The 72,089-nt window shown below is 38.1% G+C and overlaps 1 protein-coding gene across 1 annotated transcript; it reads right to left on the reverse strand.

The window, feature by feature from the left end:
* Window positions 1-24,429: 24,429 nt before the first annotated feature.
* Serpina7 (serpin family A member 7) lies at window positions 24,430-30,396 on the reverse strand. Its single transcript, XM_052171838.1, has 5 exons — window positions 30,390-30,396; window positions 28,272-28,919; window positions 27,038-27,311; window positions 26,286-26,433; window positions 24,430-24,633 (listed from the first exon to the last, which is right to left on the reverse strand). Exons 1-5 carry the CDS (start codon window positions 30,394-30,396, stop codon window positions 24,430-24,432), a joined length of 1,281 nt encoding a protein of 426 aa, XP_052027798.1.
* Between the last annotated feature and the right edge of the window lie 41,693 nt (window positions 30,397-72,089).

Raw genomic sequence — 72,089 nt, forward strand, 5'->3', positions numbered from 1 at the left:
ATTTTTTATATTTTTTTATTTTCTTTTTTAATATTTTTTATTTTCTATATTGTTTGTTTACATTCCAAATGATTTCCCCTTTCCCAGATCCCCATAAACCTTCTTCTCTCCATCCATTCTCCAATCACCTCCCTCCTTTCTTTCTCTGTCTTTATATTCCCCTCCAATGCTAGATCAATCCTTTCCAGGATCAGGACCCTCTCCATACTTCTTCATGGGAGTCATTTGTTATGCTATTTGTGCCTTGGGTATTCAGGGCTTCTAGGCTAATTAATATCCACTTATCAGAGATTGCATTCCATGTGTATTCTTTTGTGATTGGGTTACCTCACTTAGGATGATATTTTCCAGATCAAACCATTTGCCTAAAAATTTTGTGAATTCATTGTTTGTAATTGCTGAGTAGTATTCCATTGTGTAAATATACCACATTTTCTGTATCCATTCCTCCTTTGAGGAACATCTGGGTTCTTTCCAGCTTCTCGCTATTATAAATAAGGCTGCTATGAACATAATGGAGCATGTGTCTTTATTGCATGCCGGGGAATAGGTTATTTTATATATATATATTCTTTGTTTACAATCGAAAAGCTTTCTCCTTTCCCAGTTCCCCCCTCCCCATATGTCCCAGAAGTCCTCTTCTCTCCATCCATTCTCCTATCTTTCCCCCTCCCTTTTCTCTGTCCTGGTACTCTCCTACAATGCTGGATCAAGCCTTTCTAGGATCAGGGCCCTCTTCTTCCTTCTTCATGGGAATCATGTGATATGCTAATTGTATCTTCAGTATTCAGAGCTTCAGGGCTAACTAATATCCACTTATCAATGATTGCATTCCATGTGTATTCTTTTGTGATTGCGTTACCTCGCTTAGAATGATATTTTCCAGTTCCATCCATTTGCCTAAAAAATTCATGAATTCATTGTTTTTAATTGCTGAATAGTAATCCATTGTGTATATATACCACATTTTCTGTATCCATTCCACCATTGAGGGATATCTGAGTTCTTTCCAGCTTCTGGATATTATAAATAAGGCTTCTTTAAGAATCTGTGATTCTAGTAACTGGGGCTAAAGCTTTGATTAAGAGATCAGAGTCACTGAAAAAAAAAACTTTCACTTTACTTGAAAAGTCAATTAGTTGGAGGTAAGAAATTAGCAGTGATTAACAGGAGGCCAGTATTGTTTAGTTGGAATCTTCAGGAAGTATTTCCCCAGGGTCAGCATAGAGAAGGTATGGTCCAAAGGAGGTCACAGCTACATTTCATGCCGGCAGCTGAACTTGGCAATGTGGAAGAGTCATGTTACTGGTTTAAGCCTCATGAGAGCTGCAGGATTTAAAGCAGCCATGGAGAACAGCTGATGCTTGGCACCATGTGGCATGGTCAGATTCACTAAAGAAAGAGCAGGAAGCTATTGGTGCAGCCTGTGAAGATCTAAGTGGGACTGTGGAATGGTCACCAAGAATAGCAGCAATTGTGGCATGGAGCCAGCCTGAACCTATGAGTCATGCTATACATGCTATGCAATGAAAGGAAAAACCAAAGCAAGGGAGTTGCCTAAGCCCATGACACTGTGAATGATTCCCAGGTATTGGACACTGAATTATTTATACTGTTGGAAGTAGTTTTGATTTGACTCAGTTGTGACTATGCTGTTAAGTTCCCCTAATTGGAGCAAGAAAATATTTTCAACTATTCTTCATTCTATAGGAGCTCACATTTGAGATTAAACTTTTAAGGAGTTATAAGTGTAATTGAAACAAAACTTTTACTTTACTTGAAAAATTAATGTAAGAATGTTTACTTTTAAAGCACTGAAATTTTTAATGACCATGGAACTTTTTTATTATTATATTTTTATTCGATATATTTTTTATTTACATTTCAAATGATTTCCCCTTTTCTGGCTCCCCACTCCCTGAAAGTACCATAAGCCCTCTTCCCTCCCCCTATTCCCCCATCCACCCCTTCCCACTTCCCTGTTCTGATATTCCTCTATACTGCTGCACTGAGTCTTTCTAGAATTAGGGGCCACTCCTCCGTTCCTCTTGGACATCATTTAATATGTGAATTATGTCTTGGGTATTCCAGTTTTCTAGGCTAATATCTACTTATCAGTGAGTGCATACCATGATTGATCTTTTGAGACTGGGTTACCTCACTTAGTATGATGTTTTCCAGCTCCATCCATTTGCCTAAGAATTTCATGAATTCATTGTTTCTAACGGCTGAATAGTACTCCATTGTGTATATACACCACATTTTTTTGTATCCATTCCTCCATTGAGGGACACCTGGGTTGCTTCCAGCTTCTGGCTACTACAAATAGGGCTGCTATGAACATAGTGGAGCATGTATCCTTATTACATGCTGAAGAATCCTCTGGATATATGCCCAGGAGTGGTATAGCAGGGTCCTCTGGAAATGTCATGCCCAGTTTTATGAGGAACCGCCATAATGATTCCCAAAGTGGTTGTACCATCTTGCAATCCCACCAGCAGTGGAGGAGTGTTCCTCTTTCTCCGACTGTGGAACTTTTAAAGTATGATATTTATTGTGATATTAGTATAAACATGACATCTTTGGAACAAACAAAAAAGGAAAGTTTATTGTTTTATGGAGATATATTTGTCAAATGACAATGGGTCAATTGTATTGGTTAGTTTTTTTTTTTAAATATTTATTTATTATATGTAAGTACACTGTAGCTGTTCTCAGACACTCCAGAAGAGGGAGTCAGATCTAGCTATGATTGGTTGTGAGCCAACATGTGGTTGTGGGAATTTGAACTCAGGACCATCGGAAGAGCAGTCAGTATTCTTAACCGCTGAGCCAGCTCTCCAGCCCTAGTTTTTTTTTTTTAACCAACTTGACACAAGCTAGAATTATCTGAGAAGAAGGAACCTCAGTTGAGAAAATGTATCCATCAGCTTACACTGTGAATGCTGCTGCCCTTGGGCAGTTGGTCCTGGATGGTATAGGGAAGCAGGTCCAGGTGTTTTAACACAGCAGCAGAAAGCAGACTAATACAGTGCTCGTGTGAAGTGTTTCAACTTATTTTAAAACTGGGAGGGGGACATGGTATGGTTCAACAGGTTCAACTTGCCACCAAGCCTGATTCTGATAACCTGAGTTTAATCTAGAAGGCTGAAATGGTAAAAGAGAGGAAGCAAGTGCTCCTACAAGTTGTCTATTTTCCACATGTGCAGTATGGCACATATACCCTCCCCTCTCAATGAAAAATAAATAAATAAATAAATAAATAAATAAATAAATAAATAAATAAATAAATAAATAAATAAATGGAGGACAGCAGAGATATCTCAGTAGGTTAAACTGATTGTTCTGCAAACATGAAGACCTAGAATCCATGCATAAAGAAAGTCAGGTATGGTGGGTCGCCTTGTAATCCTAATGCTAGGGAGAGTGGGTGGGGGTAGAGATGAATGGAGACAGGCTGATCCTCCAGGTTCATCACTCAGCTGGCCTAGCGTGCTTGGCAAACTCGAGCCAGTGAGAGATCCTGTTTCAATAAACATACAGGACAGCTCCTGAAGGATGACAGGTAGCTGGAATGGCCTCTGTCCTTCACATATACAAACATGCAACTATACACATATGAACACTGAATCTCAAACAAAACAGAAGGGATGGTAATTATGGACATAGTGAATTAATCTAAGATTATGTTCATCTTTGTGTCAGTGCACTCCAAAAACAACTTACAGAAAAAAATGCATATAAATTAAAAATATTTGGGATCTGTGCAAATAACTAGCTCTGTAATCTTGCTGATATCCCCGCTCTTTTAAAGGGTCTCTATTGGTTTCTTGTGGCTGATACAGCATGTTGTCATAAAGTCTGCTGAAAACAACAAAAAATACTTCCTAATATCTCTGGAGATCATAAATCCAAAGTAGATTTGCTGTGGCTAAATGAAAATATGGGCAGCATTGTATGCTATGTTCAAGCACTAGGAGAAAATTAATTCATTCCTTGACCTATCAGACTTTAATCCAACCTTAAAGCCACTGATAATGCATCTTCATAACTCTCTCTACTTCTCTGATTACATTACCTCTTCAGTGATTAAATATACCTCTGCATCCCTCTTAAAAGAACATTTGTTAACCACCTGGATAGTCGAGGATAATCTCTCCATCTGAAGATCCTTAATTGTACTCACTTGCAAGGTTCCTTTTTTATATAAATTAAAATTCATAGGTTACACATTTTAGGGTATTCACAACTATGGGAATCCTTCTTAAGGCTAGCACAAGAATCAATCACATTACTACATTTAACTACCCAGGAATAGATGGAAATTTTAGCCGCCCCTCATTGGCTGCACATTTTCCAGAATTCTCCTTCTCCTTGTAGCCAAGAGTACTACAGAGAGCTTTCCTTCATAAGGATTTGAAAAAAAAAATGATAATGTATGCAAAATGTTTAGCATAGTATCTGGCTCAGAGTAAACACATGACAAAGAAGATTATCCATTGTTATTATTCCAGCTCACTAGTATGCTGGTATTTATGCATGTTCTCCCGCTACCTCTTTTGTTTTTGTTTTTAGAAGCTGAAATTTTTATTAACTATACATCATTACACCGAGTGAATATTAATTCTGTGTTCTGTTGTCTTGGTGGCTTAAGTGATTTTAGCCAGCTCCTTAATAGATTAAATTCAATCAGCGTTTGTTTTCATAGTGATGTGCAGGATGATGAGGTGTGCTAGGAATAGCAAATGTGTCATCTATGTCATATTCCCATTTGCTTCATTTGCATTACTAAAATTAAACTCTTTCCAAAGATTTTTGTAAGAATCTCAAGGTAGTTGTCCATTTAGTAGTTAGGGATTTATCTTTAAAAAAAAAACCTAAATGATACATCCATATATTTGACTAATTTGGCACAGATCAACTGTAATTATTTCTAATCAGTTTAAAGTCTTCCAAAATTGCCCCTTCATCAAAAAATCTCTGGGATTTAAGGGCTAAGAGGGGGCATTTGTGTCAACATATATAGTCATTGTCTGTAAGCTTTCCAAGATTGCTAAAGAAAAATGTGCTTCTTTCTCTTTTTATACACCTCTGAGCAATATCATATTTATTTTGGAGAGCACTGACTTCATGCGTATAAAGCTTCACTCTCAACGTTTCTACACCTCTATATGGAATGCATCAATTTTCAGTTTCCCATATGCTTTTGCATATGATATAAAAATTTCTCACATCATTTTTTAAAAATAAAGTCCTTTCCTAAGATGTTTTGGCTAGTTTAGGCTCTTTCATACTGCATTAGAATTTAGGGTAAGATTATTTTTCTCTCTCTCAAAAAAAAAATGACCTTGGAAGAGAAGTTTAGAAGTTACTGTACAGACTCATTACTGCTCAAAATGATGAGAAAAAAAGACAATAGTGTTCAATAAGATTTGGGACACCTCAATGTACTTCCTACTCCTGTCAAGACTTAGGAACATCTTGGAAGAAGTGGTAGAAAGAATGGAAGAGTCAGAGAATGTGGGGGAGTGATGTGAAATGCCACCATCTGGATAAGATATGGCTATTGTACTTGTGAAATCAAATCACCTATATTTACCTGCACAAAATTTGAACAAGATCAAGCCATTTCAAAATTATGGCATGAAATAGGAAAGAGCTCCCAAGATGCACCTAGCAGAAGAGATATTGGCTACTTGGAGGTGTGGCCACTGGTGGATTTTCTATGTCCTAGTGGATGCCCTCACAGCCATGTGCATATGGGTATGATAGGACCCAGTGGGTTAAAAATGATTAATCAATTTTTTAAAAGGTAAAAAAAAAGGCCTTTAGAGTTTGGTGGAAGCTATATTATATGTGTATATATCAGTATTTGGTGTTTCAATCTATAAATATGGATTATCTTTTTAGATGCCAGTATTTTTAATAATAACAATTTAGATGAAAATAAAACACAAATACTCCAGTAAAGTGCAATGTAAGAACAAATTATTCCAAACCACAATTGTTCTCCAGTCCTTTCCTTTAATGGCTTGCTTTTTCCTCTTTGAGAAAAAAATAATAAAGTGTTTTCCAAATTAATTACTCTTCTCTGAAAATAGGTAATCTTTCTTTGGAATAGTATATTTTTTCACCACATTAATTAATCCAATCTTTCAGGGAATTTACAATAGTTTCTTTTCCTTTCATTTCTTTTCCTTTACTTTTCTCTTTCTTTCCTTCTTTATTTTTTCTTTCCTTCTCCATTTCTTTCTTTCTCTATTTCTTCCTTTCTTTCTTTAATGTATATAAGTACATTAAAGAAAAACCACCTTATGGTAGTTGAGAATAAAACTCAAGATTTCTAGAAGAGCAGTTAGTGCTCTTAACCACTAATCCATGTCTCCAGGCCTTGAAGTGGTTCTCTAAGGTCCATATTCAAAATAATTGTGAGGAACATATACAAAGTCAAGTTGATACCCAGAATGAATATCATTTGCTCTATTAATTAACTTAGAGTGGGTTTTATGCATACCTAGAAACCCAGGAACCAAGAAAGCATTTCTGTACTTTCTTTGGATATCTAGCCCCTCATGATACAAGATTTGATTATAAAATTCAAGATCACTTTCACTGTTTTTATAGAAGGCTGTTGATTTCTTTAAAAAGTGGTTTCTCCGGATGAGTGCGCTAATATTTCAGTGTCCTTACACCGTGTGTATACATTGTTATAGCCTGTGTCCTATATATAATGCATGCTTCCTCAGATAAGCCCTACTGACCTACAAAATCCTTTGTTCTAAGCTCCTTCTGTACATGGGTCTCAAATATGGCTTCCGTGTAGGTATGTGCAAAAGATCCTTAACTCAGTTCTCCAGAACAAAATGTTTCCCTTATTGCAAAATAAATGCAAGACTATGTATATAAATGAAATTTTTGATCCACCTACTTTGGAGCACAGATTTATCCTTTAGAATCTAATGAAGGAACTTGTAACCTGCTTCTACATTGTGTCCTCTGCCTAACTTGACTGAGTCCTAAATGGAAAGGCCAAAGAACCTCCAGATATATTTAGGGATTGTCATGGTGCATTAACCTCTAAGTCATGGCATCTTAAATTCAAATTAGTCATGAATACTTTCATGAACTATGAGATTACCCTATTAAGATTCCCTTACAGAAAGGGTTACTGTGATCAGACACTCACCTGATATTACAGCCACTCACCACTCAGTTTCTGCCCAGTTGCACATAACCCTACTTAGATGTATTTCGTCTCAGAGTATGCTAGAATACATAGGAGAATGTGGCTTCATTTGTAAAGCTTTTAAGTTGTTTTCACCCATGCTAGGATGTGACTTTTTGGTAATACAGCTGTTTAGGGCTTATTTACATGCCTATATGTAAACCCTCACCCAAGCTGTGGGAAGTAGGCTCAGTGAACTTAGTGCTACTGCAAACTAGACTTGAATAGGATTGCTTTTTGGGTTGTCATTGGTGCTTTATCAGGGGAACAACAGTTCGCTAAACAGATAGAGGTTACTCCAATTGTGGCAGTTGCTGCACAGGTAAGGGATTGTATACATGGAAGAAATTCTAGGCATTGAATTGTGGATGGATTGTTTCCCTTATTAGTGTGCATAATATGTGGGCTTTGGTGAATGCCAGAGCAGGTTGTGCTTTTCAGCCTTTGGGAAGCATCAAGGCTATCCATGGATAGACATGGAAATAGAGTTGTGAACGGGATTTAATTTAGCAGAAGGTTGTGCAATTGTTTCCCCAGTGTATCTTGTGTATATTTCTTTCCTACATGTAGAGATTGTTTACCCATCCAAGTATACTTTAGCAGCCAGGTGTGGTAAATGGAGACCTACTACAGTCCGTACTAACAGCATGTAGTCTGTCAGATTCAACTGAAGCAGGGAAAGACATGTTATCATTTTATCCTGTTCCTCTTTGCTGTCATGTCAGACTTAGCTTCTTTGAGGTATGAAAATACTCAGAAACCTTTGGTGATGTTTAATGATGTGTAAGTGGGGAAGGTCAAGAGGTCTTATTGTGGCTCCAGTGAGACAGCATAAAAGTTGTAGATAATTGTTGCTAAGAGCAAAGTCCTGAAATTGATATTTGGGACCTAATAGGTAGAAGAAGAGAACCAACTCCTGCAAGTTATCCTCTGACCACCTCATAGACACCATAGCACACATGCACACACACAATATATATATTGTGTATATATCGTGAATATATATATGTGTAGTATATCTATAGTGTATGCATATGTGTATACACACACGTAAATATATATGTGTATATATCTATATCTGTATCTATATGTATCTGTATCTGTATCTGTACCTATATCTATATCTATATCTATATCTATATCTATATCTATATCTATATCTATATCTATATATATTAGACATAGTATTTTAGAAAATAGCAGCAGCAAAAAAAGTCCAGACACACATATGCATGAGGACAATGTTGTACAATGTAGGTAGAGTATATGCAAAGCCTTGCCTAAATCTGTGTGAATATACATACATACAAATATGCACATACATTATTATGTATATATATATATGTTATGTGTATATAGTGGTCATAATATATACTATGTATAATTATACATATATTGTTGGGTTTTTTGTTTTTAAAAATTATTTTATGTATTTACATTCCAAATGTTCCCCCCTTTCCTGGTCCCTACTCCATAATTTCTCATTCTAACCCCCTCTCCTTTGCCTCTAAGAGGGTGATCCCTTACCCACCCACCCACCCACTCCTACCTCATCCTATTAGCATCCCCCTTCTCTGGCAGCTCAAGATTCTATTGGATTAAGCACTTCCTTTCCCAGTGAGGCCAAAGTGTTGGTTCTAACGAGCTAAAATCAGGTAGCCCATTCATGGCTGACTAGGTAATTGAGAAAAATCTAATATCCTGTGCCTGTAAATGTAAAACCTAAGGCATGTAAGCACATAAGACACCCTGTACAGATGGGAAAAGGCATTCCCAGAAACAACAAGACTGCTAAATGAAAAATGTTAATGCCATGAGTGTGCTGCATCTCCATGAATTATATGCCAAGCTTGCTTCTGAATTCTGCTACACTATATAATATCACTATGACTGGTCATATGTAAGAACTAAACAGGAAGACATCATTGATGAAGATGACACACCATATGCTATGGTTGCAGGACATGGAGAAATTAAGGTGGTGCAGCTAGAAGCTCTCTTTTTGCTGACTGCTATCTGTAAATTGTGGAAAACAGAATATACTATGCAGGCTAGTAGGTAATAGGTTGGGGGAAATATTAAAAAAGAACCACCATGTTCCCTCACTTGTGCCATCAACTCTCTACCTTGGCCACCTGGACAGCCATGCACTGGCAGGCAATGGCCAACCTGTTATTATCTTGTGGAGACTCTGACTCTAATTTCTAAAATCTCTCCACTCAGATCCCTAGGTTCCCACTGGTGGATTGATACCATGCCAGCCCAATGCTTCAAAGCCCCCATGGCCTTTGTTGTGCACATCAGGCAAACCCATGCTTTGCTGCCATATCTTTCTCTCTGGAACCCAGTTGAGTCACCACAAGAAGAAAAACACCACACAAACTTAGCTCAGAAACAATATTAACTCAATATCTGGACACAACAACTAAAACCTAATCTTGTAAGCATTATTAAATCTGACTCCTCTGGTGGAGAATCCTGGTGGATCCTCCACGATAATGGGAAACTCTAACAGCTACATCTTGCCCTAATGCTACCCTCATTCCAAAAGCTCCTAACTCTCCCCTCCTTCTTCTCTTCCTTTATCCAACCTAGAAGGCCTGCCTACTCTCCCAGTGATTGGCTTCTTTATTCATTAGGTGATTGGTTCACAAGAAGTCACCTGAGTACATGACTCACTCTTTGTCTGAAGCCCCTCCCAGGAGAGCAGAATTAGCATCAAAATACAAACAACACAAGGCCTATACACAACAGGAATAGTCACCAATATTCCTTCTCAACTACAGATAGCATTTGATGTTATCAGTATGCCAAGATCTGCTTGTTGGTATAAAAGTAACATGATTGAGGATACAAACAATTTTCAATTAGATTTAAGGCTTTCTCCGCATGAATAGCCCCAATGTTTGGTACTGCAAGACAAAGAGCTGTAGATTGGGTGGGAGTGTTGTTGTTGGCCCTAGTGGAGAAAATACTGCTCTTGTTTTGGTTGATGGAAATGATATGCCTGTCAAAATGCCTAATTGCCTTCTAAAAATTTGTGTCCAAGCCCAAAGATGATTGCTGCTCTCCACCATGGTCAGGGGAGTGCCTTTTTGTAATGGACACCAGCTACTGCAAATGCTCAAAATTAGTCAAAATGTTAATGAGAATAAATAAGTACTACACTGATATGACTATCCAATATCCATCTCTAATTGGATGAAAATATACATGCATCTGTATCAAGCTCTCTAATGTGCAAGGAACAACGTGGAGAAGGGAGCAAAATGAATGTGAAACCCAAGTAAAGGCAAAACCTTGTTGAATGCTGTCCTCTATGCAAGTCATAGACATTACCTTTTGGAAATAAAAGCCATCAGTATTACCTTCACAAGAGTGGACCTTTTAACATTACATCATAGAAAGGAGTAATGTCATGTTCCTTCTCTGTTCTATCTATCCCAGCATTCATGTGAGCTCCAGAGGTGCCTACTACATTGGAGGGAGAAGACTTAGAAAAGGAGGCCTCCCTAAATGTAGTATTTGGGAGGTCACCAGCCATGTTGGTGTAAAAAAATTCAGAGATATAGCTGCTTCAAGATCCCACACACCTGTAAGCAACCTTTCACCTATGCTTCTTAAGTAATCTCCATGAGTTCACTGCTTCACCAATGTAGACATGGATGGGATTGTTTCTTTGATCTGATTTTGCCTTATCTGGGGTGAATAGAAATTCATTTATATCTCACTAGGAAAGTTCAGGCAACAAGCATCTTCCTTTACTATACTGCCATCCTAAAAGTCTAAAACTATTGTAGATAAAGCTAAAAATTAAACATAGTATTTTAGAAAAATGGCAACAGATAAAAGAAGTGTTGACTCATATGTGCTTGAGGACACATGAGTCTCAAAGACCCTGTCTCAATCTTTGAGAGAGAAGCAGAGGACTGAAAGATAACTTGATTTGGCACTGGTACAATGGAATAAAAAGGCATCTATGAATGTAAGAGCAAGACCAAGCCAGTAGCAGTAAGAATGGATAAAAGACAGTGTTGAAATATTATTAGAAGCCACTGTGTACAGATGTTAATTACCTTTGGACATGAAGCTAATACATGAGCAACTCAATGTCTTTCTTTTTAGTTAAATCTTGAAGTAGTTAGAATAAGGCAAATGACAATTTCTATTTGGACCATACAATCATACAAAAAAAAAAGAAAAAGAAAAAAGAAAACTTCCTAAGTGACTAAACTTGCCTGGGAGTTACTAGATAAATGAATGAGCTATTAAATGGGTTGCATGTTTATGATCATTCAATGTGGTTTATTATAAGAAAATATATTTTAATTAAAATAAATAATCATTTTGTATTAAAGATCTAGAGAAATATTATATGTATATGAGGAGGGTGGGTTAAAGAATTTGCTTGCATGATGTTTAGGGACTGGCAAGTAGAAACCCAGCTGATCAGCAGGTCGGAATCTAAAGAATAATCTAATGTTTCACTGTTAAATTCAAAGTGGAGTATAGGCAGAATTTCTTAGTTTTCCATAGACCTTCACGGGAAATGTGGTCACTGACTATCGTTGTGAACTGTAAACCACATCTAAATCACAAATTTACTGCAGCATCTAGGGTAGTAACCAAAACCATGGCACCACAGCCAAGTTGAGCTGACATGTTTAATTACCCATCACATTCAACTAAGTAAATGTCACACAATAGTGTGTGAAGTTTTTGCCCATAGAAAATACCCTAAAGTTGATTTTCTAGATCTAATCCATCACTTCTCCAAGGTGATGCTATATGCAAAGCAGTCAAAGGCCTAAACCCAGGGGTTCTCTCTGCAAAGATCAAACCTTCAAGGAACTGTAAATTTGGATAATGAGAAAAACTTTAACTTACAGTTTAAGGAGCCTGCAGCTATCACATCTATATTTGACAGTGACTTCATTTTGTTCTTTAATAGTCTTATGAAACGGATGGCCTCAGTTTAATATTAACAGAAGAAGCACAGGTGTTTTTCCAGGCTAACACAGGAGAAGGTCACCAGTTACTTTTATGTTACTTTTTTTCTGAAAGCTAGAGACAAATGGTAACAAAGGCTATCTTGACTCAACCTTGAAGAATCAATCTTTGCACAGAGTTCAAACCAAAAGAAATGCTTTTTACCTGGACTGTGCTTTAGAATCATTGAGGTTTTCAAAACATTCATGCCCAGACCATGTCTCCAAATACTTCAGCTGAATCTAGCAGATTAACTACCAGGGTAGGAGGGGCTTTTAAAAATAGTTTTCATATGAAACAAGTAACATGTGCAAATACTTTTTTAATGTATATTACTTGAATAGTGGGTTTATTAACATATTTTATGCATATATGTTGGATACTTCAGTTAAATTTATGCTACCATTACCAAAATTTGTATGTCCTTCCAGTCCCACTGACTGGCTTATTTTCTGCTAATTCTTCTCTTCCTTTCATTTTCTTTATCTGATTCTGGCTCTATTTGTTTAACATGATACCCAGCTCCATTCATTTACTTGCAAATAAATTCCTGAAATAGGTTGCATTTAGTGCTAGAATAAAGTGCCAGGGAAGGAAACCATAGGCATAGGTTACATGGTGATACTGAGTCTACTTACAGGAACAACAGAGTATTTCATCCAAGAGGTTATATTTGAACTAAAGTTTCTTTGGATGAGGGGCAGGGGGGAAGGGTAAACAAAAGCAAATGATGTATGAAAATCTACAACTTTCTGTTTTTATTTTATTTTTGAGATCATAATATAATTACATTATTTTTCCCATCCCTCCAAACTCTCCCACATACCCCTTTCCTGCTCTTTAACATGTGTGGTCTCTTTTTTTATTAATTGCTTAACACACACACATATACACACACATGCACATACATACACACATATCCTATTCAGTCTGCATAGTGCTATTTATATGTATGCATTCAGCATTAAACAGTTGGTATTGTATAATCAAATGATGTGCCTTTCCCAGCAGAGGACTATTTCTCCCACTCTGAGGAGTCCTTAGTTGCCTGGAGTTCTTTGTGTAGGGTTGAGATCTCATGGGCTTTCTCCCATTTATTTCTATATGCTTATTGGTGTCTCCCTTGCTCAGCTCATGTTTCAGCAGTCATGTTAGTGAGACTTCATGGGTGTAGCTTCTGATTTTACATGAGACAATCTCACAGAAGACTCCCTGATTCTCTGGCTCCTACAATCTTCCTGTCCCATCTTCCACAGTGCTCCTTCAGCCTTAGGTGCCAGAGCATTTTGTAAATGTATCCAATGAAATGGGCCCCACAACTTCATTTGATCAGTTGTGGTCTCTGTTGTAAAGGGAATTTTCCTTGATTAGGGGTGAGCAGTAAGTACAGTTATGTGTGAGCATAAGAACATTCTTATTAGAGTTTATGCTGGATTCGTAAAGTGGTGGCTGTATGCTCTCTTCAAAGATCCATGACTTCACCCATGAGAAGTTTGCTAGGTTTCCAGTACCAGACATGATCTCTCTCCATTGTTGAGTAGGTTTTTCAATCCAATTAGAGACCTGCTAGTTACTGCCAATATATGTATGTCACTACTGAAACCTTAGGGTTATTCCATCATTCCTGTTGTTTTTGGAGGCTCATGGACTTCATTTGCTGGGAACTATGTTTGCTTCCCTCCTTTGGAAGTTTGCATGCTATTTTGGGTGCTATGAAAACTCATACTCAGTGGGGAGGCTCTCAGGTCAGTCCCAGCTCAGGAGTCTCTGAGCTCTGTCTGAAGTGCCTTGTGTCTACAGCAATAGGGACTTATCTTCTACCTCATGGTGGCAACAAAGAGCAATAGCAATAGGCTACTTGTTTTGAGACTCCTGAAGAGCCTTGACCTGTAACTCCAAAGAGAACTTTTCATGACTACTCTTGATGGTTTTATTAGGTGGTCTTTGGCTCTTTTATATTGTTATGTCTTGAGTTTGTCATTGCAGTGATACTGCTTCATAGGAGGAGTTTGGGAGTATTCATTCTGTTTCTTTTCCTTTCCTTTGTAGGTTTTGTTTTGTGTTTAATAGTTTAAGTTGGTTCACTATAGATCTTTGAATGTCTGGAAGAATTCTGTGGTGAATCCATCTAGTACTGGCCCCCTTTTACCTGGAAAGCTTTTTATTATCATTTCAATCCTCTAATTTGTTATGGTCTTGTTTGTCATGATTGTTAACTTCTCTATCATTTAATTTCAGTGGTTTGGATGACTTTAGAAATTCACCATTTTTTTTTTTTTTTTTAGGTTTTGAAGCTTAAAGTGTTTAGAAGTTTGAGGGAGCTATCATTAAATGCAGATTGGTTTTGGTAGTATGTCATATAGTAATTATTTTACAGTTTTTATTTGCAGATGTATTAGTCAGGGTTCTGTTGAGGAACAGAACTGATAAAAAATAGTATATATTTCAAGAGGATTTATTAGATTGGCTTACATGATAGGGATTTGGTAGTCCTACAATCGCCATCCACATCCTGGAGAATCTGAGAACCCAAGAGCTTCTCCAGTCCACAAGGCTACATGCCTCAGCAGCACAATCCAGCAAGGAAGGCCTGGCAGAGAACTGGAGAGCCTAAAGTGTTCAGTGTGCATTGGAAGTCTAAAGAAGATGAATTCTAATAACAGCAAGTAATGATAACAGCAGCAGCAACCAAGCAGATGTGCTTATCAGCAGTCAGACTCAAACAATGCACATTCACTCAGAACTTCCTCCATTTATATAATCACTCAAGGCTTCCTCAGTTCCCCACAATGAACAATAACAAAAAATAAACAGTTTATTCCTTTAGTCACCTTATGTCTGGGTCTCCGTAGTCTACACCCTGGGAAGCTCTTCCCTCTCAGTTAATCTTTTCAGGAAATATCCCTATGAACCCTCCCAAAGGTAGGTATCTTAGTTGAATCCAGATGCTTCTGGATTCCTTGCTAGACGCTAGACAATCAACATTAACCATTACAATAAAATTTTTAAGTTATTTATTTTATTTTTCTTAAGATTAAAAATATTTTTCTTAAGATTATTTTTTGTAAGATCATTTCCCTCTTTTCTTCCCCCCTCCCACTTCTAAGCCTTCCCATAAATTGACCTTGGAGGAGAACTTACAGCCACCACATAATAAGGTAAACAATCTTAATAAGATTTAAAATGCAATTTTCTATGAATTTACAAGAATATAGTACAGTATTTTGACTCTATAATTCTATGTAATAGCTCTCCAGAAGTGATTATATATAACATTGTAGGTTTTTAAAACTCTAGTGCCATATTTATTTTTAGGCTTTTTTCTTCATTAGGCAGCATTACTTTTGAAGACTTGGTATGTGTTTTTGTGTGTTATATTCCTGTTTAGAGTATATGTTTGTTAATAAATTTTGATGACTAAACACCAGTATGTTTTATGAATATACTACAATGTATTCAATTCCACATTGGTGGGTAATTGGGACACTTGAAAAATATCCCTTATTACTTTGCTACTGCAACATTCCTGGCACATGTCCTTAGTACACATGTTCAATGTTTCTCTAGAACAGTGATCCTCAGTCTAGTCTACTAACTCAAAATAACTCAGGAAACTTCAGAGAACACATAACTTTTCCCCGGGATATAGATGGAATGATTCATGGTAGTCCAATGTTCCTAAAAAGAATGAGTGTTTAATGTCTGGTCACTTGCTAAAATCAAATTTTAAAGACATCTGAAAACTGCACAGGTCACAATGACTAAAGGAACAACATTCCATACAGAATAGAGTCTTTCCAAACAGTGTCAAATGTCTGACTTAAGTTTATTCTATGGGGATATCATCAGTTCCATGAGTACAGCTGCTGGGAGGATCAACAAAGATGTAAATTTTTGATGAGTGGAGAAAAATTGGAGTAACTAACTTAAATACATGGGAGAACTTAGGTACACAGGCAAGTGATGGCTTCCACAATTGTATAGAATGTGAGCTTAAGAGGGGTTCCTCAGAAAACTGGGCATGTCACTTACGAAAGATCCTGCTATACCACTCCTGGGCATATACCCAGAGGATTCCCCAGCATGTAATAAGGATATATGCTCCACTATGTTCATAGCAGCCCTATTTATAATAGCCAGAAGCTGGAAAGAACCCAGGTCTGCCTCAACAGAAGAGTGGATGCAAAAAATGTGGTATATCTACACAATAGAGTACTATTCAGCCATTAGAAACAATGAATTCATGAAATTCTTAGGCAAATGGATGGAGCTGGAGAACATCATACTAAGTGAGGTAACCCAGTCTCAAAAGATCAATCATGGTATGCACTCACTAATAAGTGGATATTACCCTGGAAAATTGGAATACCCAAAATATAATCCACACATGAAATGAGGTACAAGAAGAACAGAGGAGTGGCCCCTGGTTCTGGAAAGACTCAGTGTAGCAGTATAAGACAAAATCAGAACAGGGAAGTTAGAAGGGATGGGTGGGAGAACAGAGGGAGGGAAGGGGGCTTATGTGACTTTCGGGGAGTGGGGGACCAGAAAAGGGGAAATCATTTGAAATGTAAATAAAAAATATATTGAATAAAATTTAAAAAAAGAGGGGTAGACTGTGGGAGGCAGGGTAGTGGAGGTGAGAGGGACTGGGAGGAGAGAAGAGAGAAGTGCAATCAAGATGTAAAGTAAATCAATAATTTAATCAATTAAAAGAATAAACAGGATAATATATAATAAAAAAACCACAACCAAAATAGCCATAAATAAAGTAACACTGAAAATTAGAATAGAATTCTCCACACCACTCAAGTCTTAAGAGACAACAAAAAACCAAGGAAGAGACAAAGAGTTCAGGTGGGTAGTTTGGATTCATTGGAAACAGATTTCTAATAGCTTTCACTGAAATAAATTTGTAAATCAAAATATACTAGAATCCATATTTTGCCCCAGAGAGATTAGAGTCTATGGAATACGTGTGTGTGTGTGTGTGTGTGTGTGTGTGTGTGTATCCTCTAGTCTGCCAACTCCTATTTCTTAGTGTCTGTTTTCTGTATGATTTTTCATATATCTCAATCATATTTCCCCTCCTGTAACTCTTCTCACATCCTCCCTACCTCCCTACCCAAATTCATGTTCATTCTCTGTCACCTCTATCTATCTATCTATCTATCTATCTATCTATCTATCTATCTATCTATCTCTATCTCTCTCTCTATCTATCCAACCATCTATCTATACTTTTCAAGAAAATACACAAAAATATAATAAAAACAAACAAAATAATAAAATGATGCAAAAAATATACAAAACCATGTTTGTCTATCTTTGTCTTGGCCAAGTATTCCTCGGCAAATGTGCTGGATATAGCCAGTGACGTTTCATTGTAGCAAAACAATTTGCCATTTGCCAGTGGACATCAATTTCAAATAGCTTCTTGGTTAGGGATTGAACCCCATATCCACTTGCCCTTCTAGGTGCTAAGACTCCATCTGGCTTGAACCTGTGCAGGTCTTATGTGTGCTACCATAGTCTGAGTTTATATAAGGTACACATACATTTATCCACCAAAATCTATATGGATGTTGCTAAGGCATTATTTATGGTACCCTGGTGACACCTAGTTGGATGAAGTAGGTCACTCAGGGTGTAACCTTGGAAGGTGTACCTTATTTCCAGTCCTCATTCTGGCTGTCAGCAGGTGAGCAGCTTTTTTCCACTATATACTCTCTGCCAGGATGTCAATAAAAGCTCACAGCAATCTGGCAGAGGAACCATATGCCTGAACCTCTGAAACTACAAGCCAAAACAAATATTTCATTCCTTAACTTATTTTGTCTTCGATACATTGTCAAAGTAATTGAAAGTGTGACTAATATACTTGGTTAAGGCTTGCTTGAACTTCTAGTTCCGTGATGATACTTTGAATATAGGCTTGCTCCCTTAGAGACACAGTAAGCTAACTATAGTCATTATCCATTGGAAGAATTCAGGGTTCAGAGAAACAATAGATGAACAGAAAAGTAACTTTAAAAAAAAAGATTTCTTATACGTGAGTACACTGTCACTGTCCTCAGACATACCAGAAGAGGGCATCAGATATCATTTGAGATGGTTGTGAGCCACCAAGTGATTGCTGGGATTTGAACTTGGAACCTTGGGAAGAGCAGTCAATGCTCTTAACCGCTTAGCCATCTCTCCAGGCTGAAAAGTAACTTTCACTCACCCATTGGGAGATTCTACTTCCAATTTCTATGGCGCTAAGCTGGGAGGGGATGAAAATCATAAAAAAAAAAAAAAAAAAAAAAAAAAAAAAAACTAAGGAGTGAATATTTCTCCATGAAGTTTAGCATGAAGTTTAGCTAGAAGGCATAGACATTTCAGGATGCCTGTGTTCAGGTAATAATAGATGATAGATAGAGAATATCTGATCATTTTGGCCACAAGCATAGGCAGAGATTAGACTGACATGGAAATTTGGATTCAAAAAGGAATGCAGATGGAATCACCATATAACAAAGGAGTGAAATTTTAATTACATACAAAATGAAGCTTTTTTCAGGAAACTTAGGAAGACCCAAGTTAATCTAGGAATGGCTTCTGTGCTATTTGAATAAGATGTCCCCCAAAGTCTCAAGCATTTGAATACAATGCCACCTAGTTGATGGTCCTGTCTGGGAATGCTTAAGGGTGTGTCCTTGTTGGAGGGATTGTGGCACTACCAGCTGGCTGTGGGGTTTTTAAAGTCTCACATCATTCTCAGTGCTCTTCCTTCCATAAGTTTTCTTGGTCATAGTGTTTTATCAAAGAAATAGAAAAAAAGACCAATACATCTTAAGGCAGTGGGAAAATTACCCAAATGTGTGCTTTAATGGTATTTTGGATGGAGTTTCTCTGAGTATATGTATATGGAGAAAAGGGCCCATGTGATTTGAACCTCCCATAATGCCAAAAGAGAGAAGATATTGCCTTTCTTTTCTGCTATCTCAGATGTGAAGCACAAGATATGAGGTGGAGATGAGACTTAAATGAAATCAGATATTAACAACTGAAGTCAGACTCACCATTACTCCATGTAAAAAAAGAGTCATTGATCCCAATAATCAGGAAAGGCAATAGACTGACTGTATTACACAACAGATTCCAGCAGCATTTGTTTCACACTCAATGTTATTGATAATCTCTTGCCAAATGTTGATGGGAAATGGGCATAAGTAATGTCTTAGTTAGGGTTTCTATTCCTACACAAACATCATGACTAAGAAGCAAGTTGGGGAGGAAAGGGTTTATTGAGCTTACACTTCCACGTTGCAGTTCATCACTAAAGGAAGTCAGGACTGGAACTCAAGCAGGTCAGGAAGCAGGAGCTGATGCAGAGGCCATTGAGGAATGTTTCTTACTGACTTGCTTCCCCTGGCTTGCTCAGCCTGCTCTCTTATAGAACCCAAGAGCACCAGCCCAGAGTTGGTACCACCTACAAGGGGGCCCTCACGACTTGATCACTAATTGAGAAAATGCCTTACAGGTGGATCTCAGGGAGGCACTTCCCCAACTGAAGCTCCTTTCTCTGTGATAACTCCAGCCTGTGTCAAGTTGACACACAAAACCAGCCAGTACAAGTAATATTTGCTCAAAATATAGCTAAGCATCTCTTATGGGTATGGTTCTGTCATGTATGTTATAGGTTCATGCACACATATACATGATACATACATACATACATACATACATACATACATACATACATACATACATATTTACACAAATACAATTTTAAAACAAAGAAAAGACGGCCCTTGAAAGAACTAAACTTCCAAGCTGTCCACTAACAGGACTCCTATGCTCTAGAATATGGCCTTCCATGAAGAGATAGCCCCACAGTACAATAGTAACAGATGTATCACTTTAAACATTTAAAGCCTTTTATAGCCATTATACTTACTACAGTAATCAAAATATCACATAATTACTAACATACGTGTGTTAAAATTGTATTTCCCAAGGTGATAGTGTTCAGAGATAGATTCTTTTAGAAGTTAAATAGGTCATTAAGGGAGAACATTCATGAAGTTTAGCATCCACTTAAAAACTATATGTGGAACAGTGTCTAGTTTGTGTTGCAGCATGTAAATCATATATAACTTAGTATAAGAAGCATAACTTAGTGGACATCAGCAAGCTAGAAACTCATCCTCACCTGTGGGTTAAAATGTTGACCTGCTTGAGCTGCTCATCAAGGCTGGATGCAGGCACTTTGACTACACCCCCCCACACACACACACACACACACCATCTCTGGGCAGGCATCTGGCTGTGAGAAGCTGCAGGATCTCACTCTGGGAGTGGGGGAGCACAGTCTGAGGTTCCCAGGGAACTGCCAGGGTCAGGCTCTGGTGTCTCCAGACTTGTGCGAAGGCCAGGGACCACAGGTTTTAACTCTTGGATACCCCAGACACCACTGGATGCTGCAGAAGAGCTAAGAACTGAGTGGGTTCCAGAGGGCTGGCTATAGCCTGAGGCATAAGGGAAATGAAGGAAGGAGAGTTCCAGCTGGGTCCCTCTGGAACAAGAGTATCCTAGGCTTGTTCTGCTGGGTGGCTTGGCTTGGTGGAGACCTTGTCCGGGAGCACGGAGAGGCCTCCTGTGAGAAATTTGATTCAGCTCTTTAGAGGAAGACCTTCTCCATTGTTCTCCATGGTGGGTCCTGATGAGAAGTCGCAATCCATGGTTTTAAAGCATTTATTGTCATGGTGGAGAGTTGTGATGAGTGAAACCATACCACACTCTCTTAGGGAGGCTGAGGTTAAAAGCCTTTTGTATGAAGGAGTGTCTGGGAAGGAGAACTTAACTGGCTAAGCCCTTCAGGCTTCTAGATACCTAATTAAAATGGAGATTTGTCTTGAGGCTATGTGATCTGTGGTTACAAGTACCTGTGGAGTGAAGAGCTGTGGCTTCATGTCAGGAGCTTGGTGTCTAAGAATGTGGCAAAATGCTTACTGTCCCTTGCAGAATTATCTCCTGCTGGGTCACTGAGGTTTTAAACCTAGCTCAACCAGAAACCAGGCTCCTTTTAATGGTCCCATACTTGCCAGAACTAAACACAGTGAAATCTTAATCTTGGATTCCAAACCTACAAAAATGTGAGAAAGAAACTTCTGGAGGTGATCTCTTTAGGTTCCACCTCCAGTAGATAAGCTAGGAGCACACAGGGCCTAAGATCAGTGGAGCAGCTGGGACAGAGGTCTTCCTGCCTGCCAATATTTGCACCAGGGAGCTGGGAAACTCCACAGACTTCTGTGCATAGCCCACCATGAGAGAGAGAGATCTCCCAGCAGTGCTTTCACTTTTGAGCTCAGAGGAGTAAGGACACAGACTTATAGGCCCACAGAAGGAACAAACTCCAGCCAGAGACAACAATACCAACTAGCACTAGAGATATCCAGATGGTGAAAGGCAAGCACAAGAACCCTACCAACAGAAACCAAGGCCACATGGCAACATCAGAACCCAGTTCTCCCACCACAGCAAGTCCCGAATACCCCAACACACCAGAAAAGCAAGAGATGGATTTAAAATTGTATCTCATGATGCAGATAGAGGGCTTCAAGAAAGACTCAAATAACTCCCTTAAAGAAATACTGGAGAGAACATCATACTAAGTGAGGTAACCCAGTCTCAAAAGATCAATCATGGCTTGCACTCACTAATAAGTGGATATTAGCCTGGAAAACTGGAATACCCAAAACATAATCCACACATCAAAAAAAAAAAATACTGGAGAACATCAGTCAACAGGTAAAAGTCCTTAAAGAGGAAACACAAAAATCCTTTAAAGAAATACAGGATATCACGGGTCAACAGGCAGAAGCCCTTAAAGAAGAAACACAAAAACCCCTTAAAGAATTACAGGAAAGCACAATCAATCAAGTGAAGGAACTGAACAAACCCATCCAGGATCTAAAAGTGGAAATAGAAACAATAAAGAAATCACAAAGTGAGACATCTCTGGAGATAGAAAACCTTGGAAAGAATTCATGAGTCATAGATGCAAGCATCAACAACAGAATACAAGAGATAGAACCTCAGGTGCTGAAGATACCATAGAAAACATTGACTCAACAGTCAAAGAAAATGCAAAATGCATAAAGCTGGTAACTCAAAATATCCAGGAACTCCAGGACACAATGAGAAGACCAAACCTAAGGATTATAGGTATAGATGAGAGTGAGGATTTACATCTTAAAGGCCCAGTAAATATCTTCAACAAAATTGTAGAAGAAAATTTCCCTAACCTAGAGAAAGAGATATCTATGAACATACAAGAAGCCTTCAGAACTCCAAACAGATTGGACAAGAACAGAAAATCTTCCCAGCACATAATAATCAAAACACCAAATTCACTAAACAAAGAAAGAATATTAAAAGCAGTAAGGGGAAAAAAACAAGTAACTTAAAAAGGCAAACCTATCAGAATTACACCAGACTTCTCACCAGAGACAATGAAAAATAGAAGATCCTGGGCAGATCTCATGCAGACTCTAAGAGAACACAAATGCCAGCCAACAATCAGAACCCAGTTCTCCCACCACTGGGAGACTCCTAACCCTAACCCTAACCCTAACCCTAACCCTACCCTAACCCTAACCCTAACCCTAACCCCTATTGCATCATTACCAGGCTGGTCACTGGTGTGAGTCACAGGCTTTACAACCGAGTAGTAGAACTATTGATTGTCTTTCTCCACTGGCAGCTTACATAGCATCTAAAATATTTTGTATCTTCAACCAAATTCACTGGCAATAGCCTATGTTATTTGAGGGGTATTTTGAGTTTTCACTGCCTCTCATAAGATTTGATAAGGTACGGCATGGATATTGCTACCATTGATATTAATACATGAGGAAAAGAACTTACAGAGTTTATATACTTTGCCCAAGATGACAAAATAGTGTAAGTAACAGAACCAATATTGTAATGTTACTTCGGTTAAACAAAACATCATGTCAAGAATGAACTTTTTCCTATAAGTCATTATCCATCTCTGGCTTTCCAATTCCTTATCCACGAAGCCAAAGTCATATAGAAAGATATGCAAGCTTCCTTAAAAATCTGTCCACTAAGAAAAGAATAAAAACTGATATATATTTATTTTGCAAATGTATTTTATTTATATTTATATGTAGGCATACTTACATAGTACTTACATGTTTGTTGCTAGTTTTCTATAACTGAAATATTGGGGGATAGAATTTGGCTACTACATAATTAACTCTCAATGTGTTATCTGTGTCCCAAATTCTAACACAAGGTACTTGAATATATAAATTTGAGATTAAATCTACTTCAGTAGGTGAAGATAGTATGGCGTACCTAGGCAGTAGATGACAGTAGGTAACAAAAAATATCATATTTTATTGAGGAATACAGACTAAAACAGGATAACCAGGAAATTTCCATGAGAGCAAAGAGGAAGTTATTTTAAAATGAATATAAAAATAATGAATATAGCATATGATGAAAATGTATTATTCCTCCTTTATCAATAGCTTATGAATTAGTATAATGGATCGGTTAGTGAGGATGTGGGCTTGTGTGAGGAATTTATTTCACTTTGGTTTGTGGTTGAATACATGTTATGTCCCAAAACTATATGTCTAGAGTAGTTTGTGTCTTGATAGTATAGTAAGAGAAGCTTTATTTTAAAAAAAAATTAGCAATAGCCAAAATCACAGACTTATTATTTTAAACAGGTAGAAAGAGCAGATGTCATTAAGAAGGTTTATATATATATATATATATATATATATATATATATATATATATATTTCATTTTCATGTTCATTGGTCATATTATTGGAATACTGTAATGCGAAGACTTGACCTATATTGCAACTATTGTCCAAAAGATACATCCAAAGTAAAAATTTTTGACTTTGTAATCCCAGTCAAAATTTTTAGACTTAGCTAAACTGATGAGCAGCTTTACGATGATTTACTAACATAGATCCTTTTTGTTTGTTTGTTTTGGATAACAATCACTCATTGACTATCTGCATGTTCAGTCACAGGATTAGCCTCTTTCACAGCCTATGTACTAACCAAGAGGTCTACTTTTATCACTTGCACAAAAGAAATAAAGTCCAACTCCATAGCAAGTACATTAAGCTACGCTATATATTTATTTGTATGTACATACTCAATGACCTCTTCCTTAATTACTGTTTTGCTGGGTTAACAACTTTCCCTAAAAAGAGAACACTTCTGGTCCTTTTCTCCAAAATCATCAGTAAGAATGTTCTATCCAATCGGATAACAGGGTGAAGAGGAGGTACTTCCTGCTGATCAGGAGACCCAGTTTCAGGAGAAGCTCCTTCTTTAGTTCCCTCTTCACCAATGTGTAGCACAGCCTTGTGAAAAGCCTGTGGGAGAAGTACAGACAGTGAAGATCCCCTGAAATGGTGGCAACAGCCTTTGGGTAAGTTGGAAGTACAAAAAAAAAACACATTATAATATGGTGACTGTCCTTGAATATAAACATTATTTTGATAAGTATTGTGAATGATTTTCTGTGATTTTACAATCACCTTCCATCCCTTTGGTATCCCTCTCACATCCTCTACCACTGTTTATCTTACAACAGACACTTCATTAAGACTTTCCATTATATTAGAGTCATCTTAGTACATGAAGGTTAGGAATGGATTTTTTTTTTCTTAGGTTTGGCGGTATATTTTATTTTATTTTTTTATATTTTTATTTTCTTTTTTGTTTCATTTTTTGAAAAAAATCTTAAAATGATTTATTATTTTATTTTTTTTTATTTTTTTAATTTATTGATATATTTATTTACATTTCAAATGATTTCCCCTTTTCTGGACCCCTACTTTTTTTCTATATTCTTTGTTTACATTCCAAATGATTTCCCCTTTCCCAGATCCTCCCTCCCCATATGTCACATAAACCTTCTTCTCTCCACCCATTCTCCAATCACCTCTCTCCTTTTCCTCTGTCCTGATACTCCCCTCCAATGCTAGATCAATCCTTTCCAGGATCAGGACCCTCTCCTTACTTCTTCATGGGAGTCATTTGTTATGCGATTTGTGCCTTGGGTATTCAGGGCTTCTGGGCTAATTAATATCCACTTATCAGAGATTGCATTCCATGTGTATTCTTTTGTGATTGGGTAACCTCACTTAGGATGATATTTTCCAGATCATTTTGCCTAAAAATTTTGTGAATTCATTGTTTCTAATTGCTGAGTAGTATTCCATTGTGTAAATATACCACATTTTCTGTATCTATTCCTCCTTTGAGGGACATCTGGGTTCTTTCCAGCTTCTGGCTATTATAAATAAGGCTGCTATGAACATAATGGAGCATGTGTCTTTATTGCATGCTGGGGAATCCTTTGGTTATACGCCCAGGAGAGCTATAGCAGGGTCCTCTGGAAGTGTCATGTCCAGTTTTCTGAGGAACCGCCAGACTGATTTCCAAAGTGGTTATACCATCTTACAGCCCCACCAGCAGTGGAGGAGTGTTCCTCTTTCTCCACATCCTCTCCAACACCTGCTGTCTCCTGAGTTTTTGACCTTAGCCATTCTGACTGGTGTGAGATGAAATCTCAGGGTTGTTTTGATTTGCATTACCCTAATGACTAATGATGTTGAGAGGAATGGAAATTTTTCTTCATTTATTTATTTATTTGTGTATTTGGCCTACATGTATGTCTTTACATCACATGCATGCCTGGTACCTGTGGAAACCAGAAGAGGGAATCGAAATCTCATGAGACTGAATTTACAGTCAATTATGAGGTGCCATGATGCTTTGAGAAATTGAACTTGGATCTTCTGGAAGAGCAAGCAGTGCTCTTATCTACTAAACCATCATCAATACAGCCCCAGAAATTACTTCTAAAATGACTTATTTTGAGTAATTACTCAAAATTGACTCAATAATGACTCTCTTATGATAATGACCTAACTGAATCACATCGCTTCTGTAAACACCAGATTCTGATACTCAACATCCTTTCTAGCTCCTATGATAAACAGCTAATCAACCAACTTACATAGGAAAGTTTTAGACCATTGTCTTCTGTGATTCCAGGAAAGTCAGCACTTTCAGCAAAGGCATCCCTCATACCCATCTTCTGAAGTGTGCTTCCAAGGTCATATGTGGCAGAAATGGAAAACTTTGGAACAAACAATTCAACCCATCTGTGTGGAGTAAGAAAAACATCAACAATAATTAATGTGGCACCAGAACCACAGAAAGCATTGTGGAAGAAATGGTCGCAGACTCAGAAAATATTGGGCTACAACACATGGTGTCCTGACCCCTTATTAGATATAGGGATTAGAAATTAGAAAAAATATAGCTCTGTGGTAGTGAGCAAGGACAGTGGTGTGGAGATCAAAGCGTAGTGTGAAGGAACTTCATGATTTTCCACCTTGCTGTTCTAGCTCAATGAGTGCACTCCACCCCCAACTTCAAATCTAATGCATCCCAAAGTTTTAGTTGATCACTAAAAAGTATTAGTTTCCAAGTGTACTCACATTGGGGAACTAAGAGAATTTCTAATTTGACAAATATTCATGATACTACCTGCTTTGGAGTTTTTCCAATATGCTTAGATGAAACATTATGGATGTATCCAGAAAAGCATCAGGCATACTATATATTGTGGACATATTTTAACAATCATCATACCACAGCCAATTGCTTCTGGGCAATTTTCCTATCTCTAGATTTCTCCTAAACTCTTCCTCAACTCCACCCATAAGCCCACACTTAGATCCCCATACCCTCTACATTATTTACCCTTTCTGCAATAAATGGTTCCACTTCTTCAGTGTTTTAGATGACATGGCTGCTTCTACCCATTCCATGTGTCCCTCCTTCGGAAGAACAAAAAGTGCCAGGGCGTTCTCACTATAGTCCATTTGAAGTACCGTACAATTCAGCTCCATATCCACGTAATGATAGTATTGTTCTAGCTGGTGCATCATGGGCACTTGTACTGTGGTGCTCTTGTCCACTGAGAAGTTGGAACTCTCTTCTGTTTTTGATACCTGGAAAGGATTTGCCCACTGGGCTTTAAACACAGAAAGAGGAGAGATGTTTCTTTGAAACTTAGTCATTCAGCTAATAATGAAGACTGCCTACTCTTAACCAGTTTTCCAAGTAACTACAAGTGACTCACTGTGGATCAGAGGGAAAAAAAAAAGTCAACTGCCATAAAGTCAGCTGCCATATCCATCCAGCTACAATATGGGAAAACCAGAAGTCTTTTCCCATTTTGCCAGACCTGAGTTAGATTTAGAAATGCTATACTCTCTACATCCATCTGAAACAGTGTCTCCTTCCATGCAAAGACATATGACTTTCCAGAAAAAATGGGTGAAATTAGAAAACACTGTTATGTCATTTTAAGCTTATATAGGTGTATGACTGATGCCAAAAATTCCACTCATCCAAACTTAAAAGACAGGATCTATAGAACCAAGAGGAATCATTTGGGAAGAGCATTTTCGGAAAGGAGGCCACATGACATAAGCTTCAGTTTTAGGGTTAGACAGTCTTGCTTGGAAAAGGGTAAGCACCAAAAATTATTAATGGTATATTTTTTGTAGCATAATCTTTAGCACATAGTAGGTACTTAACATATATTACAAGGTATTTTTGCAGTGTATCCAAATGTACACAGGAAAGAAAGACCACATTATGCTAAGATAGAAATTCAGCTGACTTGCCAAGCACAGGCTTTTCCCATCTCATTAAATATATTACAAACTGTAATTATGTAGCCTGATAGGATCAGGACATTCATAACATTTCAATCATATCTCTAAAAGTTTTATCTCCCTAGAAATTTCCTGAACTCATATGCAGAGCTGTATGCCATCTGGGAATGATCCAATGCAATGCACAGATAGGAGAAAATAGTGAAAAAAATCACTGTGGTACAAGGGACAACTACTAATACCAGTGATTAAAAGACCTTAAGTTCTCCACAGCTTTCCATTTGAACACTGGAAATTGATAAACACCTTACCTTTGAAATGAATATAGTTCACCAGAATCATGATAATGTTCATTTTGAGGTCTTGAATTAAGCCTACAATTGTCCCTTTGGTTTGCTTCTCCACATAACTGTTGATCTCATGCTGGGCTGCAGAAACACTGGAGAAGTCAGTAGAAAAGACTTCAGTTTCATAGAGGGTCTTGACATCATCCAAAAACGTTGCCAGTGGTTTCAGCTGCTGCCCAATGAAAACTGCATTTCCCACCTGCAATTCCAGTTCATTCTTTGGGGAATTCAATGAACAGATCAAATGCTGGAAGCCCTGTTGTAATTCTGCCACAGGAGTATCTGTGAGGTTAAACCCCAAAACCTCCAGAATCTGTGTTTGGGTGCTAGAGCCCGATCCAAAAGAAAGCATGGCTAATGCAGCAGATATGCTCACAGGGGAGAAGAAGATATTCAAATCTGGGTTCTCCACAGAGAGCCTTCGATATAGACTGAATGCAAAGTCAGCATTGATAGGTGGCATCTTATAGAGAGTGGCATTTTGTTGGGGCAAATGACAGGTCATTGCTTTGCCTTCAGAGCTGTTATGTGGTGCACAATGGATTGTAGCCTGAAGCCCAAATACCAAGACAAACAGATACAGGACCACTGACATTCTGGAATGAAGATGATCTACAAAACATGAAGTGAGATAACCATTGGGGCAGCATAGACATATGAAACAGTCTCTGATTGAGAGAAACATAAGTCACCCACCTTGATGTATAAAACTACAGCAAGTATTTAATGGCACGTTCAGTGAATAATAAGGAATACATTTAAGGTCTTTCTCCTCACTAAAGACCAGTGACATATCTACTAGGGAGAAAGGATAGGAGAAATGCCTTGCCTGGGCAACAGAAATACGATGTCATGAATTCATTATCATGTAGTAACAGCATGTGAAAAATACTGATACTAATTTAAATTCCTGGAAAACAAATTGCTTTTCATTTGAACTACAGGCAGCTTTATGAGTGTGAAGAATCATTAGGCAGAACAAGCACTCCCTCTACTTATGTTACATGCACCATCAGAAGTTTGGTTAGTGAGTATCTGTGCATTTTCAATTGATGATTACTTAAGGTAACATTTGTGATATGACAAAATGAGAACAACCTCTATAATAAATGACTAGTTGGAATGGAAGAATAGTAGTTTATCAAGCCATGTGCAACAGAACAAGCCAACATTCGTGCACCTGTGAAATGTATGGGATCCACAAGAGTATTTTTCAAGCAAGAGGAAAATCAAAGTATAACATCCTTGCTTTAGAGGCTTCATTCTTTTGGTACCAACTGAAGAGTTGTTTCTCACTTCTAACAGATCCTATTCTTCTAAGTATACCTGTCATTTTGTAATTATTAGATTTCTAAGCATGAAACAGTACAAAGAAACAGACAGACAGCTGTAGAAACACAAATCTTTATATACCAGTGGTTAGAAAGAAGAGATCTATGGGGCCAGTATAGGAACCCTTCCTAAGACTGTCATTTTCTTTATGAGTGGCCTCACCTTAAGTATAAACTGCTATATTATAGAACTCCTCCTAATCCATACTGTCTTACAGAATCCTGACTCATCTACCCAACAGCTGTTTGACCACTCATACTTCATCCTCCATTGGGATATATGTTTCCAAATTTAAACACCTTCTTTCTCAACTCCACAAACTAACTCCTTCATTATCAACGCATACTTCAGTATATTCCACCACTGATTATAGAAGGACACACATCTAAAGGACTTGCCTTGTTTTTGTTCTTCACCTCTAATGGTCATGATGACCAATGAATACTGTCTAAATACTTAGCAAAACTTTTTCTTTTCAATCCATCTCTACTGTCACTTGCCATTGACTAAACTTAAGGACTTAATGAATTTACCAGCTCCTAGCAGGACAAAGGAGCTTCCTCCATTCACTTTTAGGTCAAACCTCCACTTTTTCACAAGAGTACTCTTCCCTTCAAAGTCATTAAGGCTGGTTAGAGGATCAGATATCAGACGAGCACACTTGCCTCCTGAACAAAGTCACAGATCTTGGACCTCTAACTTGTTAGCAATGTTCAGTGTTCCAAAGGAAAAAAAAAAAAACCTACTTACAGCACATGCCTAAGAAGCCACTTGCATCTCTCAGATAGCAACACCTTTCAGTCTTTATAACATGGCCTCTATTGCAAAACTAGAGCACTCCTGGTTACAAATTAACCATATCATGAACTCTGGGATCACATTTACAAAGCTGATGCACAAAACAAAAGCCAAGAGGGAAAAAAAAGGCTTAAAAATGAGGTTTGTACTCTAGGTAAATTTTTAGATAAGTTTTGGCTTCTACATACATACTTCACACAAAAGAGTTCTTTTTGTCACTGTTAGGTGGTGATTCCTTTTGAGAAGAAGGTGTACAGACAGAGAGTTGGAGACTGTTTCTATTTGGTGCTATGGGGTGGTTTGTATATATGTGGAGAAAATGTTGTCGAATCCTAGGCTTTTTCTTGTTCATAGGGAAATTAGTAATTTCTTCTGATCACTAAAATCCACTACAATTTCCCTCACTCAAAGACTACAATATATAGTACAGATGTGGCCAAGAATGTGGAATTAAACTACTATCATCTAACTGAGATTAAGTGTGTGCTATATACAAAGAAGCAGATGAAACAACATAGATTTCAATCAGAAACTCCAGTTTAGCCTTGACTCTGTCACTTTCTAGGTATAGTGGTATTGGTAAAAGTAACTCCTCCTACTGTTAGACCAGCACAGCACAAGACATAAAGTAGCTGATTACCCACATGGCTGCCTCAAGAACTACCTTAAGGACCATTTTTTAATCATGTGAGTAGGAAATTAACTGGGGCTACATATGCAGTCCTACATATAGTTTATGAAAGCACTTGAAACCCGAAATAATTATGAAATACTTTAACTGAGGGCAATTGGAAAGATACTTGGGATGGTATAGAAAAGGAAGTAAGTTCATTAAGAGTGACTATAGAATATAATTTTCCTTTTCAATCAAATACAGTAAAGTCCTATAGTACACAGAACACCATATTGAGCACTAGGGTTACAAAGTTGAATACAGCATGTTCATCTTTCATCACAGTGGTCTTTATGATATCATGGCCCCACTGCCCAAACTCATCTGGTCACATCTCACATTCAGGATAGTCACTGTCCCTGAGGAAGACCAGATCAAGCTTGAGTCTCTTGACTATCAACTCAGTTAACCTCAATTCTGATAATACAACAAAATATTATCTGTTTTCTCAGATGCTGTAAGATCCAGTAAACCCTTAGAGAAGACACAAGGTAAGAAAAGAGAATTCTAAACCTGTGCCCTCTGGTGGCATATTTGGACAATGGCATAAGTTCAGGTTTTCAATGAAAATTAACTTAAGGAACCAGGTGGGACACACACACACACACACACACACAAACATACCTACCTGCTGACATACATACTGTACTGGCTAGTTTTGTGTCAACTTGACACGCACACACACACACACACACACATATACATACATACATAAACATACCTACCTACTGACATACATACTGTACTGGCTAGTTTTGTGTCAATTTGACACAAGCTGAAGTTATCACAGAGAGAGGAGCTACAGTTGAGACTATGCCTCCATTAGATGAATCTGTAAGGCATTTTCTCAATTAATGATCAAGGGAGGAGAGACCCTTGTGGGTGGTACCATCTCTGGGCTAGTAGTCTTGGGTTCTATGAGAAAGCAATATGAGCAAGCCAGGAGAAGCAAGCCAGTAAGTAACATCCCTTGATGGAGCCCAGAAAATCGTGAGTTGTGTCCCAGACATTGGACAGCTGAAGTTTGATTTTGCTTTTAATTGTGACTGTGCCGTGACATTTTTCCCTCTTGAAGGAAGAAAGTATTTTAGTGGAGCCCACAGTTAAGTGATTGAATTTTTAAAAGACTTTGAATTTTAAAAGATGTTGGATATTTTAAAAGGATTGAACCTTTAATATGTAAAGACTGTAGGACTTTTAAAGTTATTTAGATCTTGGGGGTGAATAAGAAAGTAAGGGTTGAGGCTTAACACTGATGTGTTTGTGTGTCAAGTTGAAAATGGGTCAATTGGACTAGCTGGTTTTGTGTCAACTTGACACAAGCTGAAGTTATCACAGAGAAAGGAGCTTCAGTTGAGAATATGCCTCCATGAAATGCAGGCATTTTCTCGATTAGTGATGAAGGGGGAAGAGACCCTTGTGGGTGGTACCACCTTTGGGCTGGTGTTCTTGGGTTCTATAAGGAAGCAGACTGAGCAAGCCAGCGGAAGCAAGCCCGTAAGAAACATTCCTCCATGGCCTCTGCATCATCTCCTGCTTCCTGACCTGCTTCCTTTAGTGATGAACAGCAGTGTGGAATTGTAAGCTCAATAAACCCTTTCCTCCACAACTTGCTTCTTGCTCATGATGTTTGTGTAGGAATAGAAACCCTGACTAAGGGCGGTGGTGGCGCATGCCTGTAATCCCAGCACTTGGGAGGCAGAGGCAGGTGGATTTCTGAGTTCGAGGCCAGCCTGGTCTACAGAGTGAGTTCCAGGACAGCCAGGGCTACACAGAGAAACCCTGTCTCGAAAAACCAAAAAAAAAAAAAAAAAAAAAAAAAAAGAAACCCTGACTAAGACAATATACATGCATACATACATACATACATATATATATACATAGAGAGCAGGTAAAAAGAGGCAGGAAGATCAAATAATGAATTTTAAGCCAGTGGGTAAAACAATGAGACTCTGTCTAATACAAGAGTAGAAAACAAAAACAACCAATTTAAAAAAGAACCTAGTTAAGTGTCCCCCAAGCACTAACCTGATTCATCCTGAGTTAAGAGGTCAATAGCCTAACACCAAGCCTCACTTCAAAACTTCCCAGAACATCTACACTGACATGATGAAGACCAAGCTTCCAACACATGAACCCTTAGCAGACACATCAACATAGTCCTTAAACTATATAAAAATATTGTTCAGAAGTTCATGTCAAGCCGGGCATGGTGCCACACGCCTGTAATCCCAGCACTTGGGAGGCAGAGGCAGGCGGATTTCTGAGTTCAAGGCCAGCCTGGTTTACAGAGTGAGTTCCAGGACAGCCAGGGCTACACAGAGAAACCCCATCTCAAATATATATAAAATAAAAAATAAAAAAAGTTCATGTCACAGTACCTACTTGCCCTATACTGAGAATTCAAAAACTCCTAATTCTTTTCATCAGCAGATATTGGTTTCTCTGCTCACTTGAATACAAAACCCAGACTTCTGCTTTCAGCAAACACATTCTTATCTTTATGTTTTGTTCTTTAATGCTTGTTTACAGTTTAGTCTTCATCCCCCTTCTAGTCTACCCCCTGATCTCTCCCAGTCCCATACATCTCCTGCCCTTCTCCAAGAGGATATCCTCAATTCATTCATACTTCATTAAAAATAGTTGTTCCCAGACAAAATACCCATAGAAGGAGATACAGAGACAAAGTTTGGAGCAGAGACTGAGGGAAAGACCATACAGTGACTACCCCACCTAGGGATACATCCCATATACAGTTACAAAACCCAGACACTATTATAGATGCCCATAAGTGCTTGCTGACCAGAACCTGATATAGCTGTCACCTGGGAGGCTCTGCTAGTGCATGACAAATAGAGAGGGGGACACACTCAGCCAGCCATTGAACTGAACACAGGGTCCCCAATGGAGGAGCTAGAGAAAGGACCGAAGGAGCTGAAGGGGTTTGCAGCTCCATAGGAGGAACAATATGAATCACCCAGTACTCCCAGAGCTCCCAGGGACAAAACCACCAACCAAAGTACACATGGGGGTTCTTATGGCTGCAGATGCATAGACAGCCGAGAATGGACTTGTTGAACATCAAAGGGAGGAGAGGCCTTGGTGCTAGAAATGTTCCATGTCACAGTGTAGAAGAATATCAGGACAGGGAAGCAGGAGAGGGTTGATTAGGGAACAGGGGGGAAGAAGCGGGCTTATAGGATTTTCAGGGGTTGGGGGAAGCAGGAAAGGGGACAACATTTGAAATGTAAATAAATATATCAATAAATTAAAAAAGAAAAACAAAAATAAATAAATTAATTAATTAAAAAAGAATATATTCAATGAAAATGAAAATGAAAACAAACAAACAAACAAACAAACAAACAAATAAATAAATAAATAAATAAATAAATAAATTAGTTCTTCCTGCCAATGTTACGCCATGATTCCTTTTGAGAAGAAAGCATACAGACTGAGACTTTGTGACATTTTCTAATTGGTGCTATAGGGTAGAATGTGTATATGTGGAGAAAATGTCAAATCCTAGGCTTTGTAGTACTCAAAGGGAAACCAGTTATTTCTTCAAATCACTAAAATCTACTATACCTTCTCCTTACCCAAGGACTCCAAAAATATAGCACAGATGGGGCCAAGAACGTGGAAATAAAACTATCTCCTAACTGAGATTAAGTGTGTGCTATATACAAAGAAGCAGATGAAACAACATAGATTTCACTCAGAAACTCCAGTTTAGCCTTGACTCTGTCACTCTCTAGATATAGTGATATTGATAAAAGTAACTCCTCTGACTGCTTGGCCATGCACAGGACAAGAAACAAAGTAGCTGATTACCCACATGGCTACTTCAAGAACTAGCTTACTGACCAATTTGTTAATCATGGGAGCACGGAACTAACTGATGCTAGTTCAAGTTAATCCTACATATAGTCCATGGAAGGATTTCAAATAAGAAATAAATAGGAAACTCTTTAAATGTAGTTAATTTGGAAGATAGTAGGGGTGGTGAAGAAAAGGTAGTAAGGTCATTAAGGGTGATTATATTGAGTAAATTTTCTTTTCAATCAAACACAGTAAAGTCCTATAATACCCAGAACACCATATTGAGCACTAGGGTTTCAAAGTTGATAACAGCATACATCCTTCATCACAGTAGTCTTTATGATATCATGGCCCCTCTTCCCAAACTGAGCTGGTCACATCTCACAGGATAGTCACTGGTACCTGAGAAAGACCAGATCAAGCTTGAGTCTCTTGTCTATCAGTTCAGTTAACCTGATCATACAACAATATATCTGTTTTTTCAGGTGCTGTAAGATCCTATAAACCCTTGGACAAGACACAAGGTAAGAAAAGAGAATTCTGAACCTGTGCCCTCTGGTGACATATTTGAACAAAGACATAGGTTCAGGATTTCAATGAAAATTAAGGAAGGAGTTGGGACACACACACACACACACACACACATACACATAAAAACACACATTAATATATACATATACATACCTACCCACTGACATACATACAAACATCACACATACATAATACATACATATATACATACGTACATACATACATACACACAGATATACAGACAGACAGACAGAAATATATAAATAAATACAAGGGAAACAGAAGAAGGAAGATCAAATTATGAATTTTAAGACAGTGGGGAACAAAATGAGACTCTGGATTATACAATAGCAGAAAACGAAAACAGCCAATTTGAAAAAGAACCTAGTCAAGAATACTGCAAGGACTATATCTCCTGAGGATAGTGGACAATAGCCTAACACCAAGCCTCACTTCACAAAGTTCCCAGTATCTCTACACTGACCTGATAAAGACCAAACTTCCAACACTTGAACCCTTAGCAGACACATGGAAAACATCTGAAAATACACAAAAGTATTGTTCAGAAGCTCATTTCACAGTGCCTAACTGACCCATTTGGAAAATTCAAAAATCCTAATTCTTTTCCTTTTCATCAGCAGAAATTGGATTCTCCTCTCACTTGAATACATGACCCATATTTCTACTTTCAGAAAATACAGTTTTTTATTTTTATTCTTTCATCCTTTTTTACATTGTAGTCTTCATCTCTCTACTTGTCCACCCTCTGACAGCTCGCCTTCCTTTATATTTTCTGCCCTTCCTGAGGAGGATATCCCCACCTCATTCATAGTTCATTCCAAGTAGTTCTTCCTGTCAATGTTAGGCCATGATTACTTTTGAGAAGAAGGTGTACAGACAGAGACTTGGTGACTCATTCTAATTGGGGCTATAGGGTGGTTTGTGCACATACAGAGAAACTGTTGTCAAATCCTAGGCTTTTTCTTGTTCATAGGGAAATTAGTAATTTCTTCTGATCACTAAAATCCACTACAATTTCCCTCACTCAAAGACTACAATATATAGTACAGATGTGGCCAAGAATGTGGAATTAAACTACTATCATCTAACTGAGATTAAGTGTGTGCTATATACAAAGAAGCAGATGAAACAACATAGATTTCAATCAGAAACTCCAGTTTAACCTTGACTCTGTCACTTTCTAGGTATAGTTGTATTGGTAAAAGTAACTCCTCCTACTGTTAGACCAGCACAGCACAAGACACAAAGTAGCTGATTACCCACATGCCTGCCTCAAGAACTACCTTAAGGATCAATTTGTTAATCTAGAGAATAGGGAGCTAACTGTGGCTAGTTCAAATTAATCTTACATGTTGTCTATGGAAGGACTTGAAATCCAAAATTAATAGAAAACTCTTTGACAGAAGTCAATTGGGAAGATACTGAGGGTGGTGTAGAAAAGGGAGGAAGTTCAGTAGGGGTGACTATATTGTGCAATTTTTCTCTTCAGTCAAAGACAGTAAAGTCCTATAGTACACAGAACTCCTTATTGATCACTAGGGTTTCAATGTTGAATACAGCATGTTCATCCTTCATCACAGTGATCTTTAATATCTCATGGCCCCACTGCCCAAACTCATCTGGTCACATCTCACATACAGGCTAGTCACTGTCCCTGAGAAAGACCAGACAAAGCTTGAGTCTCCTGACTGTCAATTCTGTTAACCTCTACTCTGATAATACAACCAAATATTTTCTCTTTTCTCAGGTGCTGTAAGATCCAGTAAATCCTTTGAGAAGATACTAAGGAAGTAAGAAAAGAGAAATCTAAACCTGTGCACTCTGGTGGCACACATTGACAATGTTATAGGTTCAGATTTTCAATGAAATTTAAGTTAAGGAACAAGGTGGGAAACATACAAACATTCATACAAACATATATACCTACCTACTGGCATACACACATACATACATACATATGTACATACATACATATATACATATGTACATACATACACATACATACATACATACATACATACATACATACATACATACATAAAAACAGACAGAAAAACTAGAGAAACAGAGGCAGGAAGATCATATTATGTATTTCAAGCCAGTGGGTTACACAATGAGGCCACGTCTTAAACAAGAGCAGAAAACTAAAACAACCAATTTAAAAAAGAACTTAGTTTTTGTTCTTGCACATTCTTGGGCACCATTTGATGTGTGAATTGTGTCTTGGGTATTCCAAGCTTCTAGGCTAATATCCACTTCTCAGGGAGTGCATACCACGAGTGCTCTTTTGTGATTGGGTTAACTTACTCAGGATGATATTTTCCAATTCCATCCAGTTGTCTATAAATTTCATGAATTCATTGTTTTTAATGGCTGAGTAGTACTCCACTGTGTAAATATACCATATTTTCTGTATCCATTCCGCTGTAGAGGGGCATATGGGTTCTTTCCAACTTCTGGCTATTATAAATAGGGCTGCTATGAACATAGTGGAGCATGTATCACTATTACATGCTGGAGAATCCTCTGGGTATATGCCCAAGAGTGGTATAGCATGGTCCTCCAGTAGTATTTTATGCTCAATTTTCTGAGGAACTTCCAAACTGATTTTCGGAGTGGTTGTACCAGCTTGCACTTCCAACAGCAATGGAGGAGTTTTCTTCTTTCTCCACATCCTCACCAGCACCTGCTTTCTCCTGAGTTTGTTTGTTTTTTGTTTTTTTGTTTTTGTTTTTTTTTTACTTTTTATTTTATTTTTTTTTTTGAGTCAGGGTTTTTCTGTATAGCCCTGATGTCCTGGAACTCACTCTGTAGACCAACTCATATATCCCCCACTGCTTCTGCCTCCCAAGTGCTAGGATTAAAGGCATGTGCCAATACTGCCCTTCTCCTAAGTTTTTGATCTTAGCCATTCTGACCTGTGTGAGGTGAAATCTCAGGGTTGTTTTGATTTGCATTTCCCTGATGACTAAGGATGATGAACATTTCTTTAGGTGCTTCAAAACCATTCAATATTCCTCAGGTAAAAATTTTTTGTTTAGATCTGTACCCCATTGTTGAATAGGGTTATTTGGTTCTCTAGAGTCTAACTTCTTGAGTTCTTTGTATATATTGGATATTAGCCCTCTGTCAGATGTAGGACTGGTAAACATCTTTTCCTAATTTGTTGGTTGCCATTTTGTCCTATTGACAGTATCCTTTGCTTTACAGAAAACTTTGTAATTTTATGAGGCCCCATTTGTCAATTCTTGATATCTGGACATAGGCTATTTGTGTTCTGTTCAGAAAATTTCCCACTGTGCCAATGTGTTCAAGGCACTTCCCCAGCTTCTTTTCTATTAGTTTTAATGTTCCTGGTTTTATGTGGAGGTCCTTGTTCCACTCCTGCTTAGTACAATGGGATAAGTGTTTAGATTTGAATTCTTCTGCATGCTGACCACCAGGTGAACCAGCACCATTTGTTGAAAAGGCTATCTTTTTTCCACTTGATGGATTTAGCTTCTTTGTCAAAGGTCAAGTGACCATAGGTATGTGGGTTCATTTCTGAGTCTTCAATTCTACTCCATTGATCTATCTGCCTATCACTGTACCAAAATGAAAACCATGTAGTTTTTTAACACTATAGCACTGTAGTACTGCTTCAGGGCTGGAATACTGATTCCCCCTGAAGTTCTTTTACTGGTGAGAATAGTTTTGGCTATCCTGGATTTTTTGTTATTCCAGAAGAATTTGAGTATCGCTCTTTCTAACTCTATGAAGAACTGAGTTGGGATTTTGATGGGGATTGCATTGAATCTGTATATTGCTTTTGGCAAGATGGCCATTTTCACTATATTAATCCTGCCAATTCACAAGCATGTGAGATCTTTCCATTTTCTGTGGTCTTCTTCATTCAGAAACTCCAGTTTAGCCTTGACTCTTGTCACTTTCTAGGTATAATGATATTGGTAAAAGTTACTCCTCCTGTTATTTGACCAGGCACAGGACAAGACTCAAAATAGCTTATTACCCACATGGCTGCCTCAAGAACTACCTTAAGGATCATTTGTTAATCATGTGAGTAGGAAATAAACTGGGGCTAGTCTACATATAGTTTATGAAAGGACTTGAAACCTGAAATAATTATGAAATACTCTAACTGACCTCAATTGGAAGGATACTTGGGATGGTGTAGAAAAGGAAATAAATTCAGTAAGAGTGACATTAGAATATAATTTTCATTTTTAATCAAATATACTAACGTGCTGTAGTACACAGAATACCACTGAGCACTAGTGTTTCAAAGTTGACTACAGCATATTCATCCTTCATCACAGTTGTCTTTATGATCTCATAGTCCCACTGCCCAAACACAGCTTGTCACATCTCACATACAGGCTAGTCACTGTCCCTGAGGAAGACCAGACAAAGCTTAAGTCTCTTGACTATCAGTTCAGTTAACCTCAACTCTGATAATACAACCAAATATTGTTTTTTTTCCTCAGGTGCTGTAATATCCTGTAAACCCTTGGAGAAGATACAAGGTAACAAAAGAGAATTCAGAACCTGTGCCCTCCACTGTCATATATGGACAATGGCATAGGTTCAGGTTTTCAATGAAAATTAACTTAAGGCACAAGGTGGGTCTCTCTCTCTCTCTCTTTCTCTCTCTTTACCTCTCTCTTTCTCTCTTTCTCACTCTCTAACACACACATTCATATATAAACACATACATACACATACATATACATACCTAACTACTGATATACATACTTATATACATATATATACATACTTATATACATACATATATACATACTTATATACATACAAATATACATACATACATACATACATACATACATACATACATACATACATAAAAACTAGGGAAACAGAGCAGAAAAATTAAGTTATGAATTTTAAGCCAGACGGTAACACAATGAAACTCTGTCTTATACGATAGAAGAAAACTCAAAAGAACAATTTTAAAAACAACCTAGTCAAGCACACGCCAATTTCTAACCTGATCCTTCCTGAGGAGCATGGACAATACCCTAACACCAAACCTCACTTCACAAATTTCCCAGTACCTCTACACTGACACGATGAAGACCAAGCTTCCAACACATGAACCCTTAGCAGACACATGGAAACCATCCTGGAAACCATCCTGAAACTACTGAAAAGTATTGTTCAGAAGCTCATTTCACAGTGCCTAGCTGCCCCAGTGGAGAATTCAAAAACTCCTAATTCTTTTCCATTTCATCAGCAGAAACTGGTTTCTCCTCTCACTTGAATACACAACCCAGAATTTGGCTTTCAGGAAACACATTCCATTTTATTTTTTTATTCTATAATCCTTGTTTACAATCCAGTCATCATCCCACTTCCAGTCCACCTCAGGACCACTCCCCATCCCATACATCTTACTTCCTCATCCTAAAATAGTTCTTCCTGTCAATGTTAGACCATGATTCCTTTGAGAAGATGTACAGACACAGTCTTGGTGACTATTTCTAATGCATGGTATAGGGTAGCTTGTGCATATGTGGAGAAAATGTTGAATCCATGGCTTTTTAGTGCTCATAGGAAAATTGGCATTGCTTCTAATCATTAAAATCCACCACACTTTCCCCTCACCTAAGGACTACCAGATATAGCACAGATGGGGCCATGAATGTGGAATTCAAGCCACTATCTTCTGAGATTAATTGCGTGTTATATACAAAGGAGCAAATGAAACAAACATCGGGTGCATTCAGAAACTCCAGCTTAGCCTTTAATCTGTTACTTTCTAGTTATAGTGATATTGGTAAAAGTAATTCCTCCTACTGTTTACCATGCACAAGACAAGACACAAAGTAGCTGATTACCCACATGGCTACTCCAAGAACTAGCTTAAGGATCAATTTGTGAATCTAGAGAGTAGGGAACTAACGGGGGGCTAGTTTAAGATAATCCTACATATTGTTAATGGAAGTTCTTGAAATGTGAAATAAATATGAAATACTTTGACTGAGGTCAATTGGGAAGATACTGGGGATGGTGTAGAAAAGCAGGTAAGTTCAGTAAGGGTGATTATATTATGTAATTTTTCTTTTCAATCTAACATAGTAAAGTCCTATAGTACACAGAACACCATATTGACCACTAGTGTTTCAAAGCTGAATACAGCATCTTCATCCTTCATCACAGTGGTCTTTATGATCTCATGGTCCCACTGCCCACACTCAGCTGGTCACATCTCACATACAGGATAGTCACTGTCCCTGAGAAAGACCAGATCAAGCTTGAGTTTCTTGACTGTCAGTTCAGTTAACCTCAACTCTGATCATACAACAATATATTATCTGTTTTCTCAGGTGCTGTAAGATCCAGTAAACACTTGGAGAAGACACAAGGTAAGAAAAGAGTATTCTAAACCTGTGCCATCTGTTGTGGCATATATGTGGTGGCATATATGGACAACAATAACATATATTGTGGTGGCATATATGGACAACAATATTATATTTCATGTTTCAATAAAAATTAACTTACAGATCCAGGTGGGTCACACATACACACACACACACACAAACACAGACACACACACATACATACATACATACATACATACATACATACATACATATGTAGTAGGGAAACAGAGGCAGGAAGATCAAATTAAGAATTTTAAGACAGAGGGTAACCCAATGAGACTGTGTCTTATACAACAGCAGAAAACTGAAATAATCGATATAAAAAATAACCAAGTCAAGTGCACCCCAAGGACTAACTTGATCTGTCCTGAGGAAGATGGACAATAACCTAACACCAAGCCTCACTTCATGAAGTTCCCAGTACATCTACACTGACATGATGAAGACCAAGCTTCCAACACATGAACCCTAAGCAGACAAATCAAAAAAAAATTCCTGAAACTATAAAAAAGTATTTTTCAGAAGCTCATTTCACAGTGACTACCTGACACATTCTGGGAATTCAAAAACTCCTAATTCTTTAACTTTTATTCCCCAGAAATTGGTTTCTCCTCTCCCTTAAATGTACCCACGATTTCTGCTTTCAGCAAATGCATTCTTTCATTTTATTTTTTCATTCTTTAATACGTTTTTTACAATCTAGTCATCATCCCCCTCCTATCCGCACCCTTACTGCTCCACATCCCATACATTTTCCTCCCTACTCTAAGAGGGATGTCCCCACTTCATTCACGCATCATTTAAATAGTTCTTCCTGTCAATGTCAGGCCATGATTCTTTTTGAGAAGAAGTTGTTCAGACAGAGACTTGGTGACTCATTCGAATTGGTGGTAGAGGGTGGTTTGTGCATATGTGGAGAAAATGTTGTAGAATCCTAGGCGTTTGTGGACACAAAGGGAAACTAGTCTTTTCTTCTGATCACTAAAATCAACTGAAGCTTCCCCTCACCCAAGGACACCAAAATATAGTAAAGATGGGGCCAAGAATGTAGAATTAAACTACTATCCTCCAACTGAGATTAACTGTGTGCTATATACAAAAAAGCAGATGAAACAAACAGATTTCATTCAGAAACTCCAGTTTAGCCTTGACTCTGTGACTTTCTAGGCATAGTGATATTGGTACATGTAACCAGTACACAATTCCCATGTCAAATGATGCCCAAGAAGAAGGAAGAACAAAGTATGGATACTCTGGTCCTCCTTACAACAGAGAACAAAATAACCACAGAAGGAGATACAAAGAGTAGAGAAGACTCTGAGGGAAAGACCATACAGAGACTACCCCACCAGGAGATCCATCCTACATAGAGTTACAAAACCCAGACACTATTATCAATGGCCACAAATACTTGGGTACCGGATGATGATATAGTTGTCACCTGGTAGGCTCTGGTAGTGCATGACAAATAGGGCGGGGGACCCTCTCAGCCAGCCATTGAACTGAGCACAGGGTCCCCAATGGAGGAGCTAGAGAAAGGAACCAAGCAGCTGAAGGGGTTTGCAGCTCCATAGGAGGAACTATGATATGAGCCACCCAGTACTCCCAGAGCTCCCAGGGACTAAACCATCAACCAAAGTGTACACATGGTTTTGTCCATGGCTATAGACACATAGGCAGCAGAGGATGGCCTTGTTGGATATCACAGGGAGGAGAGGTCCTTGGTCTTAGAAAGGCTAGATGCTGCAGTGTAGGGAAATACCAGGACAGGGAAGCAGGAGTGGGTTGTTTGGGAAACAGGAGGAGAGGAGATGGCTTATGGGCAGGTATTTTTTGTTTGTTTGTTTTTTTGTTTTGTTTTTTTTTTTTGGTGGGGGAAGAAGGAAAGGGGACAACATTTGAAATGTAAATGAAGAATTAATATAACAAGAAAACGTAATTCTTCCTACTGTTTGACCATGCACAATTCACAAACTAGTTGATTACCCACTTGGCTAACTCAAGAACTAGCTTAAGGATCAATTTGTTAATGTAGAAAATAGGGAACTAACTGGGGCTAGTTCAAAATAATCCTACATATAGTCTACGAAAGGACTTGAAATTAAAAATATATACTAAATGTTTTAACTGAAGTCCATTGTTTTGGGAAGATACTGGGGGTGGTGTAGAAAAGGAAGCAAGTTCAGTAAGGGTGACTATATTTTGTAATTTTTCTTTTCAATCAAATACAGTAAAGTCCTATAGGACACAGAATACCATATTGAGCACCAGGGTTTCAAAGTTGAATACATCATATGCCTCTGTCATCACAGTGGTCTTTATGATGTCATATCCCCACTGCCCAGACTCAGCTGGTCACATCTCACATTCAGGATAGTCAGTGGTCTCTGAGAAAGACCAGATCAAGCTTGAGTCTCTTGATTACCTGTTCCGTTAACTTCAACTTTGATCGTATAACAACATATTACCTGTTTTCTCAGGTGCCATTAGGTCCTGCAAACCCTTGGAGAAGACACAGGTAAGAAAAGAGAATTCTAAACCTGTGCCCTCTGGTGGCATATTTGAACAAAGGCATAGGTTCATGATTTCAATGAAAATTAACTTCAGGTCGAGGTGGGACACACATACACACACACACACAGACACACACACATACACAGGCACATACAAGCACACATTCATACATAACCAAATACATATGCATACATACTGACATACATACACACAAACATAAATAGATATATTCATATGTATATAAATATATACACATATATACATACATATATATATATGCATATATATATATATATACATGCTAGGGAATCACAGGGAGGAATATCAAATCATGAATTTTAAGTTAGTGGGTAACACAATGAGCCAGTGTCTTATACAACAGCAGGAAACTAAAACATCAAATTTATTTTTTTTATTACTTTTTTTGGGGGGAGGGGATTCTCTTTGGATTTTTTTTCCTAGTCAGGGTTTCTCTATATAGCCATGGCTGTCCTGGACTTCACTCTGTAGACCAGGCTGGCCTTTAGCTCAGAATTCAGAAATCTGCCTGCCTCTGACTCTGCCACACAAGTGCTGAGATTAAAGGCATGTAAAGCCACAGCCTGGCTAAAACATCCAATTTAAAAAAGAATCTGGTCATGTGCACCCAAGTAACTAACCTGATCCTTCCTGAGGAGAGTGGACAATAGCCTAACACCAAACCTCTATTCACAAAGTTCCCAGTACCTCTACACTGACATGAAGACCAAGCTTCCAACACATGAACCTTAGCAGACACATGGAAACCATCCTGAAACTACAAAAGTATTGTTCAGAAGCTCATTTCATAGTGCCTAGCTGCCCCAGTGGAGAATTCACAAATCCTAAGTCTTTTACTTTTCATCAGCAGAAATTGGTTTCTCTTATCACTTGAATACAAAACCCAGACTTCTGCTTTCAGCAAACACATTCTTTTACTTATTTTTTGTTTAAATCCTTGTTTACAGTACAGCACTCATCCCCCTCCTAGTCTACCCACTGATCTCTCCCGATCCCATAATCTCCTTCCCTTCTCCAAGAGAATAGTCTCACTTCATTCATACTTCATTAAAAATAGTTCTTCCTGAACAAAATACCTACAGAAGGAGATAGAGAGAAAAAGTTTGGAGAAGACTGTGAGGGAAAGACATTACAATAACTCCCCCACCTAGTGAGCCACCCCATATACAGTTACAAAACCCAGACACTATTACTGATGCCCACAAGTGCTTGCTGACCAGAACAGGATATAGCTGTCACCTGGGAGGCTCTGCTAGTTCATGACAAATAGAGAGGGGGACACACTCAGCCGGCCATTGAACTGAACACAGGGTCCCCATTGGAGGAGCGTGAGAAAGGACCCAAGGAGCTGACGGGGTTTGCAGCACCATAGGAGGAACAACCATATGAGCCACATAGTACTCCTAGAGTTCCCAAGGACAAAACCATCAACCAGAGAGTGCACATGGGGTTTCCCATGGCTCCATAGGCAGCAGAGGATAGCCTTGTTGGACATCAAAGGGCAGAGGAGCCCTTGGCCCTGTAGAGGCTCTATGCTGCAATGTAAGGTCAGGGAAGCAGGATGGGTAGATTGAAGAACAGGGGGAGGGGAGATGACTTATGGGATGTTTTTTATGCGGGAGAAGCAGGAAAGGGGAAAGCATTTGAAATGCAAATAAAGAATAAATCTAATAAAAATGCGCCAAGCACAAGACAAGACACAAAGTAGCTGATAACCCACATGGCTACCTCAAGAACTATCTTAAGGATCAATTTGTTAATCTAGAGAGTAGGGAATTAACTGGGGCTAGTTTAAATTAACCTATATGTAGTCTATGTAAGGACTTGAAATTAGAAATAAATAGTAAACGTTTTAACTGAAGTCCATTGGGAAGATACTGGGGATGGTGTAGAAAAGGAAGTAAGTTCAGTAAGGGTGACTATATTGAGCAGTTTTCATTTTCAATCAAAGAGACTTAAGTCCTATAGTACAGAGAACTCCATATTGAGCACTACGGTTTCAATGTTTAATACAGCATGTTCATCCTTCATCACAGTGGTCTTTAATATCTCATGGCCCCACTGCCCAAACTCATCTGGTCACATCTCACATACAGGCTAATCACTGTCCCTGAGGAAGACCAGATCAAGCTTGAGTCTCTTGAATATCAACTTAGTTAACCTCAACTCTGATAATACAACCACATATTTTCTGTTTTCTCAGGTGCTGATAAGATCAAGTAAACCCTTGGAGAAGACACAAGGTAAGAAAAGAGAATTCTAAACCTGTGCCCTCGGGTGGCATATTTGAACAAAAGCATAGGCTCAGGATTTCAATGAAAATTAAGGAAGGAGGTGGTACTCACACACACACACACACATTAATACATACATATACATACCTACCCACTGACATACATACAAACATCATATATGCATACACACATACATACATTCATATATACAGACAGAAAGACAGAAATATATAAATAAATACTAGGGAAACAGAAGAAGGAAGGATCAAATTATTAATTTCAAGCCACATGGGAACAAAATGAGACCCTGTGTTATAAAATAGCAGAAAATTAAAACAGCCAATTTAAAAAAGAACCTAGTCAAGTACACTGCAAGGACTACCTTGATATCTCCTGAGGATAGCGGACAATAGCCTAACACCAAGCCTCACTTCACAAAGTTCCCAGTATCTCTACACTGACCTGATGAAGACCAAACTTCCATCACTTGAACCCTTAGCAGACACATGGAAAACATCTGAAAATACACAAAAGTATTGTTCAGAAGCTCATTTCACAGTGCCTAACTGACCCATTTGGAAAATTCAAAAATCCTAATTCTTTTCCTTTTCATCAGCAGAAATTGGTTTCTCCTCTCACTTGAATACATGACCCATATTTCTACTTTCAGAAAATACATTTTTTTATTTTTATTCTTTCATCCTTTTTTACATTGTAGTCTTTATCTCTCTACTTGTCCACCCTCTGACAGCTCGCCTTCCTTTATATTTTCTGCCCTTCCCAAGGAGGATATCCCCACCTCATTCATAGTTCATTCCAAGTAGTTCTTCCTGTCAATGTTAGGCCATGATTACTTTTGAGAAGAAGGTGTACAGACAGAGACTTGGTGACTCATTCTAATTGGGGCTATAGGGTGGTTTGTGCACATACAGAGAAACTGTTGTCAAATCCTAGGCTTTTTCTTGTTCATAGGGAAATTAGTAATTTCTTCTGATCACTAAAATCCACTACAATTTCCCTCACTCAAAGACTACAATATATAGTACAGATGTGGCCAAGAATGTGGAATTAAACTACTATCATCTAACTGAGATTAAGTGTGTGCTATATACAAAGAAGCAGATGAAACAACATAGATTTCAATCAGAAACTCGAGTTTAACCTCGACTCTGTCACTTTCTAGGTATAGTTGTATTGGTAAAAGTAACTTCTCCTACTGTTAGACCAGCACAGCACAAGACACAAAGTAGCTGATTACCCACATGGCTGCCTCAAGAACTACCTTAAGGATCAATTTGTTAATCTAGAGAATAAGGAGCTAACTGTGGCTAGTTCAAATTAATCTTACTTGTTGTCTATGGGAGGACTTGAAATCTAAAATTAATAGAAAACTCTTTGACTGAAGTCAATTGGGAAGACACTGAGGGTGGTGTAGAAAAGGGAGGAAGTTCAGTAAGGGTGACTATATTGTGCAATTTTTCTCTTCAGTCAAAGACAGTAAAGTCCTATAGTACACAGAACTCCTTATTGATCACTAGGGTTTCAATGTTGAATACAGCATGTTCATCCTTCATCACAGTGATCTTTAATATCTCATGGCCCCACTGCCCAAACTCATCTGGTCACATCTCACATACAGGCTAGTCACTGTCCCTGTGAAATCCCAGATCAAGCTTGAGTCTCTTGACTGTCAATTCTGTTAACCTCTACTCTGATAATACAACCACATATTTTCTCTTTTCTCAGGTGCTGTAAGATCCAGTGAATCCTTCGAGAAGATACTAAGGAAGTAAGAAAAGAGAAATCTAAACTTGTGCACTCTGGTGGCACTCATTGACAATGTTATAGGTTCAGATTCTCAATGAAAATTAAGGAACAAGGTGGGACACACACAAATCTTCATACAAACATATATATACCTACCTATTAAAATACATACATAGATACATACATACATACATACATACATACATACATACATACATACATACATACATAAAACAGACAGACTAACTGGAGAAACAGAGGCAGGAAAATCAAAATATGAATTTTAAGCCAGTGGGTTAAACAGTCAGGCTACATCTTAGACAACAGCAGAAAACGAAAACAACCAATTTACAAAAGAACCTAGATCTGTTCTAGCACCATCTTGGGCATCATTTGATGTGTGAATTGTGTCTTGGGTATTCCAAGCTTCTAGGCTAATATCCACTTCTCAGGGAGTGCAATCCATGAGTGTTCTTTTGTGATTGGGATAACTCACTCAGGATGATATCCATCCAGTTGTCTAAGAATTTCATTAGTTCATTGTTTTTAATTGCTGAATAGTATTCCATTGTGTACATATACCACATTTTGTGTATCCATTCCTCCGTTGAGGGACATCTGGGTTCTATCCAGCTTCTGGCTATTATAAATAAGGCTGCTATGTACATAGTGGAGCATTTGCCCTTATTACATTCTAGGGAATCCTGTGGGTATATGCCCAAAAGTGGTATAGCAGGGTCCTCCAGTAGTATTATGCTCAATTTTCTGAGGAACCACCAAACTCATTTTCAGAGTGGTTGTACAAGCTTGCAATTCCACCAGCAATGGAGGAGTGTTCTTCTTTCTCCACATCCTCACCAGCACCTGTATTCTCCTGAATTTGTTTGTTTGTTTGTTTGGTTGGTTGGTTGGTTGGTTGCTTGGGTTTTTTTATTTTTATTTTTATTTTTTCGAGTCAGGGTTTCTCTGTGTAGCCCTGGCTATTCTGGAAGTCATTCTGTAGACCAGCCTAGCCTCGAACTCACATATCTCCCTGCCTCTGCCTCCCAAGTGCTAGAATTAAAGGCATGTGCCAACAAGGCCCTTCTCCTGAGTTTTTTTTTTTTTATCTTAGCCATTCGGACTTGTGTGAGGTGAAATCTCAGGGCTGTTTTGATTTGCATTTTCCTGATGACTAAGGATGTTGAACATTTCTTTGGGTGCTTCTCAGCCATTCAGTATTCCTCAGGTGAAAATTTTTTGTTTAGCTCTGTACCCCATTGTTAAATAGGGTTATTTGGTTCTATGGAGTCTAACTTCTTGAGTTCTTTGTATATATTGGATATTAGCCCTCTGTCAGATGTAGGATTGGTAAACATCTTTTCCTAATTTGTTGGTTGCTGTTTTATCCTATTGACACTCTCCTTTGCTTTATAGAATCTTTGTAATTTTATGAGGCCCCATTTGTCAATTCTTGATATTAGGACCTAGGCTATTTGTGTTCTGATCAGGAAATTTTCCACTGTGCCAATGTGTTCAAAGCACTTCCCCAGCTTCTTTTCTATTAGTTTTAATGTGCCTGGTTTTATGTGGAGGTCCTTGATCCACTCCTGCTTAGTACAATGGGATAAGTGTTTAGATTTGCATACTTCTGCATGCTGACCACCAGGTGAACCAGCACCATTTGTTGAAAAGGCTATCTTTTTTCCACTTGATGCATTTAGCTTCTTTGTCAAAGCTCAAGTGTCCATAGGCATGTGGATTCATTTCTGGGACTTCAAGTCTATTTCATTGATCTACCTGCCTATCACTGTACCAAAACCAAAACCATGTAGTTTTTAACACTATAGCACTGTAGTACTGCTTCAGGCCTGGAATACTGGTTCCCCCAGAAGTTCTTTTACTGGTGAGAATAGTTTTGGCTATCCTGGATTTTTTGTTATTCCAGATGAATTTGAGTATCGCTCTTTCTAACTCTATGAAGAATTGAGTTTGGATTTTGATGAGGATTGATTGCATCGAATCTGTATATTGCTTTTGATAAGATGGTCATTTTTACTATATTAATCCTGCCAATCCTCAAGCATGTGAGATCTTTCCATTTTCTGTGGTCTTCTTCATTCAGGAACTCCAGTTTAGCCTTGACTCTTGTCACTTTCTAGGTATGATGATATTGGTAAAAGTTACTCCTCCTACTATTTGACCAGGCACAGGACAAGACTCAAAATAGCTTATTACCTAAATGGCTGCCTCAAGAACTACCTTAAGGATCATTTTTTAATCATGTGAGTAGGAAATTAACTGGGGTAGTCCAAGTTAATACTACATATAGTTTATGAAAGGACTTGACACCCAAAATAACTATGAAATTATCTAACTGAAGTCAATTGGAAAGATACTTGTGATGGTGCAGAAAAGGAAGTAAGTTCAGTAAGAATGACTTTAGAATATTCCTATTAGAATTTTCCTTTTCAATCAAATATAGTAAGGTTCTTTAGTAAACAGAACACCATATTGAGTACTAGGGTTTCAAAGTTGACTACAGCATATTCATCCTTCATCACAGTTGTTTTTATGATCTCATGGTCCCATTGCCCAAACTCATCTGGTCACATCTCACATACAGGCTAGTCACTGTCCCTGAGAAAGACCATATCAAGCTTGAGTCTCTTGACTATCAACTCAGTTAACCTCAACTCTGATGATACATAAAAATATTATTTCTTTTCTTAGGTGCTGTAAGATCCTCTAAACCCGTGGAGAAGACACAAGGTAACAATGGTGTCATATGTGGGCAATGGAATAGGTTCAGGTTTTGAACAAAAATTAATTTAAGGCACAAGTTGGGTCTCTCTCTCTCTCTCTCTCTCTCTCTCTCTCTCTCTCTCTCTCTCTCTCTCTTTCTAACACCTACACATTCATATATATATACACATACATACACATACATACATAAACATGCCTAACTACTAATATACATACATACATATATATATATATACACATACATACATACATGCATGCATGCATACATACATACATACATACATACATACATACATACATACATACTTACTAGGGAAACGGGCAGGAAAATTAACTTATGAATTATAAGCCAGAGGGTACCTCAATAAGGCTCTCTCTTATACAATAGAAGAAAACTCAAAAGAACAATTGTAATAAGAACCTAGTCAATCACACACCAATTTCTAACCTGATCCTTCCTGGGGAGCATGGACAATACCCTAACACCAAGATTTACTTCACAAAGTTCCCAGTACCTCTACAGTGACACGATGAAGACCAAGCTTCCAACACATGAACCCTTAGCAGACACATGGAAACCATCCTGAAACTACTGAAAAGTATTTTTTAGAAGCTCATTTCACAGTGCCTAGCTGCCCCATTGGAGAATTCAAAAACTCCTAATTCTTTTCCATTTCATCAGCAGAAACTAGTTTCTCCTCTCACTTGAATACACAACCCAGAATTCGGCTTTCAGGAAACACCTTCCATTTTATTTTATTTATTCCTTAAACCTTGTTTAGAGTCCAGTCTTCATCCCACTCCCAGTCCACCCCCTGACCACTCCCCATCCCATACATCTTCCTTCCTCCTCCAAGAGTATATACCCACTTCATCCATACTTCATTCAAAATAGTTCTTCCTGTCAATGTTAGACCATGATTCCTTTTGAGATGAAGATGTACAGACACACTCTTTCTAATGCATGGTATAGGGTAATTTGTGCATATGTGGAGAAAATGTTGAATCCATGGCTTTTTAGTGCTCATAGGAAAATTGGCATTGCTTCTAATCATTAAAATCCACCACACTTTCCCCTCACCTAAGGACTACCAAATATAGCACAGATGGGGCCATGAATGTAGAATTCAAGCCACTATCTTCTGAGATTAATTGCGTGTTATATACAAAGGAGCAAATGAAACAAACATCGGGTGCATTCAGAAACTCCAGTTTAACCTTTAATCTGTTACTTTCTAGTTATAGTGATATTGGTAAAAGTAATTCCTCCTACTGTTTACCATGCACAAGACAAGACACAAAGTAGCTGATTACCCACATGGCTACTCCAAGAACTAGCTTAAGGATCAATTTGTGAATCTAGAGAGTAGGGAACTACCTGGGGCTAGTTTAAGTTAATCCTACATATTGTTAATGGAAGTTCTTGAAATGTGAAATAAATATGAAATACTTTGACTGAGGTCAATTGGGAAGATACTGGGGATGGTGTAGAAAAGGAGGTAAGTTCAGTAAGGGTGATTATATTATGTAATTTTTCTTTTCAATCTAACATAGAAAAGTCCTATAGTACACAGAACACCACATTGACCACTAGTGTTTCAAAGCTGAATACAGCATCTTCATCCTTCATCACAGTGGTCTTTATGATCTCATGGTCCCACTGCCCACACTCAGCTGGTCACATCTCACATACAGGATAGTCAGTGGTCCCTGAGAAAGACCAGATCAAGCTTGAGTCTCTTGACTGTCAATTCTGTTAACCTCAACTCCGATCATACAACAACATATTACCTGTTTTCTCAGGTGCTGTAAGATCCAGTAAACACTTGGAGAAGACACAAGGTAAGAAAAGAGTATTCTAAACCTGTGCCATCTGTTGTGGCATATATGTGGTGGCATATATGGACAACAATAACATATATTGTGGTGGCATATATGGACAACAATATTATATTTCATGTTTCAATAAAAATTAACTTACAGATCCAGGTGGGTCACACATACACACACACACACACACACACACAAACACACACACATACATAAATACATACATACATACATACATACATACATACATATGTAGTAGGGAAACAGAGGCAGGAAGATCAAATTAAGAATTTTAAGACAGAGGGTAACCCAATGAGACTGTGTCTTATACAACAGCAGAAAACTGAAATAATCGATATAAAAAATAACCAAGTCAAGTGCATCCCAAGGACTAACTTGATCTGTCCTGAGGAAGATGGACAATAACCTAACACCAAGCCTCACTTCATGAAGTTCCCAGTATATCTACACTGACATGATGAAGACCAAGCTTCCAACACATGAACCCTAAGCACACAAATCAAAAAAAATTCTGAAACTATAAAAAAGTATTTTTCAGAAGCTCATTTCACAGTGACTACCTGACACATTCTGGGAATTCAAAAACTCCTAATTCTTTAACTTTTCTTCCCCAGAAATTGGTTTCTCCTCTCCCTTAAATGTACCCACGATTTCTGCTTTCAGCAAATGCATTCTTTCATTTTATTTTTTCATTCTTTAATACGTTTTTTACAGTCTAGTCATCATCCCCCTCCTATCCGCACCCTTACCGCTCCCCATCCCATACAGTTTCCTCCCTACTCTAAGAGGGATGTCCCCACTTCATTCACGCATCATTCAAAATAGTTCTTCCTGTCAATGTCAGGCCATGATTCCTTTTGAGAAGAAGTTGTTCAGACAGAGACTTGGTGACTCATTCGAATTGGTGGTAGAGGGTGCTTTGTGCATATGTGGAGAAAATGTTGTAGAATCCTAGGCGTTTGTGGACACAAAGGGAAACTAGTCTTTTCTTCTGATCACTAAAATCAACTGAAGCTTCCCCTCACCCAAGGACTCCAAAATATAGTACAGATGGGGCCAAGAATGTGGAATTAAACTACTATCCTCCAACTGAGATTAACTGTGTGCTATATACAAAAAAGCAGATGAAACAAACAGATTTCATTCAGAAACTCCAGTTTAGCCTTGACTCTGTGACTTTCTAGGCATAGTAATATTGACACATGTAACCAGTACACAATTCCCATGTCAAATGATGCCCAAGAAGAAGGAAGAACAAAGTATGGATACTCTGGTCCTCCTTACAACAGAGAACAAAATAACCACAGAAGGAGATACAAAGAGCAGAGAAGACTCTGAGGGAAAGACCATACAGAGACTACCCCACCAGGAGATCCATCCCACATAGAGTTACAAAACCCAGACACTATTATCAATGGCCACAAGTACTTGGGTACCGGATGGTGATATAGTTGTCACCTGGTAGGCTCTGGTAGTGCATGACAAATAGGGCGGGGGACCCTCTCAGCCAGCCATTGAACTGAGCACAGGGTCTCCAATGGAAGAGCTAGAGAAAGGACCCAAGCAGCTAAAGGGGTTTGCAGCTCCATAGGAGGAACTATGATATGAGCCACCCAGTACTCCCAGAGCTCCCAGGGACTAAACCATCAACCAAAGTGTACACATGGTTTTGTCCATGGCTATAGACACATAGGCAGCAGAGGATGGCCTTGTTGGATATCACAGGGAGGAGAGGTCCTTGGTCTTAGAAAGGCTAGATGCTGCAGTGTAGGGAAATACCAGGACAGGGAAGCAGGAGTGGGTTGTTTGGGAAACAGGAGGAGAGGAGATGGCTTATGGGCAGTTTTTTTTGTTTTGTTTTGTTTTTGTTTGTTTGTTTTTTGATGGGGGAAGAAGGAAAGGGGACAACATTTGAAATGTAAATGAAGAATAAATCTAACAAGAAAACGTAATTCTTCCTACTGTTTGACCATGCACAATTCACAAACTAGTTGATTACCCACTTGGCTAACTAAAGAACTAGCTTAAGGATCAATTTGTTAATGTAGAAAATAGGGAACTAACTGGGGCTAGTTCAAAATAATCCTACATATAGTCTACGAAAGGACTTGAAATTAAAAATATATACTAAATGTTTTAACTGAAGTCCATTGGGAAGATACTGGGGGTGGTGTAGAAAAGGAAGCAAGTTCAGTAAGGGTGACTATATTTTGTAATTTTTCCTTTCAATCAAATACAGTAAAGACCTATACGACACAGAATACCATATTGAGCACCAGGGTTTCAAAGTCGAATACATCATATGCCTCTGTCATCACAGTGGTCTTTATGATGTCATATCCCCACTGCCCAGACTCAGCTGGTCACATCTCACATTCAGGATAGTCAGTGGTCCCTGAGAAAGACCAGATCAAGCTTGAGTCTCTTGATTACCTGTTCCGTTAACTTCAACTTTGATCGTATAACAACATATTACCTGTTTTCTCAGGTGCCATTAGATCCTGCTAACCCTTGGAGAAGACACAGGTAAGAAAAGAGAATTCTAAACCTGTGCCCTCTGGTGGCATATTTGAACAAAGGCATAGGTTCATAATTTCAATGAAAATTAACTTCAGGTCGAGGTGGGACACACACACACACACACACACACACAGACACACACACATACACACACAGGAACAGACAAGCACACATTCATACATAACCAAATACATATGCATACATACTGATATACATACACACAAACATACATAGATATATTCATATATATATATATACTGGGGAATCACAGGGAGGAATATCAAATCATGAAATTTAAGTGAGTGGGTAACACAATGAGCCAGTGTCTTGTACAACAGCAGGAAACTAAAACATCAAATTTATTTTTTTTTATTTATTTATTTGGGGGGGGGTCTTTTTGGATTTTTTTTTCCTAGTCAGGGTTTCTCTATATAGCCTTGGCTGTCCTGGAACTCATTCTGTAGACCAGGCTGGCCTTGAACTCAGAAATCTGCCTGCCTCTGACCTGCCACACAAGTGCTGAGATTAAAGGCATGTAAAGCCACAGCCTGGCTAAAACATCCAATTTAAAAAAGAATCTGGTCATGTGCACCCAAATAACTAACCTGATCCTTCCTGAGGAGATTGGACAATAGCCTAACACCAAACCTCTCTTCACAAAGTTCCCAGTACTTCTACACTGACATGAAGACCAAGCTTCCAACACATGAACCCTTAGCAGACACATGGAAACCATCCTGAAAGTCCAAAGTATTGTTCAGAAGCTCATTTCATAGTGCCTAGCTGCCCCATTCTGAGAATTCACAAATCCTAAGTCTTTTACTTTTCATCAGCAGACATTGGTTTCTCTTCTCACTTGAATACAAAACCCAGACTTCTGCTTTCAGCAAACACATTCTTTTACTTATTTTTTATTTAAATCCTTGTTTACAGTTCAGAACTCATCCCCATCCTAGTCTACCCACTGATCTCTCCCAATCCCATAATCTCCTTCCCTTCTCCAAGAGAATAGCCTCACTTCATTCATACTTCATTAAAAATAGTTCTTCCTGAACAAAATACCTACAGAAGGAGATACAGAGAAAAAGTTTGGAGAAGACTGTGAGGGAAAGACATTACAGCAACTCACCCACCTAGTGATCCATCCCATATACAGTTACAAAACCCAGACACTATTACTGATGCCCACAAGTGCTTGCTGACCAGAACAGGATATAGCTGTCACCTGGGAGGCTCTGCTAGTTCATGACAAATAGAGAGGGGGACACACTCAGCCGGCCATTGAACTGAACACAGGGTCCCCATTGGAGGAGCGTGAGAAAGGACCCAAGGAGCTGACGGGGTTTGCAGCACCATAGGAGGAACAACCATATGAGCCACATAGTACTCCTAGAGTTCCCAAGGACAAAACCATCAACCAGAGAGTGCACATGGGGTTTCCCATGGCTCCAAAGGCAGCAGAGGATAGCCTTGTTGGACATCAAAGGGCAGAGGAGCCCTTGGCCCTGTAGAGGCTCTATGCTACAATGTAAGGTCAGGGAAGCAGGATGGGTAGATTGAAGAACAGGGGGAGGGGAGATGACTTATGGGATGTTTTTTATGCGGGAGAAGCAGGAAAGGGGAAAGCATTTGAAATGCAAATAAAGAATAAATCTAATAAAAATGCGCCATGCACAAGACAAGACACAAAGTAGCTGATAACCCACATGGCTACCTCAAGAACTATCTTAAGGATCAATTTGTTAATCTAGAGAGTAGGGAATTAACTGGGGCTAGTTTAAATTAACCTATATGTAGTCTATGTAAGGACTTGAAATTAGAAATAAATAGTAAACGTTTTAACTGAAGTCCATTGGGAAGATACTGGGGATGGTGTAGAAAAGGAAGTAAGTTCAGTAAGGGTGACTATATTGAGCAGTTTTCATTTTCAATCAAAGAGACTTAAGTCCTATAGTACAGAGAACTCCATATTGAGCACTACGGTTTCAATGTTTAATACAGCATGTTCATCCTTCATCACAGTGGTCTTTAATATCTCATGGCCCCACTGCCCAAACTCATCTGGTCACATCTCACATACAGGCTAATCACTGTCCCTGAGGAAGACCAGATCAAGCTTGAGTCTCTTGAATATCAACTTAGTTAACCTCAACTCTGATAATACAACCACATATTTTCTGTTTTCTCAGGTGCTGATAAGATCAAGTAAACCCTTGGAGAAGACACAAGGTAAGAAAAGAGAATTCTAAACCTGTGCCCTCGGGTGGCATATTTGAACAAAAGCATAGGCTCAGGATTTCAATGAAAATTAAGGAAGGAGGTGGTACTCACACACACACACACACATTAATACATACATATACATACCTACCCACTGACATACATACAAACATCATATATGCATACACACATACATACATTCATATATACAGACAGAAAGACAGAAATATATAAATAAATACTAGGGAAACAGAAGAAGGAAGGATCAAATTATTAATTTCAAGCCACATGGGAACAAAATGAGACCCTGTGTTATAAAATAGCAGAAAATTAAAACAGCCAATTTAAAAAAGAACCTAGTCAAGTACACTGCAAGGACTATATCTCCTGAGGATAGTGGACAATAGCCTAACACCAAGCCTCACTTCACAAAGTTCCCAGTATCTCTACACTGACCTGATAAAGACCAAACTTCCAACACTTGAACCCTTAGCAGACACATGGAAAACATCTGAAAATACACAAAAGTATTGTTCAGAAGCTCATTTCACAGTGCCTAACTGACCCATTTGGAAAATTCAAAAATCCTAATTCTTTTCCTTTTCATCAGCAGAAATTGGTTTCTCCTCTCACTTGAATACATGACCCATATTTCTACTTTCAGAAAATACATTTTTTTATTTTTATTCTTTCATCTTTTTTTACATCGTAGTCTTCATCTCCCTACTTGTCCATGCTCTGACAGCTCGCCTTCCTTTATATTTTCTGCCCTTCCCGAGGAGGATATCCCCACCTCATTCATAGTTCATTCCAAGTAGTTCTTCCTGTCAATGTTAGGCCATGATTACTTTTGAGAAGAAGGTGTACAGACAGAGACTTGGTGACTCATTCTAATTGGGGTTATAGGGTGGTTTGTGCGCATACAGAGAAACTGTTGTCAAATCCTAGGCTCTTTCTTGTTCATAGGGAAATTAGTAATTTCTTCTGATCACTAAAATCCACTACAATTTCCCTCACTCAAAGACTACAATATATAGTACAGATGTGGCCAAGAATGTGGAATTAAACTACTATCATCTAACTGAGATTAAGTGTGTGCTATATACAAAGAAGCAGATGAAACAACATAGATTTCAATCAGAAACTCGAGTTTAACCTCGACTCTGTCACTTTCTAGGTATAGTTGTATTGGTAAAAGTAACTTCTCCTACTGTTAGACCAGCACAGCACAAGACACAAAGTAGCTGATTACCCACATGGCTGCCTCAAGAACTACCTTAAGGATCAATTTGTTAATCTAGAGAATAAGGAGCTAACTGTGGCTAGTTCAAATTAATTTTACTTGTTGTCTATGGGAGGACTTGAAATCCAAAATTAATAGAAAACTCTTTGACTGAAGTCAATTGGGAAGATACTGAGGGTGGTGTAGAAAAGGAAGGAAGTTCAGTAAGGGTGACTATATTGTGCAATTTTTCTCTTCAGTCAAAGACAGTAAAGTCCTATAGTACACAGAACTCCTTATTGAGCACTAGGGTTTCAATGTTGAATACAGCATGTTCATCCTTCATCACAGTGATCTTTAAGATCTCATGGTCCCACTGCCCAATCTCATCTGGTCACATCTCACATACAGGCTAGTCACTGTCCCTGAGAAAGACCAGACAAAGCTTGAGTCTCCTGACTGTCAATTCTGTTAACCTCTACTCTGATAATACAACCAAATATTTTCTCTTTTCTCAGGTGCTGTAAGATCCAGTAAATCCTTCGAGAAGACACTAAGGAAGTAAGAAAATAGAAATCTAAACCTGTGCACTCTGGTGGCACTCATTGACAATGTTATAGGTTCAGATTCTCAATGAAATTTAAGGAACAAGGTGGGACACAGACAAATCTTCATACAAACATATATATACCTACCTATTAAAATACATACATACATACATACATACATACATACATACATACATACATAAAACAGACAGACAAACTAGAGAAACAGAGGCAGGAAAATCAAAGTATGAATTTTAAGCCAGTGGGTTAAACAGTCAGGCTACGTCTTAGACAACAGCAGAAAATGAAAACAATCAATTTACAAAAGAACCTAGATCTGTTCTAGCACCATCTTGGGCATCATTTGATGTGTGAATTGTGTCTTGGGTATTCCAAGCTTCTAGGCTAATATCCACTTCTCAGGAAGTGCCATCCATGAGTGTTCTTTTGTGATTGGGATAACTCACTCAGGATGATATCCATCCAGTTGTCTAAGAATTTCATTAGTTCATTGTTTTTAATTGCTGAATAGTATTCCATTGTGTACATATACCACATTTTGTGTATCCATTCCTCCGTTGAGGGACATCTGGGTTCTATCCAGCTTCTGGCTATTATAAATAAGGCTGCTATGTACATAGTGGAGCATTTGCCCTTATTACATTCTAGGGAATCCTGTGGGTATATGCCCAAAAGTGGTATAGCAGGGTGGTTTGTGCACATACAGAGAAACTGTTGTCAAATCCCAGGCTTTTTATTGTTCATAGGGAAATTAGTAATTTCTTCTGATCACAGTCAGGCTACCTCTTAGACAACAGCAGAAAACGAAAACAATCAATTTACAAAAGAACATAGATTTGTTCTTGCTCCTTCTTGGGCATCATTTGATGTGTGAATTGTGTCTTGGGTATTCCAAGCTTCTAGGCTAATATGCACTTCTCAGGGAGTGCATACCATGATTGTTCTTTTGTGATTGGGTTAACTCACTCAGGATGATATTTTCCAGTTCCATCTATTTGTCTAAGAATTTCATAAGTTCATTGTTTCTAATGGCTGAGTAGTACTCCATTGTGTATATATACCATATTTTTTGCATCCATTCCTCCATTGAGGGACGTCTGGGTTCTTTCCAGCTTCTGATTATTATAAATAGGGCTGCTATGAACATAGTGGAGCATGTGTCCTTATTACATGCTGGAGAATCCTCTGGGTATATGCCCACGAGTGGTATAGCAGGGTCCTCCAGTAATATTATGCTCAATTTTCTGAGGAACTGCCAAACTGATTTTCAGAGTGATTGTACCTTTTGCAATTCCACCAGCAGTGGATGAGTGTTCTTCTTTCACCACATCCTCGCCAGCACCTATTTTCTCCTGAATTTCTGTTTGTTTGGGTTTGTTTATTTTTATTTTCATTTATTTTTTTGAGTCAGTGCTTCTCTGTGTAGCCCTGGCTGTCCTGGAACTCACTCTTTAGACCAGGCTGACTTCGAACTCACATATCCCCCTGCCTCTGCCTCCCAAGTGGTAGGATTAAAGGCATGTCCAATTTATCTTAGCCATTCTGACCTGTGTGAGGTGAAATCTCAGGGTTGTTTTGATTTGCATTTCCCTGATGACTAAGGATGATGAACATTTCTTTAGGTGCTTCTCAGGCATTCAATATTCCTCAGGTGAAAATATTTTGTTTAGCTCTGTACCCCATTGTTGAATAGGGTTATTTGGTTCTCTAGAGTCTAACTTCTTGGATATTAGCCCTCTGTCAGATGTAGAATTGGTAAACATCTTTTCCCAATTTGTTGGTTGCCGGTTTGTCCTATTGACAGTATCCTTTGCTTTACAGAGAACTTAGTAATTTTATGAGGTCCCATTTGTCAATTCTTGATATCTGGACATAGGCTATTTGTGTTCTGATCAGGAAATTTTCCCCTGTGCCAATGCGCTCAAGACTCTTCCCAGTTTCTTTTCTATCAGTTTTAGTGTGCCTGGTTTAATGTGGAGGTCCTTGATCCACTCCTGCTTAGTACAATGGGATAAGAATGGATAGATTTGCATTCTTCTGCATGCTGACCACCAGGTCAACCAGCTCCATTTGTTGAAAAGGCTATCTTTTTTCCCACTGGATGGATTTAGCTTCTTTGTCAAAGGTCAAGTGACCATAGGCGTGTAGGTTAATTTCTGGGTCTTCAATTCTATTCCATTGATCTACCTGCATGTCACTGTACCAAAACCATGCAGTTTTTAACACCATTGCACTGTAATACTGCTTGAGATCTGGGATACTGATTCCCCCAGTTGTTCTTTTACTGCTGAGAAAAGTTTTGGCTGTCCTGCGTTTTTTGCTATGCCGGATGAATTTGAGTATTGTTCTTTCTAACTCTATGAAGAACTGAGATGAGATTTTGATGGGTATTGCATTGAATTTGTATATTGCTTTGGCAAGATGGCCATTTTTACTCTATTAATCCTGATAATCCACAAGCATGTGAGATCTTTCCATTTTCTGAGGTCTTCTTCATTCAGAAACTCCAGTTTAGCCTTGACTCTGTCACTTTCTAGGTATAGTGATATTGGTAAAAGTAACTCTTCCTACTATTTGACTAGGCACAGGACAAGACACAAATAGCTCATTACCCATATTTCTGCCTCAATAACTACCTTAAGGTTCATTTGTTAATCATGTGAGTAGGAAATTAACTGGGCCTAGTTCAAGTTAATCCTACATATAGTCCATGGAAGGACTTGAAACCTGAAATAATTATGAAATACTTTAACTGAAGTCAATTGGAAAGATACTTGTGATGGTTTAGAAAAGGAAGTAAGTTCAGTAAGGGTAACTATATTGTGTAATTTTTCTTTTCAAATATAGTAAAGTCCTATAGTATACAGAACTCCATATTGAGCCCTATGCTTTCAGAGTTGAATACAGCATGTTCATCCTTCATCATAGTTGTCTTTATGATCTCATGGCCCCACTGCACAAACTCAGCTGGTCACATCACACATACAGGCTAGTCACTGGTCCCTGAGAAAGACCTGATCAACCTTGAGTCTCTTGACTGTCAATTCTGTTAACCTCAACTCTGATCATACAACAAAATATTATCTGTTTTCTCAGGTGCTGCAAGATCCTGTAACCCCTTAGAGAAGACACATGGTAAAAAAAAAAAAAAAAAAAAAAAAAAAAAAAAAAAAAAAAAAAAAAAAAAAAAAAGAATTCTGAACCTGTGCCCTCTGGTGGCATATATGGACATATATGGCATATGTTCAGGTTTTCAATGAAAATTAACTTAATCAACAAGTTGACTCTCTCTCTCTCTCTCTCTCTCTCTCTAACATACAGGCATTCATATATGTGTACATATATACACATACATACATATACATACCTATCTACTACCTATCTACTGACATACATACATACACATATATACATATATACATACTAGGGAAACAGGCAGGAAAATTAAGTTATGAATTCTAAGCCAGTGGGTAACTCAATGAGACTATGTCTTATACAATAGAAGAAAACTCAAAAGAACAATTTTAAAAAGAACTTAGACAGGCACACGTCAATTTCTAACCTGATCCTTCCTGAGGAGCATGGACAATACCCTAACACCAAGCTTTACTTCACAAATTTCCCAGTACCTCTACACTGACACGATGAAGACCAAGTTTCTAACACATGAACCCTTAGCAAACACATGGAAACCATCCTGAAACTACTGAAAAGTATTGTTCAGAAGCTCATTTCATAGTGCCTAGCTGCCCCAGTGGAGAATTCAAAACCTCCTAATTCTTTTCCATTTCATCAGCAGAAACTGGTTTCTCCTCTCACTTGAATACACAACCCAGAATTCGGCTTTCAGGAAACACCTTCCATTTTATTTTATTTATTCCTTAAACCTTGTTTAGAGTCCAGTCTTCATCCCACTCCCAGTCCACCCCCTGACCACTCCCCATCCCATACATCTTCCTTCCTCCTCCAAGAGTATATACCCACTTCATCCATACTTCATTCAAAATAGTTCTTCCTGTCAATGTTGGACCATGATTCCTTTTGAGATGAAGATGTACAGACACACTCTTTCTAATGCGTGGTATAGGGTAGTTTGTACATATGTGGAGAAAATGTTGTTGAATCCTTGGCTTTTTAGTGCTCATAGGAAAATTGGCATTGCTTCTGATCACTAAAATCCACCACACTTTCCCCTCACCCAAGGACTACCAGATATAGCACAGATGGGGCCATGAATGTGGAATTCAAATCCCTATCCTCTATCTGAGATTGTGTGTTATATACAAAGGAAGAAACAAACATAGATTCCTTTCAGAAACTCCAGTTTAGCCTTGACTCTGTCACTTTCTAGTTATAGTGATATTGGAAAAAATAACTCCTCCTACTGTTTACCATGCACAAGACAAGACACAAAGTAGCTGATTACCCACATGGCTACTCCAAGAACTAGCTTAAGGATCAATTTGTGAATCTAGAGAGTAGGGAACTACCTGGGGCTAGTTTAAGTTAATGCTACATATTGTTAATGGAAGTTCTTGAAATCTGAAATAAATATGAAATACTTTGACTGAGGTCCATTGGAAAGATACTGGGGATGGTGTAGAAAAGGAGGTAAGTTCAGTAAGGGTGATTATATTATGTAATTTTTCTTTTCAATCTAACATAGTAAAGTCCTATAGTACACAGAACACCATATTGACCACTAGTGTTTCAAAGCTGAATACACCATCTTCATCCTTCATCACAGTGGTCTTTATGATCTCATGGTCCCACTGTCCACACTCAGCTGGTCACATCTCACATACAGGATAGTCAGTGGTCCCTGAGAAAGACCAGATCAAGCTTGAGTCTCTTGACTATCAGTTCAGTTAACCTCAACTCTGATCATACAACAATATATTATCTGTTTTCTCAGGTGCTGTAAGATCCAGTAAACTCTTGGAGAAAATAAAGGTAAGAAAAGAGAATTCTGAACCTGTGCCCTCTGGTGGCATATTTGGACAATGGCATAGGTTCAGGTTTTCAAAGAAAATTTCTTCAAGAACTAGGTAGGATATCCACACTCATACACAGGCACACACAAAAACACACACTCACTTACATATACATACCTACCTACTGACATACACACAAAATACATACAACCATACAACCATACAACCATACATACATACATACATACATACATACATACATACATACATAGTAGGGAAACAGAGGCAGGAAGATCAAATTATGAATTTTAATTCAGTGGGTAACACAATGAGACTCTGTATTATACAATAGCAGAAAACGAAAACAACCAATTAAAAAAAAACCTAGTCAAGTGCACCCCAATCACTAACCTGATCCCTCCTGAAGATAGTGGACAATAGCCTAACACCAAGCCTCTCTTCACAAAAGTTCCAGTACCTCTAAGTTAATGTTATGAAGACCAAGCTTCCAACACCTGAACCCTTAGCAGACATATCAAACCTATCCTGAAACTACACAAAAGTATTGTTCAGAAGTTTATTCACAGTGTCTACCTGACCCATTCTGAAAATTCAGAAATTCCCAATTCTTTTCCATTTTATCAGCAGAAATTGGTTTCTCCTCTCACTTAAATACACAACCTAGACTTCTTTCAGCATTCTTAATTTTTTTATTCTTTAATCCTTTTTTACAGTCCAGTCTTCATCCCACTCCTGATCCACCCTTTCACAGTTCCCCATCCCATATATCTCCTTCCCTCCTCCAAAAGCATGTCCCTACATTCCCACCCCCACTGCCTCACCTGCACCACCCACCACCTACTCCTTCATCGCATCAGACCTCCCCACTCCCTGTGGCCTCAAGTTTCTTGAGGGTTAAGTGAATCTTCTCCCCTCCCACTGAGTCCAGACCAGGCAGTCCTCTGCTGTATATGTGTTGGGGGCCTCATATTGGCTGGTATATGTTGTCTGGTTGGTGGCTTATTTTCTGAGAGATCTTGGGGGTCCAGGCCAGTTGAGAATGCTGGTCCTCCTACAGCGTCACCCTCCTCCTCAGCTTCTTCCAGCTTTTTTTCCAAATTCAACTACAAGGATCCCCAGCTTCTGTCCAGGGATTGTCCTGGATTGGTGCTATCTGCATCTGACTTTTTCAGCTGCTTGTTGGTCTTCTTACAGGGCAGCATGCTAGGCTCCTGTTTGCAAGCACACCATAGTATCAGTAACAGTGTGAAGCCTTAAAGCCTCTCCTTGAGCTGGACCCCAATTTGGCCCTGTCAATGGATCGCCTTTCTCTCGGTCTCTTTTCCTTTATTGTCCCTGTGTTTCCTTTTACACAGGAACAATTCTGGGTCAGAGGTTTTAACTGTGGAATGGTAACCCCATCTCTCACTTGATGTCATGTCTTTCTACTGGAGGTGGACTCTACAAGTTCCTTCTCCCCATTGTAGGGCATTTAATCTAAGGTCCTTCATCTTATAGTTATATTTAGCATACTTTTAACGTTGGTTAAGTTGATCTCAGTAGCACAGTGAATAGAACATAACTTAAAAGTAGTTATCATTTCAATTAATTCACTAAGATCCAAAATTATGTACATGAATTTTGATAAATGCTGTTATTTATTGCCATATAAAACCTTCCAAATTTTATTTTATAAACATTTAATATTTATTCAGTTACTTTCATGCTTACATTTTTCTTCCTGGTTTCTTTTGATATTTGACCTCTAATATAGTCTAAGAGAAAGAATGGGATCTCCCTCTGTGTATAGATGTAGAGAAAATAATGGGTATGAAATGGTAAGATTAGCAAAGTAGATTTCTTTGTTCTGTTTATGTAAGGTTTAAAGGTAAGTAAGAACTGGTTGTTTAAGCAAAGGAGAAACAGCTTCATGAGACTAAGAGAAAGATGGTAGAGACCTAATGAGGCGAAAATTAATGTCTCAGTTACTCCATTTCTAAGATCTTAGGGAAGTACTAGATTTTTGTAAATGAATCAGTACAGGGGCAACGTAGAGGAAATCAACATTTTTCAGAGGCCTTGAGTTGGGCATTCTGGAATTTTATAGTGATCAAGCCATAATAGTCTTAATGATAGTTTATTGTTCTCTTGAAGTCAAGCATTTCTGCAATGCAGAAGAAAGGCCAAATTCTCAGAATGAGACAGGAAAAATGACTATGTAACTCTGACTTGTCTACAACACACCATGCAGGAAAGGATAGCCTCAAACTCTGTCTCTACCTCCCAAGAGCTGGAATTAAAGGCCTGCATGCTGCAGGTCTTCCAGCTCTGCTTTATTTTTTTTTCTTCAACCAAGTCTACATTTCTGTATTTCAATTTTACATGATTTTAAAATAAATATTTATTATCTCTAAAATATATCCAAAATCTTTCTTTTTCTGAGAAGTTAATAAAACCGCTAAGATCTGGTTTCTATACTGTTTTTTAATGCCCTGTCTCTATTGATATGAGTCCTTCCTAGGTTGAAAACAGGAAAGTAACATAGGGTATCATGCCTCTAAGTACCAACATTTTATAACACTTTAGTTTTCTAGCAATGGTGGACCTTATTAGACAGGGCATCAATAAATCTAAAATTAGCCCAGAAACCTAAGGTCTCAAGAGACAGATAGCTAAAATCTCAGGTTGCTCATTGGACTGAAATTATGTCAATCATGAACTCTCAGAAAATGAGCTTAAAGCACATTAGAAAAAGTGATGCTTTATGGCACCCACATTCTACATATGTCAGATTCCATTGTGAATCCTTCAAGGTCATGGGAAGTCTCAAGGTAAAGTAGCAGCTGTCCTCTCCACCTCCCAGAAGGTTTTTAGACCACCCCTAAAAGGCTTTTAGATAATTTTGTCTCTCTTTAGAAAATAGCTAAAGCCCAACTAAATTTCTTGACAGGTGTGTGCCTCACCATGTCGGGTTTCAATGAACAAAACCAAGCTCCTGACCCAAGAAATCAGAATAGAGTTGACCAACATATTAGCCTATATCTGGATTTTGTTGAAGAAGGATTGGTGCCAGAAGAATATGTATCCTTAGTCCCAGACATCATGATACCAGTTGCTTTGGATACAGAAGTACAGGATCTCCTGGTGATAGAGGAAGGAGAGGATGCTATCTGGGTCCATATTGAACATATAGAGTATGATGATGAAGACCTTGTGGAACCCATGGAAGAAGACGGTGAGGACACTCACAGTGAGGATGAAGGGAATGATGAAGCTACTGATGAGGGTACTGAAAACTTTTCAAGCATTGGTGAGTTACCTACAATGGGACTTTAGCACTTTAACTGTCCTTTCATACAATATATTGTAAAGACTACATCTTACTTATAGACCCATGTAGTCTGTGTGGTGGTTGAACACCACTATACTTTTTAAATTCAAATGACTGTTTTCCTTCTTGTGTTTTCTTTTTTTATTGGTGGTGGAATGTGGAGGGGAGCAAATATCACCAGACCCAAGTGACTTTGTTCATCCTTTAGTCAAGAGTCAGAAAGAAATAAGAAGTTGCACTCAGCCACTTATAGTCCAGTCGTTAGTTAAAGTCTGATGACTATGGAAATGTACACTAGGAAGGTACCCAGATATATTTGTTCCTTTGTTTCTGTTGCTCCTTACTTTTATACTGCAGGGACAGTGCTAGATATTCCTGCTGATTGTAAACTGAATTTTTTTTAGAAGTTCTAATCTTAATGTCTGTGTATTTCTTTACATATTGAAGTGAATGACCATAACTATGCATGTACTGGTGTTGCTCCCAATCAAGCTGAAAGTAAGGAGAAAGCTGAGACTGATAAGAAAAATCAGAAGGAGGAAGATGATAACAATCCAAACTCAGATGAAAACAAAGACTAGGAAGCAGGTATCTAAGTGAAGTTTATAGCATCCTGACTGGGTCTATGTGTGTGTTTGTGTTATGTGTAAATGTTTTCATTGTAAAACAAATAATGGAAATTTAAAAAATTATTAAATTCAGCTTAAGGTTAATAATGAACACTAGGTAGCACAGACTATACCATGTTCTTAAATGTGCTTCACCTTCTTTTTTTGTAGTTTCTGAAGTTGTGTGCTCTTGAGTATGTATGTGTGTGCATATGCTTGTGACTCTGGTATACCCATACATGGGAGATGCATCTGCCATGTATACATATCTACCATATATATATATGAAATCAGAAGAGGGCATTGGGTGACTATACTTCATCACACCCTACCTTTTTCTTTTGAGGCTGCACCTGTGGCCCAGAGTCCAGGGTTTTCTGGATATGTTAGCAAACCAGAAAGCCCTAATGATCCTGCATCTAGTTCTTTCAGTACTGGAGTTAGAGGCATGCACAAGGCCACATCAGCTTGTTACATGGATGCTACAAACCCCATGCTCACACAGCAAACACTCTTAAGTGCCAAGCCGTCTGCCTAACCCAAATGGGCTTTATTTCCATTTATTCAGATAAAGATATAAGGATTAATGGGTTGGAGATTTGCCATATTGTGTAGTTGAGCCCATGATATTTTGAGAACCCAATTAGCCAGAACAAGTGACTAAAGTAATATTTATATATAGTAATTGAGGCCTCTTCATGTAGGAACAGCAATAACCTCTTATTTTAAAAGGGAAGAATGTGTTTGGGTTTGTGATAACTTATAGAATTATAATAACTAGAATCACTGAGATTGATATCTTAGTACTCATTTACTTGAACTTCTATTTCATGTAACAGTCAACAGGAAAATGAAGGCTATTTTCCTGATGAACTTATCATTAGTTTATATCAAATTATACCAATTCATTTAACTTTTTACCAGTATAGAACCTGTGGGTTAAAATGAATAGAGCATATGGTTATAATGTAGAGCACACTGTCCTGGAGCTTGTATTATAACTTGGCTGGCCTCAAATTCAGAAGCTTCCTGTCTTCACATCTCATGAGCTGGGATTCCAGATGTGCTTCATCCTGATCAGCTAGCAGTTTTATTGTTTCTGCTGCTGTTATTCCAGTTCAAACCTATACTAAAATCCTAGAATGGTCTTTCCAAACCAAACCACAACAACAACACATAATTTGTCAATGCTTGGAAAAGTGAGAAAAATAAAGTGGCTGCAGTAGGAAGGGGATGAATTCAGATTCTGTAGATAGTTCATACCCAATGATCTGGGCTTTGATTGAGAGATGTTGTAGGAAAAGCATACTGAAACAGCACAGACATGTTGGGTTGACTGCTTTCTTGGATTTGAAAAGTAGCTGGTTCATATTACTGCTTGCTCCACAATGGCTAATTCTCCCTTATTACTTTCCACAGTTTGAAGGTGTCAAGATGAAATACACGAGGATTTTAACAACACTGATTTGGTTTACATTTCATCACCCTTAAACGTCAACTTTACATATTGTTTTCCTATAACCCAAATCGTGTGGTCAGTAAAACATTGCTGAAAATCTTCTGAAAGTTCAGAACATTCTTTGCATAAATACTGTTGGCTCAATTAAATGGATAGGAATTTTTTGTAATCTTGGCTTAGCAGATATTAAAGGGGATTGTTTTCAACTCTGTTATGCCCCTAACTACTACAATATTAGGGTTAAATAATTTACTTCAAGAGAGGAAGAAATCTAACATCTATACAAGGAGACTAATGAATGTACTGACTTGCCTGAAAGCCAGATAGTATCATGGGTCAGTAGCAGTGACAACAGTGGCTGTATCTATGTACTTGTTATAAATGCAATTACTTGAGTCTACTTCAGAGAAGCTGAGTCAGAAATGTTCAAGCTGAACCAAACCCTGACATTTTATCAGTCTTTTAGGTGGTTCTAAAGCACATGAATACTTGAAAAACACTACATTGGAACAATGGTAAGCCAAGCTTCCGTTTTAGGGATGCTAACTATTTCACTTGAGACTCTTTTTGGTAAATTGAACAGAGAAATAAAGGCAGACAATAAGACTTCAATTCCTCAGATTTTGAAAATGAGAATGATGTGGAAGCTTAAAGATTAGTTTTGCAGAAGTGAGAAAATAGACCAATTTTATGATTATATATATGCATATTTTATAATGTATGAAAGACCGTATACTAATGACAGAGTCAAACATTTATAAGATAAAGGGTGCACAGGAGAGACACATGTATGTGTAGCATGCATAAACAGCGTGTAATACAATAGTAAACACCAAAGGATGATGGATATCTGAGAAAAGAAAGGATGGCTACTTCATTTGGAGAGGGTACCCTTTGTTCTACAAGTCTGTGATTAAATATTACCACAAAGTCAAATAGCTTAAAACAAGAGACATTTATACATAGACAGTTCTGAAGGCCATAAGTCTGAAATTAAGTTGCCAGCCCATGAACACTCATTAGATTTAGGAAAGAATCACTCCTTGTCTCTCTAATTTCTTACCATATTGCATGTGATTTCTTTCCTCCAGAATGGATATGACCAGTACCATCTTAAATCAGAGAATCTGTGCTAAAGTACGCCATAATCCTCTTGAGATCAGCCTTATCTTTTTTCTAATGGAAGAATGGAATAGATTCACGGAGATTATAAGGCTCAGAGTCCTTCACAGGTCTTCCCCAGGCTCCTCCTTTCCCCATCATTAGTGTAGGAGGTAGAATGTTGGCTAGGTGTGAGACTCTGATAGTTTAAGCTCCAAGTATGTGTGTGCCACATAAGGATCTTTCAGAGGTTTAGTATTTTATATGCCATTCATGCAGTGAATAAGATTCTTCAATGCTATAGCTGCAGGCAAGTTGTTCAGATAGCTGGCCATGAATCAATCACCTATGCTCCTATATAACCTAAATAAACTCATTAGCTCAGCAAGCTCTATATGAAAGGAATCCTTTCTTTGGTCGGTTAATGCTGTACTTCTTTAAGGTAAGTAGATGTTTCTTTACATCTCCTAAGAAAAACTCATACATGGGATACTTTTTTCTCCCTATACTTTCTTTTAGCCAAGAACAGTCATCATTTAATTTAAGACACAACAGAAATCTAAGACAATTCCATCCTGTGCTTCTTAAGTAAATTATGACTTCAAAGATACCATATCCAAATAAAATCACATTTGCAGGTAGTTGATATTGAAATTTAACATTCCTTATTTTAGAGAATGAAATTTAGTCCATTATAAGAATCAGAAAGCTTCTATTGTTCTTATATATTCAGTAGTATGGTGAATACATAGTAAAAATCCAATTGGTTTCATATCTATGAATTAAACTATAGACCAAAAATGTTTGAAAAAATAATTGTGCCACATATAGATTATTTTGTTATTTCAATAATGTATAAAACATTATAAGTAACTTAGAAATAAATGGCATGTTACATACAAAGTGCTACATGTGTGACTGCATCTTTTTATATGACTGGAACAACATGGAGTTTATTATCTTCAACTAGTTAGATTTTCTATAATATTGTGTAAGACTTAGATATTTCTAAATGAAAAAAAATAATGACAATAATTTGGAAGAAAAAACTGTGAACAAGGCTAATATTTATATGCCATTTAAGGAA

Source organism: Apodemus sylvaticus, chromosome X, assembly GCF_947179515.1.
Source record: "Apodemus sylvaticus chromosome X, mApoSyl1.1, whole genome shotgun sequence".
NCBI lineage: Eukaryota > Metazoa > Chordata > Mammalia > Rodentia > Muridae > Apodemus > Apodemus sylvaticus.

Bases quoted from the DNA above. Each gene is read 5' to 3' on its own strand.
- Serpina7 (XM_052171838.1), bottom strand. The intron at 27,312-28,271 runs GTAAGGTGTTTA...CTGTGTTTAAAG, and splicing joins GAACTATATTCATTTCAAAG to CCCAGTGGGCAAATCCTTTC. The intron at 24,634-26,285 runs GTAAGTTGGTTG...CTTCTCCCACAG, and splicing joins ATGGTCTAAAACTTTCCTAT to GCTTTTCACAAGGCTGTGCT.